This window comes from Mytilus galloprovincialis, chromosome 14, assembly GCF_965363235.1.
Source record: "Mytilus galloprovincialis chromosome 14, xbMytGall1.hap1.1, whole genome shotgun sequence".
In the NCBI taxonomy this organism is placed as follows: Eukaryota; Metazoa; Mollusca; class Bivalvia; order Mytilida; family Mytilidae; genus Mytilus; species Mytilus galloprovincialis.
In genome coordinates this window covers 72,643,143-72,699,558 of record NC_134851.1, presented here as the reverse complement: position 1 = coordinate 72,699,558, position 56,416 = coordinate 72,643,143, and the positions used below count along the sequence as shown (strand labels likewise).

Here is a 56,416-nt window from a genome sequence, read left to right as displayed (position 1 = left end):
TGGTAAACATTACTCATTGATATATAAATTTGTCAATAAAAGAAAAGCAAAAGATACCAAAATAATAATCAAACCGTTAGTGGAAAAAGAACTGACAATGCTATGACAATTCTACACCAAAATACTGGCAAATATAATACCTTCCAGGATAAACTGTAACGTGAGGGTATCCAATTGCACCGAGTACCCAAATTGCACCTATTTAGCAAAAATAGCAATGGAAATCTTCCCAGATTTCCTAGAGACTAAACAGTTTGTATTTTTATGATTTGATACTATGCACGTCTTCCAACATAGGTAAAAATATTTAGATATACACAAAACGTTCACAGTATTTATCAACAGGTGGACTGTTTACTGAAAAAGCAAAATGTACGGAAACGTCGCCATGCGACGTCATCAAAATGTCATCTTTTTAAAATCAGCAAATACAATATGTAACAAGTATCCATTTCGTAAAAAATGAAGAGTAATCATGGACTTATATTCAATTGTTCAGAATATTTTAAGAAATTAAACAAAAGCTCGGTTTTCAGACTATTGACGATGCGATTTTAAGCATGGATGCAATTTGGGTACTCCTCATTACAGAATCATTGATGGTTTGGAGGTTAGTTCAGACCAATTTTTCTATGATTCCAAATGAATTCAAAATTAAATTGGTGAAACCATATAATAAATAATGATACATCTACAAAATAAACACATACTGAAAACTTTTGTGTGAAGCATATATAAACGTAGGTTAAAAAACTGTCAAAATAGGTGCAATTTGGGTACCCTCACGTTATCCATCTTAAGCATGACAACAGATATTTTACAAGAAGAAATGTCTTACAGAAAAACAACTGATATAAGGGTATTTATCCATGTCATAATATCAGTACATCTACAGCAAAAATCACACAAAAAGCATTGGAACAGCGCATTAAAGTGGTACCCAACACTTTCACTAAAATTAATTTGGCTCGTTAAATTTTTATAAAATTTTGTCAAAGTATTTACTTTGATCCTTTAACAAAAATATAAAAAAAATCAAAAATTTTGAACCAACCGTTTTGTCAGAAAAATTACACTGGTTATATAGCAGTTTGACAAACACCAATTTTGATCATTGAGAAGCTTAATATTCCTTTTACAACACAATGTAATTAAAACGTTTAGCTGACTTTATAGAGTTATCTCCCTGTAGTGTTAGGTACCACCTTAATTGCTATTCTTCATCTCAAAGTCATAGTGCAAGTTTAAGACGGCCCCTCTAGCACTGGCCTGAGCAGAATTCTTTGCAAAAATTATTTTGATAGACTTAGTAAGATGATACACTACTACTTTCTCAAAAATGCTGGCTATTTAGAGAATCGGTTTGTTTATATTTAATCAGACTCTTCAGATAAAAATAAACCTTATGCAAAAATGTATATCAATGCAACTGTTTATCTATTTCGGGTTGAAAAAAGTAAATGCAAAGTCTTTTACCATTGAAAATTGAGTTGATATACATGATATTTGAACCCTACAATAAAGAACAAAAATAGTGATTTTTTTCATATTTGATTGTTCCAAAATCAATGAAAGTCTTATACATGTACATGTATACATGCACTTGCATAAGGTCAATTTCTATCCGACACAGCTCAAATGTTAATTAATTTCCCTTTTAGTCCCTCTTAACGAAATCTAATTTCTCTTTTAGTCCCTCCTAATGAAATCTAATTTCCCTTTTAGTCCCTCCTAATGAAGTCTGAAGTAGGAGGAGTTAAATCTGGAACAGACAACAGCAGTTCAATAGCAGACTTGGTTGCCATGGAGATAGGAAATATTGGAGAAAACATGCAACTAAGACGAGCCCTATTTTATAAAGCTACCAATGATTTACAATTAGGATCTTATGTGTATGGTCCTGCAGGTAAATATACAATTACCATGATTATTGTGGATTCATTATTATTCGTTGGATACCAATTTTCGTGGATTTCATGTTAACCAATAACCGTGAATGTTCAACTAATCACAAATTTTATATAGGAATTTATGCAGACTTTTGAAAACCACAAACTCAAATATCCACGATAATGCAAGTTTTCCTCAATCCACCAAAAATTGGTTCCCACGAAAATAAATGAATCCACTGTTTAAGTTTAAGTATCATATTTCCTGGTTTTAAATTTTTGGGGTACTGATGAAGAAAAGTCCAGAAAATGATTAGACCCTCAAACTTTATTAATTGATATTTTCAACTAATTGCAATACTGTACATGTGTTTACAGATAAAAGATTAAGAAATATGAACCTCAGATGTCTGCAACACAAAAACATTTATTAGTTAGTTACAGTTCATGTAACAGGTATAAAAAAAAAAGGAAATTAGGACTGTTCCAAAATTGATTAAGAGTGATGAATGCGAGGCAATCAAATACAGTTGCTTAGAACTTTTAGAATAATTATAAGTAGAATTAAAATTTATTTTATGGACTTTATAAAATTGAGAATGATAATGGGGAATGTGTCAAAGATACAAGAACCCGACCAAAGATCAGAAAACAATGGATCTAAAAAATGCTTCTTTTATGATTAATTCTGTAACATCTCTTGTGTAGGTAAGAGAAATGGTAATGTTTTCATATTTTTATACCAATTAATAATTACATTAGATGTATGTTTCATTATAATACGTTATTCTGATTGGCCAACTGCACATCTCGTGCTATTCCGGAAACCATTGTATTAGACAATAACATTTATCATTCATGATGACACGAGGTCCCACAATAAAGTGCACAGGTAAATTAAATGAAAACTTGATAAAAATCGTGTTTTCATGATTCTAGCTAAAAAAATGTAATTATAAGTATTGAATGCTTCTTTTTGTAACTTTATAGGGTTGTAAAAGCGTTGACCGTGCGCACATTTTTAGTATGAAGCGCTTCCGCGCTTCATACAAAATGTACTTCGGTCAACGCTTTTACACCCCAATAAATTTACAAAAAGCAGCATTCAATTCTTAATTAAAAAAATTGAGAATGTTTGCTAGCTTAAGGTCAGTATAATTTAAACCAAACTTTTCATTTACCTTTCAAACATTTGGCATTTTAAAAAAATGATTATACTGTAAAATTAGAAATTATTTAAAAACTTATAAATGTGAATAATGCAACTAGTTGAGTATTGTAGTAACAAGAACTCACATTTTATAACTAAAACATATATCTGTATGTGGATTTTTCTGAAATCACATTAATTAAACCTGCATTTTGGTCCATTTTTGAAAAATCGCAATGATAAATGAAATAATTTCTGAATTTACAGTAATATCCAAGGGAAGCAACTCATAAAAATTATTTCCACAATTTTCTATATATTCTCTATGACACTGATATAATCAGACATTAAATGATTTTTTATTTATTTAAGGTAAACCACTGTGGATAAAAAATGTTCAGTTAGGAAAATATGCTGCTGTTGTTCAATTTAGTCAAATAATAAATGGTACAAAGGTCATCCCAGGTCATAGTCTAAGTCAGCAACTAGGTCAACATATTGTTGGCATGCATCCAAAAACAATTGGTAACTATGACGATATAGCTTTAGAGAGTAGTAAAGATGAAGAGATTGAAACTGATGAAAATGTGTCAAACAACAGCTCCGCAGAGAATGCAGAGAAATATGAAAATGAGGCTCAAGATTCAAGGGAAGGAGAAAGTGATGATGAAATTGAAAATTTACCGAAAGAAAAAGAAAAAGATGAATCACGATTCTTATTTCAAGAATATTTAATGGACCCTGATACAAAAGTGTATGAAATTTTAACAGAGAACAATATGAAAGTAATGGACTTTGTTAGATTTGAAGTTGGTGAAGAACTTCCTGAAGAATCAGAAGCAGATGACAAAGTGTCTACATCTTCATAATGTTTATTATCATTTTTAACTGTTGTTTAGATCGAAGCTTCTGATTTAGAAGATGAATAAGGGTCTTCATCATCATTATGTTTATTTTCTTTGTTAAATAATGTTTAGAGCCAAGATTTTCATTGATATAGACAACTAAAAAATACACTACAGTCAGTAGGTTTTGTAATTTTTAACTGTCATGGTGAGAGAGGGTGCAATGTGGGTAAATTTCTACCTGGGAAATGGTATTAAAATTTCTTTTGAATGCAATGTTTTTAATTCTAAGGTTCAATTTTAGTTTGAAGAAGTGGTCTGCCCATGGTTGTCAAAATCTACTTGAGATTTTTAGAACGTCAAAGTTTCTAGCAAAAAAGGAAGATTAAGCAGCAAAGAAAATATTGGACAACTACCCAGTTTCAACAAAGATCCAGCAATTTTGATATTAACAGGAATAGCATGTATCATTATGCATTGTCATTTTAGACATCTGATCATTTGTATAATTAAAAAAAAGAAATATCTGTATCATTGTTAAAGTGTTTATAGAAGTAGATTATGTGGAATGATTACCGATGAGATAACTCTCTACTAGAAACCAAAGGACATGGAATTTAACAAGTATAGGTCACTGTATGTACACCCTTCAATATTGATCATAACTATTTATACCGTAGAAAGGGGTGTATGGTCCGCGGTTTTTTACCCTGGGAATGAAATTGATGGAAGGGGTGCGGACTATGCAGTACTATAGGATTTCGTGACATTTTTTTCCATGTAGTGATACGATGTTGAACGAGGTTTGGCCAAGTAAACAGAAACATCATGTGTTGTCAATATTATAATGTATTCTTGCATTTGACAACTCTTTGTATTATTTAGAAATAAAATAAACAATCTAACTGTATTCTTGACTACTCTTTGTTATTTTTTTTAATAAAATAAACAATCTAACAGTGTTGACTTAGTAATTTGCATAAAAATCAGCCTTTGATCGAATGTCCGCTTTGTTTCGGATTTGGTCAAATTTGTGTCATTGCAGAAAGCTCGACATAGGAATAGTGATCCGGCGGCGGTGTTAGCTAACTTCTTAAAAGCTTTATATTTTAGAAGGTGGAAGACCTGGATGCTTCATACTTTGTATATAGATGCCTCATGTTACGAAGTTTCCGTCAGCCACATGTCCAATGTCCTTGACCTCATTTTCATGGTTCAGTGACCACTTGAAAAAAAAGTTCAGATTTTTTGTAATGTTGAATTCTCTCTTATTATAAGTAATAGGATAACTATATTTGATATGTGTGTACCTTGCAAGGTCCTCATGTCTGTCAGACAGTTTTCACTTGACCTCGACCTCATTTTATGGATCAGTGAACAAGGTTAAGTTTTGGTGGTCAAGTCCGTATCTCAGATACTATAAGCAATAGGGCTTGTGTATTCGGTGTATGGAAGGACTGTAAGGTGAACATGTCCAACTGGCAGGTGTCATCTGACGTTGACCTCATTTTCATGGTTCAGTGGTTATAGTTAAATTTTTGTGTTTTGGTCTGTTTTTTTCATACTATATGCAATAGGTCTACTGTATTTGTTGTATGGAATGATTGTAAGGTGTACATGTCTAGCGAGCAGATGTCATGTGACCTTGACCTCATTTTCATGGTTCAGTGGTTATAGTTAAATTTTTGTCGAGCCTGCAACTTTTGTTGCAGAAAGCTCGACATAGGGATAGTGATCCGGCGGCGGCGTTAGCTCACTTCTTAAAAGCTTTATATTTTAGAAGGTGGAAGACCTGGATGCTTCATACTTTGTATATAGATGCTTCATGTTACGAAGTTTCCGTCAGTCACATGTCCTATGTCCTTGACCTCATTTTCATGGTTCAGTGACCACTTGAAAAAAAAGGTCAAATTTTTTGTAATGTTGAATTCTCTCTTATTATAAGTAATAGGATAACTATATTTGATATGTGCGTACCTTGCAATGTCCTCGTGTCTGTCAGACAGTTTTCACTTGACCTCGACCTCATTTCATGGATCAGTGAACAAGGTTAAGTTTTGGTGGTCAAGTCCATATCTCAGATAATATAAGCAATAGGGCTAGTATATTCAGTGTATGGAAGGATTGTAAGGTGTACATGTCCAACTGGCAGGTGTCATCTGACGTTGACCTCATTTTCATGGTTCAGTGGTTATAGTTAAATTTTTGTGTTTTGGTCTGTTTTTCTCATACCATATGCAATAGGTCTACTATATTTGTTGTATGAAATGATTGTTAAGTGTACATGTCTAGCGGGCAGATGTCATGTGACCTTGACCTCATTTTCATGGTTCAGTGGTCAAAGTTAAGTTTTTGAGTTTTGGTCTATTTATCTAATTCTATATGTCATAGGTCAACTATATTTGGTGTATGGAAATATTTTATGATCTTTATGTCAGTCGAGCAGGTTTTATTTAACCGTGATCTCATTTCACGGTTCATTGCACAGTGTTAAGTTTTTGTGTTTTGGTCTATTTTTCTTAAACTATAAGTAATGTGTCAACTATATATGTTGTATAGAAGCATTGTTAGCTGTACCTGTCTGCCTGGCATGGTTCATCTGACCTGGACCTCTTTTTCAAGGTTCATTGGTCTTTGTTTAGTTATCTTGGTTAATGTTAAGTTTATGTGACAGTTGTAATAAAGCTTAGCTTTATACTTAGGACTATCAACATAATATCAATGATTAGTATAGAAGGCGAGACATTTCAGCGTGTGCACTCTTGTTGTGTTTTGGTCTGTTTTTTTTCATACTATATGCAATAGGTCTACTATATTTGTTGTATGGAATGATTGTAAGGTGTACATGTCTAGCGGGCAGATGTCATGTGACCTTGACCTCATTTTCATGGTTCAGTGGTCAAAGTTAAGTTTTTGAATTTTGGTCTATTTATCTAATACTATATGCCATAGGTCAACTATATTTGGTGTATGGAAATATTTTATGTCTTTATGTCAGTAGTGCAGGTTTCTTTTGACCATGACCTCATTTTCACGGTTCATTGCAGTGTTTTTTTTTGTGTTTTGGTCAATTTTAAACTATAAGTAATAGGTCAACTATATATGTTGTATAGAAGCATTGTTAGCTGTACATGTCTGCCTGGCATGGTTCATCTGACCATGACCTCATTTTCATGGTTCATTGGTCTTTGTTTAGTTATTTTGGTTAATGTTAAGTTTATGAGACAGTTGTAATAAAGCTTTATACTTAGGACTATCAACATAATATCAATGATTAGTATAGAAGGCGAGACATTTCAGCATGTGCACTCTTGTTTAAATAATAACAAAAACTTCCATTTTACCCCGGTGTTCAATTTTTACCTGTGTCAGCCATCATGGTTGCCAGGCATTGTTACCAGACACAGTTTTCAAACTGAATGATGATTGTTTGCTGAGTTCTTATCATTTGGTCCAGTAGGTTCAGAGGAGAAGATTTTTGTAAAGGTTAACTGACGACAATGACAAAAGTTGGTATCAGCTAATATTCTTAGTATTCATTCTTTTCCAAAAACAACAAATGGTAATGTTGATATATATTTTTGCCGGAATTAGAAATGTCTCATCTGTGAATTTTTTTTCAAATGAATATAACAGCCTGGTAAAAAATTGATATTGGAAACATGGAATGTTTCAAAGAGATAACACGACCAAAGAGCAGAAAACAGCCTTATGCCACCAATGAGTTCTCAACACAGCAAACAATTCCCCAACATAATCAGGGCCTCTATAAAACCAAGTTCAGTGAAAATTTAATTCACACTTGACTTAACTTTGAAACAGGACTAATAAATATCAGAGGTTCCTGAAGATCTGAAGAAAAATATAACCTTGCCTAAAACAAAATTAAAAGGAATACTTTGAAAATTCAGGAAATTATTGTGTACAAAAGGGAAATTTTTATGTGGTTAAGCTGTGCCAAAATAAATGAGACTTGCAAAAGCATAAAATTTACATACTTTCAGAAAGCAATCCTCCCTCCTCACACAATATAAAATAGTCCTCTTAAAACACTGAGACAAAGTTATATTAATACACAATAAATAGTTCAGATTGATACAGATTGGAAAGCCTTTTTCAAGAAAAGGTCCTCACTCATTGTTTTCTGTTTAAGTTCACAAACTAGTACATTTGTATAACATTGTGATTTCTTAATTGAGCAATCCCTTGAAAATCGGTGTTTACTGCTCTTCTGTTTGACAATTATAGTTTCAACAAAGACTGTATACTGTAAATTTAGAAATTATTGCGATATTTTTATTATGGCGAAAAATGCAACAGGGTTATAATTGCAATAATTTAAACTTGCATTATAAAATCTTTTTTATATGAATTCAATAGGATTTTTTGCAATATCGTATAATTAAAAATAGCATTTTAGTCTAAAATGACAAAATCACAATAAAAAATTCAAGCAATAATTTTTGAATTTACAGTAGTCCATTTAATCGAGTTGAAATTATGTACATTGAACCTGTATAGGGTGACATGTATTCATGTGGACTGATGTGTGTACATTGTGTACCAGCACTTAAAATTTTCCACGTCTAGTACAGTGTTAAATTTATATCGGATCAACATTTTCTTATCCTGATCTGCTTGTTATATCTGCTACAAAACAACAAATCCTTTTTATGATTCATCCCCAGTTTTACCAGGATTAGAAGGTATCTCATTCACTCTAAATTCAGAATCATGCACATTTATTTTGTACTAATGGTTTTGATGTAACTAAGGAAACTGACATTTCGAATTCTGGAATGTATTGACATGTAATTCGTCCAATAATAAGCTTTGGCCACTGACTTTAATGTTCATCAATTTGCCGCCAAAGAGTACCTCCAGCCATATTTGTTTTCAAAGTTCCAGTAAAGCAGATATAAAGATTGTTTTTTTCATTTCTTCTAGTGCTGAATTCAAGCAGGTTTCATATTATGGTTTCAACTGGTTTTAACCTGAAGAATTGTGGTATTTGGAGGATTAAATGCTCAATAACATGTTTAGCCCTACCACATTTATTGTGTACCAATCCTAATTGTCTACCACATTTATTGTGTACCAATCCTAATTGTCTACCACATTTATTGTGTACCAATCTTAATTGTCTACCACATTTATTGTGTACCTTTATTGTGTACCAATCCTAATTGTCTACCACATTTATTGTGTACCAATCCTAATTGTCTACCACATTTATTGTGTACCAATCCTAATTGTCTACCACATTTATTGTGTACCAATCCCAATTGTCTACCACATTTATTGTGTACCAATCCTAATTGCCTACCACATTTATTGTGTACCAATCTTAATTGTCTACCACATTTATTGTGTACCAATCCTAATTGTCTACCACATTTATTGTGTACCAATCCTAATTGCCTACCACATTTATTGTGTACCAATCTTAATTGTCTACCACATTTATTGTGTACCAATCCCAATTGTCTACCACATTTATTGTGTACCAATCCTAATTGTCTACCACATTTATTGTGTACCAATCCCAATGGTCTACCACATTTATTGTGTACCAATCCTAATGGTCTACCACATTTATTGTGTACCAATCCTAATTGCCTACCACATTTATTGTGTACCAATCTTAATTGTCTACCACATGTATTGTGTACCAATCTTAATTGTCTACCACATTTATTGTGTACCAATCCTAATGGTCTACCACATTTATTGTGTACCAATCTTAATTGTCTACCACATTTATTGTGTACCAATCCTAATTGCCTACCACATTTATTGTGTACCAATCTTAATTGTCTACCACATTTATTGTGTACCAATCCTAATTGTTTACCACATTTATTGTGTACCAATCCCAATTGTCTACCACATTTAGTGTGTACCAATCCTAATGGTCTACCACATTTATTGTGTACCAATCCTAATTGTCTACCACATTTATTGTGTACCAATCCTAATTGTCTACCACATTTATTGTGTACCTTTATTGTGTACCAATCCTAATTGTCTACCACATTTATTGTGTACCAATCTTAATTGTCTACCACATTTATTGTGTACCAATCCTAATTGTCTACCACATTTATTGTGTACCAATCCTAATTGTCTACCACATTTATTGTGTACCAATCCTAATTGCCTACCACATTTATTGTGTACCAATCTTAATTGTCTACCACATTTATTGTGTACCAATCCCAATTGTCTACCACATTTATTGTGTACCAATCCTAATTGTCTACCACATTTATTGTGTACCAATCCCAATGGTCTACCACATTTATTGTGTACCAATCCTAATGGTCTACCACATTTATTGTGTACCAATCCTAATTGTCTACCACATTTATTGTGTACCAATCCTAATTGTCTACCACATTTATTGTGTACCAATCCTAATGGTCTACCACATTTATTGTGTACCAATCCTAATGGCCTACCACATTTATTGTGTACCAATCTTAATTGTCTACCACATTTATTGTGTACCAATCCTAATTGCCTACCACATTTATTGTGTACCAATCTTAATTGTCTACCACATTTATTGTGTACCAATCCTAATTGTCTACCACATTTATTGTGTACCAATCCCAATTGTCTACCACATTTAGTGTGTACCAATCCTAATGGTCTACCACATTTATTGTGTACCAATCCTAATTGTCTACCACATTTATTGTGTACCAATCCTAATTGTCTACCACATTTATTGTGTACCTTTATTGTGTACCAATCCTAATTGTCTACCACATTTATTGTGTACCAATCTTAATTGTCTACCACATTTATTGTGTACCAATCCTAATTGTCTACCACATTTATTGTGTACCAATCCTAATTGTCTACCACATTTATTGTGTACCAATCCTAATTGTCTACCACATTTATTGTGTACCAATCTTAATGGTCTACCACATTTATTGTGTACCAATCCTAATTGTCTACCACATTTATTGTGTACCAATCCTAATTGTCTACCACATTTATTGTGTACCAATCCCAATTGTCTACCACATTTATTGTGTACCAATCCTAATTGCCTACCACATTTATTGTGTACCAATCTTAATTGTCTACCACATTTATTGTGTACCAATCCTAATTGTCTACCACATTTATTGTGTACCAATCCTAATTGCCTACCACATTTATTGTGTACCAATCTTAATTGTCTACCACATTTATTGTGTACCAATCCCAATTGTCTACCACATTTATTGTGTACCAATCCTAATTGTCTACCACATTTATTGTGTACCAATCCCAATGGTCTACCACATTTATTGTGTACCAATCCTAATGGTCTACCACATTTATTGTGTACCAATCCTAATTGCCTACCACATTTATTGTGTACCAATCTTAATTGTCTACCACATGTATTGTGTACCAATCTTAATTGTCTACCACATTTATTGTGTACCAATCCTAATGGTCTACCACATTTATTGTGTACCAATCTTAATTGTCTACCACATTTATTGTGTACCAATCCTAATTGCCTACCACATTTATTGTGTACCAATCTTAATTGTCTACCACATTTATTGTGTACCAATCCTAATTGTTTACCACATTTATTGTGTACCAATCCCAATTGTCTACCACATTTAGTGTGTACCAATCCTAATGGTCTACCACATTTATTGTGTACCAATCCTAATTGTCTACCACATTTATTGTGTACCAATCCTAATTGTCTACCACATTTATTGTGTACCTTTATTGTGTACCAATCCTAATTGTCTACCACATTTATTGTGTACCAATCTTAATTGTCTACCACATTTATTGTGTACCAATCCTAATTGTCTACCACATTTATTGTGTACCAATCCTAATTGTCTACCACATTTATTGTGTACCAATCCTAATTGCCTACCACATTTATTGTGTACCAATCTTAATTGTCTACCACATTTATTGTGTACCAATCCCAATTGTCTACCACATTTATTGTGTACCAATCCTAATTGTCTACCACATTTATTGTGTACCAATCCCAATGGTCTACCACATTTATTGTGTACCAATCCTAATGGTCTACCACATTTATTGTGTACCAATCCTAATTGTCTACCACATTTATTGTGTACCAATCCTAATTGTCTACCACATTTATTGTGTACCAATCCTAATGGTCTACCACATTTATTGTGTACCAATCCTAATGGCCTACCACATTTATTGTGTACCAATCTTAATTGTCTACCACATTTATTGTGTACCAATCCTAATTGCCTACCACATTTATTGTGTACCAATCTTAATTGTCTACCACATTTATTGTGTACCAATCCTAATTGTCTACCACATTTATTGTGTACCAATCCCAATTGTCTACCACATTTAGTGTGTACCAATCCTAATGGTCTACCACATTTATTGTGTACCAATCCTAATTGTCTACCACATTTATTGTGTACCAATCCTAATTGTCTACCACATTTATTGTGTACCTTTATTGTGTACCAATCCTAATTGTCTACCACATTTATTGTGTACCAATCTTAATTGTCTACCACATTTATTGTGTACCAATCCTAATTGTCTACCACATTTATTGTGTACCAATCCTAATTGTCTACCACATTTATTGTGTACCAATCCTAATTGTCTACCACATTTATTGTGTACCAATCTTAATTGTCTACCACATTTATTGTGTACCAATCCTAATGGTCTACCACATTTATTGTGTACCAATCCTAATGGTCTACCACATTTATTGTGTACCAATCTTAATTGTCTACCACATTTATTGTGTACCAATCCTAATTGCCTACCACATTTATTGTGTACCAATCCTAATTGTCTACCACATTTATTGTGTACCAATCCTAATTGTCTACCACATTTATTGTGTACCAATCCTAATTGTCTACCACATTTATTGTGTACCAATCCTAATTGTCTACCACATTTATTGTGTACCAATCTTAATTGTCTACCACATTTATTGTGTACCAATCCTAATTGCCTACCACATTTATTGTGTACCAATCCTAATTGTCTACCACATTTATTGTGTACCAATCCTAATTGCCTACCACATTTATTGTGTACCGATCCTAATTGTCTACCACATTTATTGTGTACCGATCCTAATGGTCTACCACATTTATTGTGTACCGATCCTAATGGTCTACCACATTTATTGTGTACCGATCCTAATGGTCTACCACATTTATTGTGTACCGATCCTAATGGTCTACCACATTTATTGTGTACCAATCCTAATGGTCTACCACATTTATTGTGTACCAATCTTAATGGTCTACCACATGTATTGTGTACCAATCCTAATTGTCTACCACATTTATTGTGTACCAATCCTAATGGTCTACCACATTTATTGTGTACCAATCCTAATGGTCTACCACATTCATTGTGTACCAATCCTAATTGTCTACCACATTTATTGTGTACCAATCCTAATTGTCTACCACATTTATTGTGTACCAATCCTAATGGTCTACCACATTTATTGTGTACCAATCCTAATGGTCTACCACATTTATTGTGTACCAATCCTAATGGTCTACCACATTTATTGTGTACCAATCTTAATGGTCTACCACATTTATTGTGTACCAATCCTAATGGTCTACCACATTTATTGTGTACCAATCCTAATGGTCTACCACATTTATTGTGTACCAATCCTAATGGTCTACCACATTTATTGTGTACCAATCCTAATTGTCTACCACATTCATTGTGTACCAATCCTAATTGTCTACCACATTTATTGTGTACCAATCCTAATTGTCTACCACATTTATTGTGTACCAATCCTAATGGTCTACCACATTTATTGTGTACCAATCCTAATGGTCTACCACATTTATTGTGTACCAATCCTAATGGTCTACCACATTTATTGTGTACCAATCTTAATGGTCTACCACATTTATTGTGTACCAATCCTAATGGTCTACCACATTTATTGTGTACCAATCCTAATTGTCTACCACATTTATTGTGTACCAATCCTAATGGTCTACCACATTTATTGTGTACCAATCCTAATTGTCTACCACATGTATTGTGTACCAATCCTAATTGTCTACCACATGTATTGTGTACCAATCCTAATGGTCTACCACAATTATTGTGTACCAATCCTAATGGTCTACCACAATTATTGTGTACCAATCCTAATTGTCTACCACATTTATTGTGTACCAATCCTAATTGTCTACCACATTTATTGTGTACCAATCCTAATGGTCTACCACATTTATTGTGTACCAATCCTAATGGTCTACCACATTTATTGTGTACCAATCCTAATGGTCTACCACATTTATTGTGTACCAATCCTAATGGTCTACCACATTTATTGTGTACCAATCCTAATGGTCTACCACAATTATTGTGTACCAATCCTAATGGTCTACCACATTTATTGTGTACCAATCCTAATGGTCTACCACAATTATTGTGTACCAATCCTAATGGTCTACCACATTTATTGTGTACCAATCCTAATGGTCTACCACATTTATTGTGTACCAATCCTAATGGTCTACCACATGTATTGTGTACCAATCCTAATGGTCTACCACAATTATTGTGTACCAATCCTAATGGTCTACCACATGTATTGTGTACCAATCCTAATGGTCTACCACAATTAAATTTCTCTTTAGAACTGTTTCACATTAGTTTTCTATGAGCTTTTTATTGCTAACTATATGTGTGGGTTTGCTCATTGTTGAAGGCTGTACAGTTACCTTTTATTTACATCCTCTGGTGGATAGGCGTCTCATTGTCAACCGATATGTATGTTAGTTGGTTTTGTCTTTAAATAGTCAATTTATAGAAAATAACAATACAATTTGAAATCATTAACCATAAATTTATTTCAATCATAATAGTCATGTATACACAATAATTTTATCATACAGAATAATGTTTGGTAAAATAATGCTTGCCCTTTACAAGGTTTAGAATCTGATACTGTTAACATACAAATTTTCAGGCCATCCAAAACCAAACAAAAAGTAAAATAACAAAAAATACTAACCTCCAAGGGAAATTCAAAACAGAAAGTCCTTTTATATAAATTGGCAAAATCAAAAGCTCAATGGACATGATGTACAATGGCACATTCCCCATTTTCATTCTCAATTTTATCATGAATTAAAATCTAAATTGACTCTTTCAATCTGAACACCTTAATCTTAAATACATCGAAGTTTATATTAATATGATGCAAGATATTTTTTCAGAAATGTCTATTGCCATACATTTTTGTTAAGACACTTGCATGCAGTCAAGTCAGATCAGATCAGTTTATTACAAAGTCTTTTGTGATCAAAAATATTGTGGAACAATTATATCTTAATTACCTAACAAACCAGTAAACAATAATTATCATGATTATATATATGTATGTTTAAACAAAATCATCAAACAATTTTTAGGTCTATCTATTGACTCTATTCCATTTAAATTGATTTGACAGGATCGAAAGGGACTTAGGTCTAACCATACCCAACATAATTTCTTTGATTTATTTTTGGGTACATCAGAAGGAATTTCAACCATTAACCATCAAAGTCAAAAACCGAAATTTCCCTTCCCACCCTTCACCATTCAGGACATTGGACATGAGGAAAGCAAGCTAGCTATCAGTCATTTAAATTAACTCTGTCAATTTAAACAACCAGGTAAATCTACAGATAGTTAAATGACCACCTGTTGGTAATAGCTCTCACAATACCTATTGTACAATTTAAATGGACAAATTGTATTGACATTTTTTTAAACTGGCAGGTAATAGGTAATTCACTACCACAAAGGTTATTGGCTAAGCACAGTAAATTCATGTTTCACCTGGTATCCAACGAATAATAATGAATTCACAGTAACTGTTGCATACCTTAATAAATAAATGATGAGCAAGCTTCATTTCAACAGATCTCACTGTTCATGGCATACCTTAATAAATAAATGATGAGCAAGCTTCATTTCAACAGATCTCACTGTTTATGTATGATAATAGACATGGTAGGGTAACATGATTTTTAGGGTTAGGGTTTTGGATAACATACATGTATTCTATCCCAAAAATTAAAATTCAGTATTTGACTTTTACAGACTTGAGTTGGACTCCAATACAACTTGAAGCAGATCATTTCCTGGCAAATGTTACTGTTTCTCAGCAACAATTCATTGAATAGATTGGTTTTTAATTCAAGATTCTTTGCATATAACATAAGTGTATCTTAATTTAAGTACTATAGGAATGTTTGCAATTATTTTTGACGATAAATACATTTGATAAAATGATTTTATTTGCAAAAAGATCAAAGTTGCTGATTTTTCATACAAATTCATTGGAAGGAATGAAGCGAATCTATATTTATCATTTGTGTCATATTTCAAATGACCTCTAATGGTTGTCTTATTGGTAATCATACCATATCTCCAATTAAAGACAGAGGGTACAAATTAATTAAGAAAAGTTAAATACCTAAAGGGATAAATGACTGGGGGTTGGGTTGGGGTATGATCCTTCATTTCTGTAAAGAATATAATTTGAGTCAATTGACTGATCATTGTTGACTGATCATTGTTGACTCATCATTGTTGACTGATCATCATTGTTGACTGATCATTGTTGACTGATCATTGTTGACTGATCATTGTTGACTGATCATAGTTGACTGATCATTGTTGACTGATCATTGTTGACTGATCATTGTTGACTGATCATTGTTGACTGATCATCATTGTTGACTGATCATTGTTGACTTGATCATTGTTGACTGATCATTGTTGACTGATCATTGTTGGCTTGATCATTGTTGACTGATCATTGTTGACTGATCATTGTTGACTGATCATTGTTGGCTTGATCATTGTTGACTGATCATTGTTGACTGATCATTGTTGGCTGATCATTGTGGACTGATCATTGTTGACTGATCATTGTTGACTGATCATTGTTGACTGATCATTGTTGACTGATCATTGTTGACTTGATCATTGTTGGCTGATCATTGTTGACTTGATCATTGTTGACTGATCATTGTTGACTGATCATTGTTGACTGATCATTGTTGGCTTGATCATTGTTGACTGATCATTGTTGACTGATCATTGTTGGCTGATCATTGTGGACTGATCATTGTTGACTGATCATTGTTGACTGATCATTGTTGACTGATCATTGTTGACTGATCATTGTTGACTTGATCATTGTTGGCTGATCATTGTTGACTTGATCATTGTTGACTGATCATTGTTGACTGATCATTGTTGACTGATCATTGTTGACTTGATCATAGTTGACTGATCATAGTTGACTGATCACTGTTGACTGATCATTGTTGACTGATCATTGTTGACTGATCATTGTTGACTGATCATAGTTGACTGATCACTGTTGACTGATCACTGTTGACTGATCATTGTTGACTGATCATAGTTGACTGATCATTGTTGACCGATCATAGTTGACTGATCATTGTTGACTGATCATAGTTGACTGATCACTGTTGACTGATCATTGTTGACTGATCATTGTTGACTGATCATTGTTGACTGATCATTGTTGACTGATCATTGTTGACTGATCATTGTTAACTGATCATTGTTGAAATGTCTTTCTATACTGATTTCTGTGCTGTTTTTATGTTTGTTATATAAGTCCACTGATAGAGAATGACGAGAGGGAGTGTCAATCTAAAAACCCATGTTTCATCTTGCCAAACAACATATGCCTGTCCTGCCCAATCATTTTCTTTTTAATTTTTTTTTATAAATTGGGAAACTTAGTGTTGAAGGCATAATTTATTTACAACTTTCCAGGATTTAAAGCTTCACATATTTATATACTGAGGCTGGTGTAATGCGGAAGACTGAATGTTGCCCTCTCAATGTCTTTAGGTTATTCTTGTTGTTTGGTTGCTGTCTCATTGACATAAACCCAACATCTCAGGTTTCCAATTTGTATTCATACCAATTAACAAATGATAGCATTATCCAAAAGTAACTTAAACAACTGAGGTCAAAAGTCAAATTTTAAAGGTCAAAGCACTATCACAAGGTCATTCATCCAAAACGTAATATGTTTTTTTTTTCTTTTCTTGTCTGTTTAGAATGGTGGGGTCATTCATCCAAATCTAAAGTTTCTAAATCTTCTTCTATTTGATCAAGATCTTCCCCGTCAAATAGGTCCTCGTCAATTTCAATATCACCATTCATGTTCGCTGCATCTGTATCGGACATATTGTCTGTTGTAGGTAACGCACCAGCTTCATTTAACTTGGACTCTTCGTCTAAAATAATGAAAGTAAAAAATAACATATATCATATTTATAGAGAGTCTCATAACAACAACACTTTAGGGGCTGCTGCAGAAATTTATTGATCTACATGTTTCGGTGCCTAGGGCACCGTCATCAGGATAAAAACAATACATAAAATCATGCTGAAGTACAAAAGTGTAAAAGTGTAAAACTTTAAATGTCACAATGTTACAATGGTCAGTAACGTTATTAATAGCAACTGAAAGTGAAAGTGAAAGTTCATTGTAAGTATGTAAGTAAACTATAAAAAGAAATTAATAAAAATGTTTTTGTTGTGAAAATGTTTGTTAAAATTATTCTGCCAACATGTGTTTATCCTCTTACATCGTGGAAAGAATAATACAATAAGTTGTCAGGCTGTGTATAGACAGTATAGGTTGTGTGGTCTGAATGTTTATTTAACTTTCTTCCCCAAAATAGACGACATTTTATCAGCAATTCCGTACCATTTCGACTGGCTTCTCTTGGCCAGAGGTACTACTTCCAATCACGTCAGGAATGATGTAAAATGTTTCGGTCGCCGAGAGTAAAGGACAAAGTATAAATATCACTAGTCTATGCTGAATTTTAACTATGTGTTCGTTCATCAAACTATCGGGAATGGCCAGTAATCTGTAAAAGTGGTAGTATCATGAGGGTTGTATGTTTGATTAATATAATTTTCGGGAGCATCAGATTGAATTTGAAGAATACGAAGTTGGGTGCATTTAATTTCAAATGAATTCTGTAAGAGAGAAATAATTTCCTATCACTGTTCTTTTCCTCCTTAGCACTCGTTTTTGGTTAAGATGGTCCATTATTATTTATTTCTTTTCTTGTGTTGGATGGCAGCATTATCGGAAGGTTCCTGTAGGTGCCTCAATAAAATATAACTTTGTTTACTCTGTGCGAAAGGCTAGTATGATTAGCGCTGGTTGTAATTGATAAAATATATTTATTCTATTTATTTTGTACATATAAATCAGGTTGCTGTCTGTTATGCTTTTTCATTTTAATTGAGGTCTTGTCATAAATCAAGTCCTTTGCTTTATCATTGAATTGTTTCATATTTTGTCATGTGGAGGCCACCTATAGCTGACTATATAGTATGTTTTGCTTATTGTTGAAGGATAAAGTGTGACCTATAGTTGTTACCTTTTAAGTCATTTGGTCTATGGTGGATAGCTGACTCATTGGCAACCATATCACTTCTTATTTGTATATCTTTTGGATAGCTGACTCATTGGCAACCATATCACTTATATAATTCTCAATTACAATTGTCTGGGTGGCGGGTGCTGACATAAACTGCCTTCCAACCAAATACATTTTTTTCTGGAATAGCACTTAGTCAAAATTGACCCACTAGGTGTTTTATATACTTTAACCTCCCTATGGAATATCCTATAGCATAGTTAACATTAGATGATGTTTTATATTCTTTAAATCTTCCTATGAAACACATTTAGTCAAAGTTAATTTTAGATGTGTTGAACATTCTTTAACCCTCCCAATGAAAAACACCATAAGTCAACATTAAAAGGGATTCGACATTCTTTTAACCATCCATTGAAATGCCTTTATACAAAGTAAGCATTATTTGGTGTCGGATATTCTTTTAACCTCCTTATGAATGTCTCTTAGTTAGGCATTTATAGGGAGTTTTAACAACACTTTTTGGCTATTTCATAGTGGCCAGTTGTTTCGGCAAAGGAAGCAGGAGTGCCCAGAGATAAACACCAACCTTAGATAGATAAACTGACAACCCTAGTCAATTAAGATTGGAGTGAAGTGCACCTACACTAGCTGGATTCAAACTCACAACATCAGTTTTGACTGGCTAGTGATTACAGTAGTAGCTTTTTAGACAATTTAGCCACCGATTAAGAAATTCTTTTAACCACCCTATGAACACCCTTAAGCAGAACTCATTATACAATGTTGTTGGATATTAATGTACCCTAGGTTAACACTGCTTAGGTTACAGTGACCTATATTTATCTTACCATTATTTCGTACAACACCATTTGTCATCGGTACCCTGGACTCTGGGGCTACTGTCCCTTCACCTTTACCCACGTAATTGTTAAATGAATCTAAATTGATTTCTTGGACGACAATTTCATCCTCATCCTGAAAAAAAAGATACACAAAAATGCATAAAAATAATAGCACTAAAATGATATATATATGTAAATTACACAAGAGCACATATAAAAATTCAATTTTTAACATGCTAGTTTCTATGTAAAAGACTCTAAGATCACAAGTCTTTATTCTTAATGTGTGCCTAGAAAGGCAGAAGCAAATACACCTCATCTTCAGTTTGACCTACACAGTTCTGAACTTGACCATATTTCCATCTTCAACCAGGTGCTCCGTATGTCTCAGCTATATACAACCCCAGTGGTCGAACCCTGAACAGTTGGGGCAAATTTGGTCACAATACTCAAGCTTGATACTGTCTGAATTTGGATTGTGATCAAATTTTTTACATAATACAGGTTTTTGTCACAAAATTAATGTGGTCAAAGATCTTACAAATCTATTGCACAATACTGTGCAACTGAATATTTCTTCTTGAAACTTTTCAAAATTTGAAACATTCTACAATCCCAAATTTTTTTTGGGGTCGTATAAAAAGGGGGCCTACAATACCCCTCAAATCTTAAAAAAAAACCAATGGTTTGCATAATCTTTGACATAAGTTCTCTCCCTTGTCATCTTGAAACATTTGCTGTCATATCAACATTTTAAAAACAATTTATTCATTTTACTTACATCTTCATCTCTTTCCCGTTCTATCTCTCCCTCGTCAGCCTCATCGTCATCCATTCCTATCAAGTCAGGGTTAAACTCAAACATATCTCTGCCAGTAATCTGAAATTATAAATCAAAGCACTGTAGTCCTAAAAGTCAGGGTTAAACTCAAACATATCTTGGCCAGTAAACTGAAATTATAAATCAAAGTGCTGTAGTCCTAAAAGTCAGGGTTAAACTCAAACATATCTCAGCCAGTAATCTGAAATTATAAATCAAAGTGCTGTAGTCCTAAAAGTCAGGGTTAAACTCAAACATATCTCGGCCAGTAATCTGAAATTATAAATCAAAGTGCTGTAGTCCTAAAAGTCAGGGTTAAACTCAAACATATCTCGGCCAGTAATCTGAAATTATAAATCAAAGTGTTGTAGTCCTAAAAGTCAGGGTTAAACTCAAACATATCTCGGCCAGTAATCTGAAATTATAAATCAAAGTGCTGTAGTCCTAAAAGTCAGTGTTAAACTCAAACATATCTCGGCCAGTAATCTGAAATTATAAATCAAAGTGCTGTAGTCCTAAAGGTCAGGATTTAACTCAAAACATATCTCTGTCAGTAATCTGAAATTATAAATCAAAGTGCTGTAGTCCTAAAAGTCAGTGTTAAACTCAAACATATTTCGGCCAGCAATCTGAAATTATAAATCAAAGAGCTGTAGTCCTAAAGGTCAGGATTTAACTCAAATATTTCTCTGTCAGTAATCTGAAATTATAAATCAAAGTGCTGTAGTTCTAAAAGTTATGGTTAAACTCAAACATATCTCTGCCAGTAATCTGAAATTATAAATCAAAGAGCTTTATTCCACAAACTAACATTCAATACTGACATAAGCTTGAAACACATCCTCTTCTGTTCTCCTTAAGGTGGTACACAACACTACAGGGAAATAACTCTGTAAAATTAGCTGTTTTAATCACATTCTTCTGATGCAGATTAATTAAGCTTCTCAATAAGTATAATTTGTGTTTGTCAATTTGCTATATATATATCAAATGAAATTTTCTGATAAAGTTTTATTGTTTTTAAATATTTATATTTTTGTCTACAAAGTAAATGTTTTGTCAAAATTAATTTTAATCAAGGTGTTTTCTACAACATTGAATAAATATTAATAGAGAGAACAATAGCTACTCATATCCATAATTCTATTATACTTACTCCCAACATTTTTCCAGCTTTAAAGTCACATTTCTTTTTGTCTTTAGCCTCTCTTGCAATTTCAATCTTTTCACTTCTCTATAAAAAAAAATAAAAAAGTCAGGTGATTCACTCGGCAAACAGAAAGTAGGTAAAACTTAAAATGTGTCATATGACATTAATGAAGATTGTTGTCATATAAAAAGTTATCAAAGGTACCAGGATTATAATTTAGTACGCCAGACGTGCGTTTCGTCTACATAAGACTCATCAGTGATGCTCATATCAAAATATTTATAAAGCCAAACATGTACAAAGTTGAAGAGCATTGCGAATTCAAAATTCCAAAATGTTGTGCCAAATACGGCTAAGGTGATCTATGCCTGGGATAAGAAAATCTTTAATTTTTTCGAAAAATTCAAAGTTTTGTAATTGGCATATATATCTCATAAGAATTTCATGAGTATAGTCAGAAATTAGAACTTGTAGGTACTAAGAAAAATGACAAAAAAATCATACATGTGTGCATGACATTTATTTTTTTTCAACATTTTTCAGCAAAGAAAAAGTAAAACATTAAATGAACTGATAGCCTGCTATTTTGGTGTAAAATTTCATAGGAACCAATCACTTAAACTAAAGTTATTGTTCGGAAACCGAATGTGTCTTCGGACGAGAATGACACAGATGACGACATCATAGCATTATACAAACCAAAAAAATGTTTGTAGTCGTATAAATATGTAAAACAAATCACATTTATTCAATGAAACAAAATAAACTTCTTATCGAAATCATTTGTGGTTTTTAATGACATAGTTACATTAATAGTTGACCTGAGGTCAATTAACGTTGATGTGGTCATTGAACAATCTGTTACCATGACAAATTAACATAAGCATTGTGACATACAAAATGTATGGAATATCCCCATGATGAAATGAATTTGAAAGTCATTTATTTATCCTACCTTTCTTTCCTTCCATTTTATGAATGTTTCATATGTAACCCTGGTAACATTAGCCCCCAAGGCTGCTCTCTGTAAAACAAACAAAACAAAAAGATATATTTGAACATGTTGAAATAAAACCATTAATTATCATATAAAAAAGGCACAATCGTCAAAATATTTTCTTTATACAAATATCCTACCCTAATTCATACAGTTCAAATTAATTACAACACACTCGACCTTGGATGAGTCGAACCTCAGATAAGTCAAATACTTTGGTCCAGTCCTTCATCTTCCACTTAACAAGGTTCAACTGTATCCACAAAGATGAAGGTTTTCCTCAATCCACATAATGTGTACACAGGAAATCAATTATTCCACAGTAAATATTAACCAACTTAAGACCGTCCATAACACTTTAAGAATTTATGTCAACAGTTGATACTGTGGATTCATTTATTTTTGTGGGTACCAATTTTCGTGGATAAAGGAAAACTTGTTGTTTGTGGATACTTAATTTTGTGCTTTTGCCGAGGTTTGCATAAAAGCAGATAGAAAATTTGTCTTTCGTTTAATTTCGTTGTTTACCTGTACTCGTGAAATCCACAAAAAATGTGTATCCAACGAATGATAACGAACTATAGTATATATAGCTATAGACCATGTAAAGTTTTAAGTCTATATTGCCTAAAAGGGCAATTAAATAAAATAGATTTGGGTGGCCAAGAAGGTCTTCACAAATCTCTATACCAAATAAAATATTGATCACATACCAATATTAGTATACAAGAAATGGACAAGTATCAATAATTTACCAATGACCCGCATCCAAAATAATAAACTTCCAGTCCTACCCTCTACAATTGTTTTAATTTAATTTCTCTATTAATTACAACAATCAGACAAACCTCTTTCTCTATTAATTCCTCAATGGTAATCTGATCCTCTTCTGTATCCTTCTTCTTGTCTTTCTTCAGAACAAATCCTGCAAATATTAAGGGAAAAAAGTTAAAACAAATAAATAATATTTACATCAAACCAACTTATTTACAGATACTTTTTTTTCATGTTCAGCTAGTTCTAACTGTATTGCAGCAATTTTCCCAGAAAAAGTACTTAATTACCCACTAATTAATATTGTTCATACTGTTTACTTATATTTTGACATTTCACAAGGTAATGTCTTTCTTAGACAATGTTAGAGTTAAGTCTTTACAATAAATCTAATGTATGTATACCGATTGATAATTCAGTCTAGGAATGCATGAAATATATAAGTTGTAATTAGATTTGAACTAGCTTTTAGTAACTATAGGTATTCTTCTTTTAGTGTCTGTGTCATTCTTTTTTTATCATGTTTATTGCTATTCATTTTTGTGACTCATGAAATTCTTATGAGATATGCCAATTGCAACTGATTTTTACAGTTTGTTATTATGTTGTGCTGTTACGCCACTGTCCAAGGTGAGGTTGACTGTTCATATTTAACCCACCACATTATTTGTGTGCCTGTTCAAAGTCAGGGTCCCATAGTGCAGTGGTTGTCTTTGGTAGCCAACTATTTAGTATGTGTGATAAGTAATTAATACACTATATGTAGATAAGTAATTTTAAAAGTACCTGGAGGTAAACAATGTCGATAATGACATTTGTCTGCACCGTTTGGACACGCCCAGAACCATCCATATTTACCATTTTCTACAGCTTCCAGGAAAAATTTGCATATCTATAAATAAACAAAAATTTACATATCTATAAATAAACAAATATCTATTTATATTGTGTATATTTACATGTAAACATACAAGTGTTGAAGGGTAATCTGTAATTTTAATCAATTGTAACTTATTACATTTTTTCAAGTAATCAACACTTTAATATCTGTAATGGACAACATTTTTTGATTACATGTAATCTTAGTATCATCAAATACATTTGACAGACACACACGTCCTCTGATTTGACAGACACACACGTAAATAAGTGCTTTCTCTTTCAGTATAGAATGTATAGTATATATGGTAAGTGTCTCAACAGAAATTATATTGTGATTGATAACATTTGCAATGATTTGATTTTGTGAATTTTTTACACTTCTCCTTTTGTGAATTTTTTACACTTCTCCTTTTGTGAATTTACCATGAGCTCTGTATTATTGTTATACTTTATTGTCTTGTTGGGTTTCTGTCTTATTAATGTGTATCTCTCATTTTTACATAAAATACACCATATATACATGATCTAGACCTAACTTACAATAGCCGTTTCCATTTTCTGTTTATTTGTAACTTACAATAGCTGTTTCCATTTTCTGTTTATTTGTAACTTACAATATCAGTTTCCATTTTCTGTTTATTTCTAACTTACAATAGCCATTTCCATTTTGTTTATTTGTAACTTGCAATAGCCGTTTCCATTTTCTGTTTATTTGTAACTTACAATAGCAGTTTCCATTTTCTGTTTATTTGCAACTTACAATAGCATTTTCCATTTTCTGTTTATTTCTAACTTCCAATAGCCATTTCCATTTTGTTTATTTGTAACTTGCAATAGCCGTTTCCATTTTCTGTTTATTTGTAACTTACAATAGCAGTCTCCATTTTGTGTTTATTTGCAACTTACAATAGCATTTTCCATTTTCTCTTTATTTGTAACTTAAGATAGCGGTTTCCATTTTGTGTTTATTTGTAACTTACAATAGCCGTTTCCATTTTCTGTTTATTTGTAACTTACAATAGCCGTTTCCATTTTGTGTTTATTTGTAACTTACAATAGCAGTTTCCATTTTCTGTTTATTTGTAACTTACAATAGCAGTCTCCATTTTTTGTTTATTTGTAACTTACAATAGCAGTCTCCATTTTTTGTTTATTTGTAACTTACAATAGCAGTCTCCATTTTTTGTTTATTTGTAACTTACAATAGCGGTTTCCATTTTCTGTTTATTTGCAGCTCCATGCTTCTTCTCAACAACTTCTTGTAATTTGGTTTCGTCCCAATCTTCAACGGTTTCTTAAAAAATATAACAAAGAATAAATCACTACCTCTACTATTACATTCACATGTTGTAGTGAAATAACTAATTGCTCATGGTAGCAGGTGGCTGGGGTGATAAAGTTGCTTTCCTGTCTTACTTTGCTTTGCTGGTCAAAAGCCATACCTACTCATGGTAGCAGGTGGCTGGGGTGATAAAGTTGCTTTCCTGTCTTACTTTGCTTTGCTGGTCAAAAGCCATACCTACTCATGGTAGCAGGTGGCTGGGGTGATAAAGTTGCTTTCCTGTCTTACTTTGCTTTGCTGGTCAAAAGCCATACCTACTCATGGTAGCAGGTGGCTGGGGTGATAAAGTTGCTTTCCTGTCTTACTTTGCTTTGCTGGTCAAAAGCCATACCTACTCATGGTAGCAGGTGACTGGGGTGATAAAGTTGCTTTCCTGTCTTACTTTGCTTTGCTGGTCAAAAGCCATACCTACTCATGGTAGCAGGTGGCTGGGGTGATAACGTTGCTTTCCTGTCCTGTCTTTGCTGAACTGCAAAAGCAATACCTACTCGCCCTGTTGTTCACAATACTTGACAATTCTTGAATTGCTTTCAGAAATTTTGAATTTTAACCAAGTTGATAAAAAAGCAATTTTTCGTTTAATAATAAAGAAATTCAAAGAAATTAACAATTTATTTTCTTTAGAACATGTAGAAAAGAGGTTAAACATGCTAAAGCATTGATTTTAAAGTTGGTTACATGTTATTTCATAAATAACAATTGGTTATCTATTCCAGTACTTGTTTCTCCATAGAGCATACATCAATCATTGTAAATTTCAGAGAAAAATACTTGATTTGCATTAAGGAAGTTCGCTTGTCGTGTTTTGAAATTTTTGTCAGATTTTCTAAATCCTCTGGTTTTTATCTATTTGATTGCTTTAAAAAAATTTGCCCACTGACCCCATTTTCTTTCTATAAATCTTTTACATGTATAATAATCATCCATCTGTAAAAGTCGTATAAAATCCTTGTTATTTTTTAATAGTTTTTGAGAACTTAAACTTGTCAATGATAAAGCTATGAAAAATCAAGACAGAACATTTTCCTGCCAAAATTTCAATGGCTAATATCTCGAAAACAGGTAAATTTACCCATATTTTATTTTTGGCTCTTTTGGTTCTGTTTATCATTCATCTATCAATATATACTAGTGGTGTGAAAATCTTGTTATTTTGAAACCTAGTATCGAACTTCCTTAATGTAGTGATACACAATTTTATGAAAAGCTGAGAACAGACCAGAGTGATATTTATAGAATATTAACTAATTGAAGAATTCAAATAAAAAAAAAATATTCAACGAGTGACCAAACAACACATTAATTCACAAATGGAGTTTGGCAAACGACTTTTTTTAAAGAAATTAATGTAAAACATGTAAGGAACTGTATCTTTTTTTCTACGCATTCACAATTTGTTATGATCTGCCTTTATCGACATCTTGACAACACCTATTGTTGTATGACGTCAGAGAGTGAAATAACCACGTTTATTTCACATGCGAAATTAAAGATTTTTATTTAACTGGGAAATCAATGTAATTCATTGCAACCAATGTAATAATTCGCTGTTTCAGAATCTAATGCATTCTGGGTAATATTTTCAAAAGCGTACACCAAAGCGTTGTGATTGGTTTAAAACGTTCTAAACAATGTAAATTCAACCAATGACGGAACGTTATTTTCATTTTGGGGAACGAACAATTAAATTACCCATGATTCTTTAGATTCTGAAACGGCCAATTATATTTACCTTTATCTTCACTTTTATCTTCATAAATATTTCTCTTTTCTGCTTTTCTTTCTACACCAAGGTCATGGGAGAATTTACACTTGGAACCTTTAGAACACTGGCCCTGTTTAAAAAAGGCACACAAAACAGATTTGGGGTCAGCACCTGAAAAAGCATAATGATAAATCTCAGGCTGGGCATAAAAATAAATGGGGAATGATGGTCCCACTTGCAAATAACGTTATAATGGGACATAACTCAAGAACCGTAAAAGTGACGCTTTCCCAATAAGCATTGTGTATCATAAGAATTGGTTGAAGCAAATCTAGATAGAGAACAGAAACTTTCCAAATAATAGATTTCTAAGCTGTATTTTGCAAACTTTTCTGAAGTTTTGTCTTCAATGATCCTCATCTGTGTTCTTTATTTGACCATTTTATCTTTTTTTATGTATATTTTGATGTATAGGTGAAGGGACACAACTCTTACATATCCTGTGCAAAGTGTCCATTAGTTTTGATTGGATGTAACTGTTTACCTCAAAGTTCAGTGTAAACCTCATTTTGATTGGATGACAATGTTCACCTCAATGTACAGTATAAATCTCATTTTGATTGGATTATTACATCAATGTACAGAATAAGCTTAACTTTGATTGGGTGTTTACCTTTGCCTACTGTCTGTACTGGTCTAAACAACATATTTAACTCATCTTGCTCTTTTTTCTTGTCTTCCTTTTTCTTGCCTGCTTGAGTCAATTCAGTAAGCTACAATAAAAAGCATCAATATTCATGAAATCACATTGAATTTCAATGGTTGAAAAATCTGATCAAATATCTATAATAACATGATTCAATTGGTCATGTTGGTTGAAACATTCAATCAGATATCAACAACAGCATGATTCTATTGGCCGAAACATTTGATCCAATATCTAAAATTACATGATTAGCACCATTAAATTGAGTTACTGTAAACTTCAGAATTAGATAGTAAAACCAGGACTTTCATCATGTTCATGTGAACGTATTGGTTTCAGCTTTACCTTGTGCAGACAGAAAGTCATGGGTCTGTTAGTCTTTATTTACTTGAAGAAGTAATATTATTATACTTATTTAAGTAAATTTATAAGATAAGATGGCCCTCTGCTGTTGTTTTTTATTTGGTCGGGTTGTTGTCTCTTTGACACATTCCCCATTTCCATTCTCAATTTTATTATTCAAGTGAATTTTATTTACATGTACAGGTATTTTTTTAAAGGTTAGTTATGTCCCTTACACATTCAGAATTTTTTACTTATGTAAGTGAAAAAGACATCCTATCTTCTTTTCTTAATTTCTTAGGATTTATTTGCTCCAATAGAATCTTAAATTGTCTGCCCTTTGCAAACGATTGTTATCTTCAGAACACTGCTCATTTACAAGCCCCCAGGGGAAATATTTAAAGGCCTTGCGCAAATACTTAAAATCTTTGAGCAATCAGTTTATTTGTTTTTAATTAACATGATTAATGAGATGAGACATTGAACATATAATTTATAAAAAATTATGAGCTAACCTGGTAAAATCATTAAAAGCATGTTTTTACATCTCAAAACATCAGAACTTTTGTGGAATTGAAAAAACAATTTACATATATACAAGTGAATTTTTGAGAAAATTAAGGGGGGATTATTCAAACATTATAATTAACTTATATTAGTATATTATTTTTATATTAGTATATTATTTTTACTTCTTCAAGTAAATAAAGTATACTTGTAAAAGACTGAAGTAGTACCCCTGACTGTCTATAATACTCTATATGCACCCGATTAAGAAACCTCCACACAGAAAACTTTATGCTTGTCTGTAAACACTTTAGCTCCCACATGCACAGGTAGAAATGAAAATAATCTATATAAGCTGAAACATATACCTTGCTTGTTTTTACGTTCCCACATTTGACTTGTTTCTCCACATGCTGAATGAACTTCTGTTGCTTTGATCCTTTCTTGTTTTTCAATCCAAAGGTTTTATCCTGGAAAACAATATTACAAAATTATTTTTATTTAAAAAAAAAACTGAATTAGAATATGTTTTTTATGTATAAGTCCTATTATTTATATTCTCAAGAATAAAATTTGTGTTTTTTTATTATTACTATAACTTGGTATTTAGAAACAAATTTTGAATTATTAATACGTGAAATTTTATTCATTTAAAAAAAAAATCCTGACCATAGACCCAATTTCTTGAAACGAAGTTGGCAACCTTTGGCTTCCCTCTATAGTTGAGTTTCACATTGTTAGTAAACATGCATTTATTTAGAGTCAAAATATGGTATATTGGTTTATATATGGTACTTATCAGTGATATGGGGATGAAGTCCCCAATTACGGAAGAAAAATCAATAAAAAAAAATTCAAAAATTTCAGGAAAATTTCCTGAATTTTTCATTCTACTAATGAACTCAAAATTGGTAACTTTTTTTTCAGATCTACTTCCTTTCCGGTCTGCATCTGAGCACAAATGTTTTCCCGGTATCGTTTACGCTCGGGATTTGAGGAAAATATTATGGGAAATTACCTTATAACAAGCAGGACAAGTAAGAAGGCCAATTAATTTTTAATAATTATTTGATATGAAAAAAACATTTCCTGATGAAAGCGTTTCTTTGTTTTAATACATTGAATATGACGTCATAACTTAAATAACGTCACAACTAAATCCCTAACAACAGAACCAAAATCGGAAATGTTACGGTATTTCCGTTTCTTTTATTAATGTCTTTGAATTAAAAAAAAAAAAAATCATACAGACATCATCCCCATTCACAGGTAATGCCTGCCTAATATTACACATTGAAAAATCTAGGATTTATGATAATAAGGTGAATGAGGGGGGATAGGAGGGGTCCTGATCCCGAAATCCCGGACTTAAAAAAACGAAATCCCGAGGTCCCGAATTTAAATAAAGTAAATCCTGACGTCCCGAAATCCGAAAAAAAAGGATTCCCGGATCCCGAAAGCGTCAATCCTGAAATCCCGAGCTAAAAAACACCCGATCCCGGAGTCCCGATAAAGGTCCTATCCCCCCTCGTGAATGGGCTACGAGGGGCTCATAACAGGATCCTGTCCTTGAGCACCTATGACAGGTTCCCATAAAATTTTGAGGTCATAAAACACCACAAAGGAAAAGTGATTGATGTATGAGGTAAAAAGGTCAAGCGGCCGGGTCAGCTGGGAAATTATAGCGATAAGGTGTATTGTACATAAATCATTGGTACATTTAGCATGTTTAGGAGAATTTTTTTTTTAAATCCCCAAATTGGTCTCTGTTCTCAGATTCTAGCCATACAGTTAATCATCAACTAATTCACTAAAAATACATTTGTCCAAAAAGTGTGTCGATTGTCCAGTTTCTAACATCAGTTAGTTGTTACTACTCAGACCGTTACACGAAAACATAGTATTAACCTCTATTGTTCTTTCTTTTTTCTTCGCCTCATTTTTCTTACTGGGTCCTTCTTTTTTAGGAGGCATGTTTAGCGGAAAAGATTCTCTTATTTACTGGGGAATCTTTGAAAATATTGCACAATACAGAAAATGTGTTCGGGAAAATTATGGCGGAGATGATCAATTCTCAGTTTCGAATTTACAAAGGATCATAAATTTTTAACTTGTTTTAGCAATAGAATATTTAACAAAACGATTAATTCATATCCTTCAGATGAAAAAAACAAGGGTTTATTAACATTTCTATTGTTTGCTAATGTAGTTCGAAAATAATGTAAAGCTAGTCCGTTGTTCACGGTGAGGTCAAAATAATGAAACCATTCCGACAAAGGTCCATAAATCACGTGTTTTGTGAATAATTGGTAACTATCGCTTAGTGATTTCCTTTAGTTAACAGCTAGTAATAATAACTTTAAACAGCCAAAAATATCCAATTCAGATACCGATACACTGTAAAATAGTATTTGGATATTTGATTAAATTCATACAAAACTTCTTTTTTTTAATTTTAATTCCATGGTTGAAATAAATTTCCGCACAAGTTTAAAGTTTCTGAACAGGTAATCTGAAAAGATTTGCAGTATCATACATTTACATATGGTTTGTTTGTGTGCATGTGAAATTGTGTAAGTCTTAGGGAGCTATCATGTCATTCGAGTTTTAAGGGGGCTTGGATGCAATCTGCAAAAAATGGCAGAACAGGGAGGTTTGAGTGAAAAAAGGTAAGACGAGACAGTATGCCAAAAGAAAGGACAGCATGACAATTTATGTTAAAAAAAGGCCAGGATGAAGCAGGAACGAAAAGAGTGAAAATAAAATGTCGGACAGAGTTTGCGATTTGAAAAAAAATCAGGACAATATTTCAATCCTAGAACCCCCCCCCCCCCCCCCATAAAAAATGAAATGGTAGCACCTTTAGGACATAAGATTTGTTTTCTTCAGATCAGTGACATGTTAATGTCTCCAGTTGTTGTGAGTCTAGGAGGGTAAGAATTTGCCCTTTTGTTATATATCAGTATGTATCATGGTCGGATTATGTTTCTGTTTGTAAGAGATAGTTGTTCCCCGTTTGCCAGTATTTTGTATTTATGTTTGTGACGTCATCTTTGTCTGATTAAAATGTAGAAATGGAAGCTGATGTGTTTTTATGTGTCCGTATGTTATCGCCTCCATCCATGCTATCAGAGCTATTCCCCTAGTCTGTAATACTTTACGTTAAGCGTCAAACTGCCATTTTCGGCCACCGTTAGCGTCAAATAGATTTAGATTATAACATGAGTCGTCAAAATTTTGGGATTCGTCAAGGATTTCAAATAATTATCGTAAATCGTTATTTCTGAGAGAAAACTAGCGTGATCAATCGTCAAAATCAGTCGATTTTCACAGTTTTTATCGTCTAAAAGAAATATGATGTACGTTTTATCGTCATGCATGCACCAAAAGTACCGATAACGTAATTTGGCAAGCCTTTTTACAGCTATTGTTATGAAGGTACCCCTATTACGACCGTTATGTTATGCATATGTTTTTTATATTCGGTAAAAATTTCCTTAGAGCTTGTGTTGTGTATTTAACTTATGCCGAATCAAAATATTTTTTTCTTATATATTTTCTTATCCACGACAATTCAGTGTTTTCGTTTTTTTTCAAAAATTATAAGAAAAAGATTTGAAATACAGTTTTCATTCCATTTTTGATACTTACCTCTGTACTTTCCGTAGAGGGTACAGATATCTGACGATTCTGCTCAGACAGGCGATATGGCTTACACAAAAACTTTATTCCGCCGCAGTATTATACGGAAGCGTATTCAGCCAGTATTATACGGAAGCGTATTCAGCCAGTATTATACGGAAGCGTATTCAGCCAGTATTATACGGAGGCGTATTCAGCCAGTATTATACGGAGGCGTATTCAGCCAGTATTATACGGTTCCAAGCGTATTCAGCCAGTATTATACGGAAGCGTATTCAGCCAGTATTATACGGAGGCGTATTCAGCCAGTATTATACGGAGGCGTATTCAGCCAGTATTATACGGAAGCGTATTCAGCCAGTATTATACGGAAGCGTATTCAGCCAGTATTATACGGAGGCGTATTTTTCTCCAATAGAAAATAACAAAGTCAAATATAGGCACTGTCTACCAACGCTGAGATTAACCAGATCGATTTATGACTGGAAATTTCTTCTTCTTCTTCTTCTTCTTCTTCTTCTTCTTCTTCTTCTTCTTCTTCTTTCTTCTTCTTCTTCTTCTTCTTCTTCTTCTTCTTCTTCTTCTTCTTCTTCTTCTTCTTCTTCTTCTTCTTCTTCTTCTTCTTCTTCTTCTTCTTCTTCTTCTTCCTGGTACCGGAAAGACTCCGGTGCCAGAGTGTGGAATATCCCGGAACTGCAAATGTGGGTCGAAACATTGTGTTATAACAAAATAAAATATTTATCACAGTTCAATTATAATTTAAAATAACACTAGTTGTAGCTTAATGTTAAACACATTATGTACATTTATTTCTATTCCGTTATATTTGGGGTTTTCCCTTATCTATTTCTATCTTTAGTAACTGTGGTTTGTAGAACAAGTTGTAAAACAAGTTTGAAGAACTGGTTGGATAGTATCTATATATAAGTCTTTAGTGAGTACTGCACGAGCATTTCATAGGCGGGAATACGGGTGGGGTATATAAGTCCGATACTTGGATAATTTGTATCGAGGTTCTCACAGTAACTTCAAAGTAACAACACGTTCTGCATAGTATGTCCGACACAGGTTCTGAACAAGACCATAACGCTACTGGTGAAGATCATCATGATACAGAGTTGACTACCGATGGGGCCATTTCGCTTTTCACTTCAGCTTTAAACAACGCATTAGAGAAACAGAAAGAGTCGATGATTAACCATTTTGAAGCTCGGTTTGGCAAAAGTACAAAGGCAACCGGTGTCGAACAAACAGAATTCACATTCAAGAGCTAAGGAATAAAGATTCAACATTCGTTTAATTCCGAACGCTTGGATAAACTTTCCGCCATTGAAAGCTGTATAAAGTTGGGCAACGTTACAGAAGTTAGTAGTATCATTTCCGAGGAGAAAGAAGTACTTCGAAAGCGGAATAAGATCCTTAAGATAGCTGATAAACACGGTTGGGACACAGTAAAGGAATATTTGGATAGTCCGTTGGCAGAAAATAAAGAAGATGCTAGTGATTTACGCGCTGCTATTTCTAGGGCTGCTAGAAAAAGAAACTATAAGCCGTACAATAAACCCGATGCTGCAAACAGTGGTTCCAGTCGAGGAAAATTTAATTCCAGAAGCTTTTTTCGTGGCCTTAGCCAAGTCGGTGGTACAGACGGAGTCAAAGAAACATACAAGTGCTTCTACTGCAATCAACCCGGGCATTTCGCACGGAACTGTCCCCAAAGAAGTACTCCTACAGCCACTTTTAGTGCACCAAAGTTCCAGCAGGATCAACACACAGGAAAGACACAGTAACAACACAGAAACTGACGAAGTTGAGTATTTATTTGAATTTGGTAACAATTATGAGAAAAAATCTGGCAAAAATCTTGTAAATGTTAAAGGCAATTTGAAAAAACATTCATCATATTGGAAAAATGTACTTCATGCTAATGATTTTATTATGAACGTTATTGATTTTGGTTATAGAATTCCATTTTTTAGTGATCCACCTTCTGTTTTTCTCAAAAATAATAGATCAGCCTTACAGCATTCAGAGTTTGTTGAAAATTCTATTCGGGAACTTTTATAAAAAAATTGTATAACAGAAGTTAAATGCACATTTGTGGTTAATCCACTTACTGTTTCAGTTAATAGTTCAGGAAAAGAAAGGCTAGTTTTAGATTTAAGACATATTAATAAATTTGTTGAAAAACAGAAAATAAAATTCGAAGGATTAAAAGAAGCTTTAACTTTTGTCAATTCTAACAGTTTCGGGTTTAAATTTGATATGAAGTCGGGTTACCATCATTTGGACATTCACCCCGATCATCAAAAATATTTGGGATTCTCTTGGAAATATGGCGATACGGCTAGATATTTTAATTTTACAGTTTTACCTTTTGGACTTTCATCGGCTGGTCATGTATTTACAAAGACTGTACGTGTTTTAGTTAAATATTGGAGATCATTAGGATTCCCTATGGTAGTTTATTTAGACGACGGTATGGGAATTGCAGAAAATTTTGAAACTTGTTCAAAAATATCTAAAATAGTCGAAAAAGATTTACTGCTTTCCGGTTTTATTGCTAATACAGAAAAGAGTGTATGAATATACAGACCCAAATTCTATTGACAAACTCTACTGTTTTACTTAAAACTAATTTTTACAAGTTTCTTGTTTTATTCGTATCCCTTACCATTTTATCTTTTAATTACATATATTTAAACTTATTAAGAAACCATACTAGTCCATAAATTTAACCAATTACTAGTACAGATTAGTAGTTCCTTTCACTTTCCGTTGCTAAGAGAATATAAACAACTGATAAGATTACTTTTATCCATTTTATAATTTTAAATGTATAGTGTACATACAAGTTCCTGTTTTAACTAATTTTTAGTTTTATCCTATTCTAACTGTTAATATTATTTTAAATTTTAACCAGTAGATAGAATTTTAAATAACGCAATTTTAAAAATAAACAAAATTTTTAAATGCGGTGACCCTGCAGATAGGGTGGACTTCCAGAAGAAGAAGTATGGGAACCAGTCCAAGTGATTGAATGGTTGGGTTTTGTTTGGAATTTTAAAGATTGTACTTTAGAAATATCGACCAAAAAATTAAGAACCTTAAAAGAAGCTATTTCTAATTCAGTTGAAGGTAATACGCATTTTACTTGTCGAAACATAGCAAAAATATGCGGAAAAATTATATCCATGATTCCTGCACTTGGTAATGTTTGCCAGATAATGACAAAGCACATGCATATGTTAGTATGTTGTAGAAATTCATGGGATGAGAAAATTCTAGTAAATGATTATATTGTAGAAGAGTTAAAGTTTTGGTATTTTGAGTGCGAGTCATTGTCTTTCAAACGAATTGTACCTATGAATAGAATGCCTCAGCGTGTAATATTTACTGATGCTAGTCAGTACGCTGGTGCAGGGTTTATTTCAAATGATAACAAAATTGTACATTTTATGTTTGATGGTCTTGAACGAGACAAAAGTTCTACATGGAGAGAGCTAAAAACTGTAGAAAACAATATTTCATGTTTAAGTCTGAATTAGCAGGAAAATTTGTCAAGTTGTATACTGATAACCAAAACGTTGTACATATTGTTAAAAAGGGTAGCACGAAAATGGAGTTGCAGGAAATCGCTTTAAGTATATTCCACATGTGTTTATCTTGTGATATTTTCTTAGAACTTGAATGGATTCCCAGAGATGAGAATTATTACGCAGACTATCTAAGTAAAATCTTTGATTATGATGATTGGGGCGTTTCAACACATATTTTTACGTATTTTAGTTCATTGTGGGGGCCATTCACATGTGATCGTTTTGCGGATTCTAAAAATAGTAAAGTAGAATATTTTAATTCTAAATACTTTACACCGGATACCTCGGGGGTGGATGCTTTCGCATATGATTGGTCTTGCCATAATAACTGGTTAGTTTCTCCAGTCCATTTAGTTGGCAAGTGTTTAAATCATATGCAGTTATGTGGAGCTAGAGGTACATTGGTTGTACCAAAATAGAAATCAGCATTGTTTTGGCCTGTTTTAGTCAATAGATTTACAGACAAATTTAAAGATTTTGTTATAGATTTTAGAGAGTATGTAAAACCTATGAACTTTTTCACAAAAGGTTCGCAGGAAAATAGTATATTCGCACAGAAACCTTTTAACAGCAATGTATATGTATTGCTACTAGATTTCTCTCGATATTAACATTGTGATGTATATTGGACAGTTTTAGCTGTAGAAAACGTTTCAATTTATAGTATAGTTCTTTCTGCGAAGAGTGAATGCCGCAGATAAGATATAATATGTGTGTATAACTTTTGTATGAAATTGATTTTGAGATACTGCGATGGTTGAATGCCGCAGTTATGATGTTTAACATCTGTATGAACTTTTTTACTGTGAGGGTTGAATGCCACAGTTTATAAATATGAATTGCGAGGTAAAATGCCGCAATGTTTGTTTTGTTACATGTATATATATACGTAAATTCATATTGAACAATTTTTGCTTAGTATTCATTATACTATTTGTTTTCCAGATCAATGGAAACAATTTGAGACCTATACTAATGATTCGAGATTCGCCAGTGTTATTCGAGATTTGCCATCTTTCGTTGAATCAGCGAGATCCAGTGCTACCATTAAGAAATACAAGTGCTATTTTAAGAAGTTTGAAAAGTGGTGTAATACATGTTCGCTTGAGTGTTTACCTGCGACGATCACAACAGTTTCGCTGTATTTAGGTGGACTTATTCAACAGGGATCCAGTGTCGCAATTTTAGATTTTAGTTTTTATGCAATTAAATGGTTCCATGATTTTCATTTCAAACATAATCCTTGTTCAGATAAATTTCTAGGTCTTATTTACGAAGGTGGTAGGAGACTGTTAAGCAAACCTATAATTAAAAAAGAGCCAATTACGCCTGATATATTAAATAGAATTGTTTTGAAATTTGGAGATTCTTCTGATCTTAAGAAACTGAGAGTGGTAGTTTTATTTCTATTAGGTTTTTCTGGGTTTTTGAGGTATAGCGAATTGGCCAATATCAAGATGAGCAATATTGAATTCTATGACAGTTGTATAAAAATTTGTATTGAGAAAAGTAAAACTGATTTATATAGAAGGGGCAATTCTGTTATTATAGCTGCTACAGGCACAGATTTATGTCCAGTTCTTTGGTTGAAAAGGTACATCGATTTAGCTAAGTTGAATTTGCATTCAGATAACTATATTTTTAGAGCGCTTTCTTACTTAAAATCAAAAGCTGTTTATAAATTATGCAGTATAAATAATCCATTGTCATATACTAGAGCTAGGGAGATTTTGTTAGAGAGTTTGACAGACATTGGTATAGATAAGTCCAAGTTTGGGCTCCATAGTTTAAGAAGTGGTGGTGCTTCCACTGGCGCAAATCGAGGAGTATCTGATAGGTTACTTAAAGCTCATGGTAGATGGGGCTTCTGATAAAGCTAAAGATGGGTATATAAAAGACACTTTAAAATCTCAGATGGCTGTCTCTCTGAATCTTGGTATATAATCCTCATACAACATTTTTGTTTTTATTTTTTCCTTTGTTACATCGAAGTTACTGCGAGCAAACCAAACCTACATTTTGACTTGCCTCTTATTTCGCCATGTAGATAGATTAGAAATGTTTTAAATTCGGACGAATTTATGAGGGAGAATTTAAATTTATTTCTATTCCGTTATATTTGGGGTTTTCCCTTATCTATTTCTATCTTTAGTAACTGTGGTTTGTAGAACAAGTTGTAAAACAAGTTTGAAGAACTGGTTGGATAGTATCTATATATAAGTCTTTAGTGAGTACTGCACGAGCATTTCATAGGCGGGAATACGGGTGGGGTATATAAGTCCGATACTTGGATAATTTGTATCGAGGTTCTCACAGTAACTTCAAAGTAACAACACGTTCTGCATAGTATATTATTTTTATTTATTTAATAATGATTTAGTTTAGAATAGCTAGATGTGTATTTGCTGGGATATATTTGTAATGTCTTATTATCATAATTAAATGTTGTATCGCACAGAAAATAAGAAAGTTACTGCGAGCAAACCAAACCCACATTTTGACTTGCCTCTTATTTCGCCATGTAGATAGATTAGAAATGTTTTAAATTCGGACGAATTTATGAGGGAGAATTTAAAGTGGCTTAAATACAATAACTAATTAGTCAGACAGGATTCTTCAAATGTTAAGGCAGATATACCACCTTTGAAGGATTCTATGGAGGGTGACATGCAAATTGCTTCTGGGAGATTGTTCCAGACAGCAATAGTGCTTGGAAAAAAGATGACTTAAAGAAGTCTTTATTTGTATAAATATGCCTAAATATATGTTGTCCTCTATAGCTAGTACGCCTGTCAGATTGAGTCGGGACATCATTAGTGACTTTGACTAACCTCCATTAATCTTATAAATAAAAAGGTTTTGGATGTCAATCAACACTTGTAGGAGGGATACAAACCAAAATGACCTTCTCTTATACCAGAGAGGATGATAAAGAGCTATCGCCCTGGAGTCAATAAAATAAAACATGATAACGCAAAATATTTCTATAATGCCTCGAAATGAGCAATTTGTAACTTTCCTTGTGGATTTTAAAGTTAAATCGAAGTGTTGTTTTTCAATTTCATCGTATATTTATTTTTTGAAATTTAGCGTAAATATTGTGCGGAGAACGCCTTGCAATATTTAAGAAAGTTTAAATTTAGAGTCAATCGTTTGCTCATCGTTTGATACTGTGTTTTTTTGTTCAAAATAAGCTTTTTGAACGCTATTGCTTTTTGACCGATAACTTTGCTTTTTGTCCGACACTTTTGCTTTTTGTCCGTTGCTTTTTGTCTGACGCTTTTGCTTTTTGTCCGTTTTGCTTTTTTAGCTCACCTGGCCCAGAGGGCTAAGTGATATTTTCTCATCCCTTGGTAGCCGTCTTCGTCGTTAACTTCTAAAAATCTTCTCCTCAGAAACTACTGACAAAAATCAAATATACACCGTAGTGTATCACGAAAGTCCGGAATTATTATCAAATTGTTCTTAATCTATAAACGGTGGTTATGAAGTAAAATTTCATCACATTTATTGTTAAATACTACATGGTGACCTCAACAATAACACTAAATTGTACTTAAGAATTTGTTATTTTGGTTGACCTCTTACTAAATTTTACCTCATAAATCTTTACAACATCATAGTTTATTTCAATTGTCAACTAACATTAGAAGAACATTTTCTAAAACAAGGATTTTAGATTCGGAAACATGTCACGACCCAAACAATCGTCTGCAAAGATAAGGTGGAAATATTTGATATATAAGATCTGACTTCGTATCTCGACCACTCGTTCGGATTGTACTTTAACCAACAATGGCGGCGATATTGTTATGCTTGCTTTCTCTGATGGTTTCAGCAAATGCTAAATATACCTCTTTACAGTGGAGCAAATGTGGTAAGTCACTATTTCAATAGGAAGGCAGGAATAGCTTACCTTTAGGAGAGTCTGGGCGGGAACGGGTCCTTCATTTCTGTATTTGAAAAAAAGAGGAATTGTTTGCCTTTTTTTTTTCTCTGTTCATTATTTTTTGCCATTTATTTTGCACATTTTTTCTACTTTTCCCCTATTCTATAAGCCTAGTTGGAAATTAGTATGGCGTTCATTATCACTGAATTAGTATATATTTGTTTAGGGGCCAGTTGAAGGACGCCTCCGGGTGCGGGAATTTCTCGCTACATTGAAGACCTGTTGGTGAACTTCTGCTGTTGTTTTTTTTCTATGGTCGGGTTGTTGTCTCTTTGGCATATTCCACATTTCCATTCTCAATTTTATTGCAACTCATGCACAAAATATGTTTTCCGGTGAACCCTTGAGACCTAAGTCAGACTAGTTTAAAAGTACGGCAAATGCTGATAAGATGATAAGAAAAATAAGAGCAGACCCTGTTCTATCTTATGTCCTATATTTTCACATCTTGCTGCATAAATTTAGATAATGCTAAAATTATGGCGCTCACAGATTATAACGTACAGTTTGGATGACGTGGAACGGAGTATTGACTTTTACACTTGACCAATTAGTTTTTTTTTTATTAAAATTTATAATGGCATGTATTTCAAAAATCGCCATTTGTGTTAAATATCATTTTTGTTTTTCGTTCATTATTTTGAAAATAAATCTGTCTGTTAGTTTCTCTCGTTTGAATATTTTTTTATATTTGTCATTTCGGGACATTTTTTTGTCTCTCATTGTCGAAGGGCACGTCTTGAGCGGAATTTCATAACATTTTCTGTGAATTACAAGATAAATTAACCCTAAAATTCTTGTTTTAAATTTTTGTTATTCTAATCTTAATTTTGATATTTTGAATTTCTATAGTTTTCTATGTTACTTTTTAAATTTTTGCATTTTGTGACGAGTATTACCACATCCAACACATACAGAATGGAAGTTAAACACCCAAAAAATGTCAAGATAAGTATATTATCTATTTATCGGCTTTACGGTGACCGATATTTGTTAATTTCTGTGTTATTTTGGTCTCTTGTGGAGAATTTTCTCATTCATTGGCAATCGTACCACATCTTCTTTTTATATATATGTGAGCGTTTCTGGTGAAGTTAACTCTTATAAAGCTCATTGGAAGCATTATATTAAAGTGTAATTTTCATTCTTTATAAAGAGTATTTTTCATTTTCAGGAGCGACTCTGAAATCGAACCCACCTCTATCCCTCGGAAGTGTAAGCGTAACCCCAGTACCGGTAGTAATTCCAGGTGACATCAACCTATCAATCAATGGGAGCCTCACACGGAGTGTTTCTAGTTCTTCTCTAACAATCTCCATAAAGAGGAAAACCTTCCTGTTGGATATCCCTATTCCGTGTATCTCCCACGTTGGTTCATGGTTTGTATTTCTTATTTCATAATTAAGATTATTATTTTTTTTTGGGGGGTGGGGTTTAAGGGGACAATGGCATATAACAAAGACGACTGAAAGGCAACTTAGATTACATAATTTTTATTGAATAAATGCATATTTATACCCCAATGCAGACTTGCCTGAAGTGTGGGTCATGCTTCAGTGGTTCCCTATATCATCAACAAAATTTTTACCACAAAAAGGGGGGTCCAAACAAAACAAAATAAAAGGAAAACATTAACACCAACCTTTTTCTTCCAGGAGACAGCAAACAGGTTTACGGTTGCATATACATAATGATGTATAGCTTATATCCACTTGATTTGAACTACGGAGATTGTTGTCTCATTGGTGAGGGCCCTCATGGGGTTTTTGATTATGTGATTACTTGGCCGTTTTTTTAATGATTATTTGATTATTAAGCCAAATATTTCATGATTATTTGATTACCTAGGACTGTATTTTTAGTTTATGATTATTTGATTACTAAAGATAAGCAAATATTTAATGATTATGTGATTATATTGGCAAACAAATGGTGATTATGTGATTACTAGGACCCCCCCCCCCCCCCATGAGGTGTCTCATTGGTAATCATACCACATCTACTTATTTCAATATATCATGTTATGCCTGACTGAATTGTGTTTGTTTTACAGTACATACAACGATATCTATATCATGTTATGCCTGACTGAATTGTGTTTGTTTTACAGTACATACAACGATATCTATATCATGTTATGCCTGACTGAATTGTGTTTGTTTTACAGTACATACAACGATATCTATATCATGTTATGCCTGACTGAATTGTGTTTGTTTTACAGTACATACAACGACATCTATATCATGTTATGCCTGACTGAATTGTGTTTGTTTTACAGTACATACAACGATATCTATATCATGTTATGCCTGACTGAATTGTGTTTGTTTTACAGTACATACAACGATATCTATATCATGTTATGCCTGACTGAATTGTGTTTGTTTTACAGTACATACAACGACATCTATATCATGTTATGCCTGACTGAATTGTGTTTGTTTTACAGTACATACAACGATATCTATATCATGTTATGCCTGACTGAATAGTGTTTGTTTTACAGTACATACAACGATATCTATATCATGTTATGCCTGACTGAATTGTGTTTGTTTTACAGTACATACAACGATATCTGTACAATGGTAGATGATATGGTCACACAAAACTGGGCAGGGATTATGGGAGGAATAGGGACACAGATTCAGGCCATGCTAGCCAAAAGTGGTGTCACATATAACGCATGCCCACAACCAGCTCAAGCAGTAAATATTAAGAGCTACAGTCTCCACATTCCTGAAATACCAAAGATACTTTCTTGGTTCGCAGCGGTAAGCCTGAAATTATTCTATGTATAGTTATCAACAGCTATTGCATGTTCATCCCTAAATGCCAATGACATTTTCTTGGTTTGCAGCGGTAAGCAATCATTCTATTTATAGCTATCAACAGCTATTTCATCTACATCCCTCAATGCCAATGACATTTTCTTGGTTTGCAGCGGTAAGCAATCATTCTATTCATAGCTATCAACAGCTATTGCATGTTCATCCCTGAAATGCCAAAGATACTTTCTTGGTTTGCAGCGGTAAACAATCATTCTATTCATAGCTATCAACAGCTATTGCATGTTCATCCCTGAAATGTCAAAGATACTTTCTTGGTTTGCAGCGGTAAGCAATCATTCTATTCATAGCTATCAACAGCTATTGCATGTTCATCCCTGAAATACCAAAGATTCAATCTTGGTTTGCAGCGGTAAGCAATCATTCTATTCATAGCTATCAACAGCTATTGCATGGTCATCCCTGAAATGTCATAGATACTTTCTTGGTTTGCAGCGGTAAGCAATCATTCTATTCATAGCTATCAACAGCTATTGCATGTTCATCCCTGAAATGTCAAAGATACTTTCTTGGTTTGCAGCGGTAAGCAATCATTCTATTCATAGCTATCAACAGCTATTGCATGTTCATCCCTGAAATACCAAAGATTCAATCTTGGTTTGCAGCGGTAAGCAATCATTCTATTCATAGCTATCAACAGCTATTGCATGGTCATCCCTGAAATGTCAAAGATACTTTCTTGGTTTGCAGCGGTAAGCAATCATTCTATTCATAGCTATCAACAGCTATTGCATGTTCATCCCTGAAATGCCAAAGATACTTTCTTGGTTTGCAGCGGTAAGCAATCATTCTATTCATAGCTATCAACAGCTATTGCATGTTCATCCCTGAAATGTCAAAGATACTTTCTTGGTTTGCAGCGGTAAGCAATCATTCTATTCATAGCTATCAACAGCTATTGCATGTTCATCCCTGAAATGTCAAAGATACTTTCTTGGTTTGCAGCGGTAAGCAATCATTCTATTCATAGCTATCAACAGCTATTGCATGTTCATCCCTGAAATGCCAAAGATACTTTCTTGGTTTGCAGTGGTAAGCAATCATTCTATTTATAGTTAATAACAGCTCCAACATACACATTCTTGAAATACCAAAGATTCAATCTTGGTTTGCAGCGCTAAGCTATCATTCTATTCATAACTATCAACAGCTATTTCATCTACTTTTCTCAAATGCCAAAGATACTTTCTTGGTTTGCAGCGGTAAGCTACCATACTATTCATAGTTACCAACAGCTATATCATACACATTCCTCAAATGCCAAATATACTTTATTGGTTTGCAGCGGTAAGCAATAATTCTGTTAATAGTTATTAATAGCTACAGCACCACATTCCTGAAATACCAAACATACTTTCTTGGTTTGCAGCGTGGTGATCATTCATTCTATTTATAGATCATTCTATCGTAATTCAGTCTAGGTTTTTATGCAGCGGTCTTTAGCAATGAATATATTATCTGGGTCATTTTCAAAAAGTGTCGTATTTTGAAATTGAAAAATTTATTAAAAGTTACTTATTCAAACAACCCTAGCTCTACATAAGCAAATCAAAACAAACAGTACTTTAAGAACAACATATTAAAAGATGCAATCTTAATGATGTCATACAAGAATATCTTGAAACATTTTTTGATCGGTGGTACAATATTTTGTCCATCCTGTTACCATTTTCAAAAGAAATTTTGGGTTATTAAGAAAAGGTTTAGATACAATATTAATTAAGCTTGTTTTACGTAGTCAATTATATGGTTTTCAAGAGAATAAACTTTTATATATAATCATTCTGTAAAATAATCATTGAGATTATTTGCCAATTTTCCAGGTTGTACTGAAAAATGCCTCTAAAAATTGGTTTTCAAAAGTTGTAAAAATTACCAACAGTAATGCAAGTCTATGATAGCAATTTATATTGTTCGGCATTTTTTCACCCTTTCAAATAAACCCAACATCAAGTAAATCCCTCATAAGTTAGTTTACTTTTCTCTTTATTTCATTGGTAACAGGAACGTACGTTTCTGATATATCACTATATAAAAGTCTATCCTGTTACCTTTTTGTCTATCCTGTTACCGATACCAGTATTGCACCTGCAAATACTTAATTGGGAAGATTAATTAAGACGTTATAACCTTAAGATGAGTTCAAACAACGAAATATTTCATTCGTTTTGCACCTAGATATGTTGAGATAAAAACATTAACGACGTTTTTGTCTACAATTGTCTATTATGTTACTGTAACCATAGCAACCATAGTAAAAGGATAGACAAATTTCTTCGGTTTTGATTGTTGTTGTGAAATAACTACTCCCTTTGGTGAGGTGATTATGGTTTTCTATTGTGAATTTGGTTTCCAACACGTTATTGCACTTTTTACAAGCATACTGTTGGTGTAATTAATCAAAATTGTTGGTAACAGCATAGAAATGAAAAAAAGTACACTCTATTTTTTTTTCACTAAATGTCTTGCAATTTCTTTTCTCTACACTGTCGTTGAAGAAACGAGGCGTTTTAAATGTAAAGATTACTTTGCACTTTTGAAATCAACACTGACTGATTCAATATTCATAGGGAGAATATTTTAACGGCTGATTTAATAGCGGTAACAGGATGGACATGAACCTCCCGTACGCTGATTGAATTTAGTTTGTAGATAATATTTTACATACAATTATAAAGAAGCTACGATTTTTCGTTAGAGTAATAATTAACGTTCTTAAAAAGTCCCTTTTGCAGATATCAAGGCGATCAGAAAATCGGAAAAAAAAATCATTTGAAATGTGTTTTTCTGACACTGTACGCACACAAATACCCCCAAATCGGACTTAAATGCAGTTTAATCTTATCAAAATAGATATAAGGTGTGTTTATTATTAATGTTCTGAATCACGAATCCGACAAGCTTTCATTTAAACCATTACAACTGAAATTTCCATTAGAAATACAAATTTTAGCATGGGTGTACTGAACATTCGACATTTTTTTTTAAAATGACCCATGATCTATTAACATCTCTTATTTGGTAAATAATTTGATCGGTGTATAATCCAAATATTGGATTGCATTACTAAAACAAGCATGGCAATACTAACAAACATTAAAAATTTACAGCTATTCTATAAAAACCTTTGATCAACTTGCTTACCATGTTTTTAGATGTTTGTAAACAACAGGTAGGTAGTCTGTTTCAGTCTGTTTACTTTATGCTGGAATTTGAATGGATAATAAACATTAACTCCATTTAAGTCAATTTTTATTTTTTATTGTCCAATCAAATCCCAGTATGTATAAAACAGACTGAAACTCCGCCTACCTATTGTTTGTAAACATCCAAGTACAAACATAATAAGCAAGTTGGTCTAAGGTTTGCTTTGCGTGCTTTTATAGAAGAGCTGTAACGAAGTCAATCAACATAGAATCATATATTTAAATATTCTAAAGGATCTGATACTTTTGTAAATTTTAATATAAAAATACAATATTCTGAATGAGATTGTTCAGTGGCGGATCCAGGGGGGGGGGGGTTCCGGGGGTGCGCACCCCCCCCCTTTATTTTTGCCGATCAATGCATTTGTATCGGGACATATGTTTTGCACCCCCCTTTGCCCTGGGTTTCCTGGGTTAGCACCCCCCTTTCGAAAATTCCTGCATCCGCCCCTGTTGTTATACATGTATATGTTGTGTACAAGATGTAAGTTTGTACAAATTATAATTTGTACAGGGTTTTTGTACAAGTTATAAGTTTTATGACACCTTCCTTCTTGCAACAGGTGATACAGGTGTATCTTATAAAATGTACCAGTGGAATGTTTTAAATTCAAAATATTATACTTCAACCTAACATCTATATATATATAGTGCTATTCTCCTTGTCTTCAAACTGGAAATGAGGATACCTGAATGGTTTAAATTCTAAGTTTATTGTTTTCCTTATACCATATTCATCATCATACACAATCTTTGTGTGGTCTTATAATGTTTTTGTATCAATGCTCAGTATTAGACTGTATCATGAAGTTGTAAAAAATATGACAGAAATATGCGAAACAAAAGACTGTGTGCTTGCATCATCCATTTGTGTTCAGTAGGTCATAAAACACTGATAACTTGTACAAAATATCTGTACAAATTATAATTTGTACAACATTACAACTTGTACACAACATATATATATCATGTATATGAAATATAACAAAACAAATATATATGCAATATCCACTTTATTTGAACATTGATGGATAATTGTGTCATCGCCAATATTATCACATCTCCTTATTTTCCTAATAAAGAAAAAAATAATCTTTAATCCCGTTAATCATGTAAACAATACATTACAAGAATATTTCCCTTTCAATTTACTCAAAAGAAAAGGAATGAATTCTCTAATTTGTTTTTTTATTCCAGGGTGACTATCATGCACACATCGAAGTGAACGAGAATTCTTCAGGTGAACAGATTCTGTGTCTTGATTCTCCTTGTATTTCTATTCCAGGGTGACTATCATGCACACATCGAAGTGAACGAGAATTCTTCAGGTGAACAGATTCTGTGTCTTGATTCTCCTTGTATTTCTATTCCAGGGTGACTATCATGCTCACATCGAAGTGAACGAGAATTCTTCAGGTGAACAGATTCTGTGTCTTGATTCTCCTTGTATTTTTATTCCAGGGTGACTATCATGCTCACATCGAAGTGAACGAGAATTCTTCAGGTGAACAGATTCTGTGTCTTGATGCTGATTTGACTGTCGAGCATGCGTGCTCTGGATTCGGATGTATATTTGGATAGTAAGATCAAATAAAGATTATTGATAACTTATTGTTTGTTGTCTATTTCTTTTTACCTTTTAGTATCAGTGCTTGTTGATCTCACTTATGAGTTTTATATAAGGACAGGTGCGATAAACGTCAATGATACACGGGGAACCCAAAATTAAGAAGAAGGGAGAAATCCGTTTGCGCCAAAAATGCGTCCTTTTGCGCCACAACTATTTTCTACAATGCTACGTCTTGTGGCAGATGGGGTTTCAACTCATGGATGGTTGGAACAAAGCACTGTCATCAACATATATATGGCTTATAAATAATCAGCAAAAGTTTTATTTTTTTTCTCTGTTGGCTTATCTTCTACTAAATCTTCACCAAAGTTTTTTTCTCTCTCTGTATAATCATGGCTTTCTTAATATGCATTTTAACACCAATAAGTGAAGGTCTGGAGTTGGGGGCTTCATTTTTGTACTCTAATATTTTTATGCAATTTTTCTTTATTCTTCTTACTTTTTGTTCATTATTCTCTATTCTTTTTTTAGCACCTCATTATTCTCTATTTTTCTACTACTTTTTTACCATTATTCTCTATTCTCTTTTAGCACCTCATTATTCTCTATTTTTCTACTTTTTTTTGTCCATGTTTCGCTATTCTGTAAACCCCAATCCACACCTTCATAAGAGAGGCGAAAGAAACAAAAGAGATGGTCAAACTTGTGTCGAAAACGAACTGACAATGTCAATCCAACTTGACCACCAAAAACTACCAAACGAACTGACAATGTCAATCCAACTTGACCACCAAAAACTACCAAACGGACAGACAACAACCTATAAAATACAACGACGTAGACAACTAAACACTAAGCAACATGAACCCTACAATAACCTAAAGAATTCCACATACAGTTTATAACAAGAGACGGGTATCACTTTGAATTAACGATAAGGCTCCAGCCTTGTCGATTAAGTTAGTGGGTTTAGGATGTAGTTATAAATTACGACATATAATTTCGTTATTTAGGATGCAGTTATCATGGTTATTACCACATGCATTTGTCTCTGATTCCCCGCCCCCCCGCGTTTCCTATATACCTAAATGTTTTATTGTTTACACCTGTCCTAAGTCAGGAACCCGATGTTCAGTAGTTGTCGTTTGTTTATGTGGTTCATAATTGTTTCTCGTTTCTCGTTTTTATATAGATTAGACCGTTCGTTTTCCCGTTTGAATGGTTTTACACTAGTATTTTCAGGGCCCTTTATAGCTTGTTGTTCGGTGTGAGCTAAGGCTCCGTGTTGAAGGCCTTTAATGGTTTACTTTTACAAATTGTGACTTGGATGGAGAGTTGTCGCATTGGCACTCATATCACATCTTCCTATATCTATAATATAGGATTTGTTTATATTACTAGTTCAGTGATAATGGACGTCATATACTAAACTCCGAATTATATACAAGAAACTAAAGTTAAGAATCATACAAGACTAACAAAGGCCAGAAGCTCCTGACTTGGAACAGGCGCAGAAATGCGGCAGGGTTAAAAATGTTTTTTTTAGATCTCAACACTCCCCCTTTACCTCTACTGAGCCAATGCAGAAAAAAACCGCACATCAATACGCACAGTAAAACCCATTATTATGTATTTATTTCTGTACTTTTCACCTGGAATCAAGTTAAAAAGGTTTTTTTTCAACAATCAAATGACTTAGCTTCGTACCTCTAAGATGGAAGACAACGAAAATCATTTGGTAGTCCAAAACATTCAATTGAAATTTCAATAAATTCCAAAAAGCGTTTCACTATATACATGCTATATAAATTATATCATTTTTATTTTGAAATTATTTTTTTTCTATTTTTCATGTGTTTCACATTTATTTATCTAACGATCAAGATTATCAAGACTATTGGACTAATGGAGAAATGCCTTTACATAGGCATGTCTAATTTGATAATTTTGCATACAACTTTGGCTCCTTGAATTTATAACTGAAAAATTAAAAAAAAAATGCATTTATTTTTCAAAATATGTGAACACTTGTATAGCACAACTATTATGTATTACTGTTATTACTTATGTTTTACTATTTGTCATACCATTATTAAAGAGTCAGATGCTGTTCTGCATTGTATATATTCTTCGTGTACCTTTATCATAAAGCTATGAAGATGTGGTATGATTGTCAGTGAGACAACTCTCCGCAATAACCCAAATGACACAGAAGTTAACAATAATAGGTCACCATGCGGTCTTCAATACCGCATATAGTCAGTTAAAAAAGGCCCCAAAAAAAAAACCTGACAAATATAAACGTGAAAATTCAAACGAGAAAACTAACGGCATATTATAAGTACAAAATAATGAACCAAAACGAAATATGTAACACATATATAAACAGCAACAAACGACAACAAATGGATTACAGGTTCAAGATTGAACAGCAACATTTCGTGATCATGAAACAAACAAGTTATGAATTAACCGCAAGCTAGTAAGTTAGTGATAAAAACTGTGTAATTGCAGTAATATGCGAACACACAATTAGGTTTCAATCTTGATTCTCCTTGTATTTTTATTCCAGGGTGACTATCATGCTCACATCGAAGTGAACGAGAATTCTTCAGGTGAACAGATTCTGTGTCTTGATGCTGATTTGACTGTCGAGCATGCGTGCTCTGGATTCGGATGTATATTTGGATAGTAAGATCAAATAAAGATTATTGATAACTTATTGTTTGTTGTCTATTTCTTTTTACCTTTTAGTATCAGTGCTTGTTGATCTCACTTATGAGTTTTATATAAGGACAGGTGCGATAAACGTCAATGATACACGGGGAACCGAAGAAGAAGGGAGAAATCCGTTTGCGCCAAAAATGCGTCCTTTTGCGCCACAACTATTTTCTACAATGCTACGTCTTGTGGCAGATGGGGTTTCAACTCATGGATGGTTGGAACAAAGCACTGTCATCAACATATATATGGCTTATAAATAATCAGCAAAAGTTTTATTTTTTTCTCTGTTGGCTTATCTTCTACTAAATCTACTAAGTTTCTTCTCTCTCTGTACAATCATGGATTTCTTAATATGCATTTTAACACCAATAAGTGAAGGTCTGGAGTTGGGGGCTTCATTTTTGTACTCTTATATTTTTTATGCAATTTTTCTTTATTCTTCTTAATTTTTGCCCATTATTCTCTATTCTCTTTTAGCACCTCATTATTCTCTATTTTTCTACTTTTTTGTCTATTTTTCGCTATTCTGTAAACCCCAATTCACACCTTCATAAGAGAGGCGAAAGAAACAAAAGAGATGGTCAAACTTATGTCGAAAACGAACTGACAATGTCAATCCAACTTGAACACCAAAACCTACCAAACGAACTGACAATGTCAATCCAACTTGAACACCAAAAACTACCAAACGAACTGACAATGTCAATCCAACTTGAACACCAAAAACTACCAAACGAACTGACAATGTCAATCCAACTTGAACACCAAAAACTACCAAACGGACTGACAATGTCAATCCAACTTGAACACCAAAAACTACCAAACGGACTGACAATGTCAATCCAACTTGAACACCAAAAACTTCCAAACGGACAGACAACAACCTATAAAATACAACGACGTAGAAAACTAAACACTAAGCAACATGAACCCTAAAACAACCTAAAGAATTCCACATACAGTTTATAACAAGAGACGGGTATCACTTTGAATTAACCATAATGCTCCAGCCTTGTCGATTAAGTTAGTGGATTTAGGATGTAGTTATAAATTACGACATATAATTTCGTTATTTAGGATGCAGTTATCATGGTTATTACCACAGGCATTTGTCTCTGATTCCCCGCCCCCTATATACCTGAATGTTTTATTGTTTGCACCTGTCCTAAGTCAGGAATCGGATGTTCAGTAGTTGTCGTTTGTTTATGTGGTTCATAATTGTTTCTCGTTTCTCGTTTTTATATAGATTAGACCGTTGGTTTTTCCGTTTGAATGGTTATACACTAGTATTTTTAGTGCCCTTTATAGCTTGCTGTGTGAGATAAGGCTCCGTGTTGAAAGCCTTTATTGGTAACCTTTTATTGTGACTTGGATGGAGAGTTGTCTCATTGGCACTCATACCACATCTTCCTATATCTATAATATAGGATTTGTTTATGTTACTAGTTCATTGGTAAGGGACGTCATACTTAACTCCGAAGTATACACAAGAAACTAAAATAAGAATCATACAAGACTAACAAAGGCCAGAGGCTCCTGACTTGGAACAGGCGCAGAAATGCGGCAGGGTTAACCATGCTTTTTAGATCTCAACACTCCCCTATACCTCTAGCCAATGCAGAGAGAAAAAAACCGCATATCAATACGCACAGTAAAACCCATTATTAGGTCTTTCCACTTTTCGTGGAAAGACCTTATGTTTTTCTTTTGATTATTTTTTAATTTTTTTTCTTCTGCCGTCTGAGATGCTTTTTTTGTTTTACAACATATCAAATGGATGTTTGTCCAAAACATTCAATTGAAATTTCAATAAATTCCAAAAAGCGTTTCCCTATATACATGCTATATAAATTATATCATTTTATTTTGAAATTATTTCTTTTCTATTTTTCATGTGTTTCACATTTATTTATCTAACGATCAAGATTATCAAGACTATTGGACTAATGGAGAAATGCCTTTACATAGGCATGTCTAATTTGATAATTTTGCATACAACTTTGGCTCCTTGAAATTATAACTGAAAAATTAAAAAAAAAATGCATTTATTTTTCAAAATATGTGAACACTTGTATAGCACAACTATTATGTATTACTGTTATTACTTATGTTTTCCTATTTGTCATACAATTGTTATAGAGTAAGATGCTATTCTGCACTGTATTACATGTTCTTCGTGTACCTTTATCATAAAACTATGAAAATGTGGTATGATTGTCAGTGAGACAACTCTCCGCAATAGACCAAATGACACAGAAATTAACAATAATAGGTCACCATGCGGTCTTCAATACCGCATATAGCAAAAGGAACTGAATAAACTTATAAGGAAAAAATACAGATAATTTAGACATAAAATGATAAAACAGATTATAGATTCAAATAATAGCTGTCCAAATGATTTTTGGAAAACTATTAAGAAACTAAAAAAGGAGAACTTCAAGGATCCTAGTTCTAACATACAACCTAAAGAATGGTTTAAATATTTTAATAAATTAATGAATATTGATTATGATAAAAAAAAATATAATGATAAGAAAGAGTATACTACTTTTAAAGATTGTAACACATGTGCTAAGATGTTAAACAGGGGTGGTGTTCTCGAAAGTATCCTAAGATTCGTCCTAAGACACATCTTAGACCAATTTTAGGATGGACTTAAGATCAACTTAGGACACTCTTAAGTTGTGTCTCGAAGCTATCTCAGACGAATCTTATGTTTGGACGTCCTAAACATATCCTAAGTCGAAACTTTAAATCGTTAAAGATATTTTTTGATAAAACATTTATTAATGACGAAATTATTTAATAAAATTGTTTACGAATTTTATAATAACATGTACAGAATTAAATGCATAATTACCAATGTAATTATATAATAAAAAGATTGTTATTTAAACTGGAAAACAATTTGTTTTGAAATGAGAATTAAATTTGTAGTGTAATCGTATCGTGAAACACGAGGTTTAAAGTTTAAAATCATGCACAATTTCTTTATATACTAGTTAATAACCGATGGTGCGTTTCATTTCATGTTCATTTTCACGTAAAATAATGAGCAAAAAGTGAAATCCAAACTTTATTACACTAGGATGAAGATAGGATGCTCTTAAGACACCTTATTGGGTGTCCTAAAGTTAGGACGAAAAATGAGATATATCATAAGTTAAGAGAGCTTCGGGAACACGACTTACGACAAAGACTTGTCATAAGATAGACTTAGGACACGTCCTAATCCTAAGATAGCTTCGAGAACACTACCCCAGGTCTATTACAACTGAGGAGGTGGTTATTGCAGCAAAATCTTTAAAGAATAATAAAGCAAGTGGTTCAGATTGTATTACAAATGAAATGTTACAAATATCTTGTTATATGAAAATAGATGTTTATGTAAAATTGTTTAATCTTATTCTTAAGTCTGGTATCTACCCAACTTTATGGAGAAAAAAAATTTATTAAGCCCATTTTCAAGGGTGGGTGTTTTAATGATCCATCTAATTACCGAGGTATAGCCCTTTCAAGTTGTTTTGGAAAAAATTTTCTAAAAGTTTTATATAACAGATTAGAAAAGTATCTTGAAGGAAATGAACTTATTTGTCGTGAGCAAATTGGATTCAGAAAGGGAAGTCGAACAAGTGATCATATTTTAACTCTAAAAACTATAATTGATAAAGCATTTAAATCATCAAAAAAGATATATGCCTGTTTCATTGATTTGAGGAAGGCATTTGATACTATTAACAGAGATGCCTTCTTTTACAAATTGTCTTATTACAACATAGATGGTCCCTTTTTTAGTATAATGAAAGATATGTATAAAGAGGTTTTGTACTCGGTAAAGATCTCGGAAGATATCACTGATTTTTTTGATTCCTCAGTTGGGGTAAAACAAGGGTGTATTTTAAGCCCTACATTATTTTCTTTATATATTAATGATTTACCATCTATTTTTGACTCAACATGTGAACCACCCAAGTTAAATGATAATGATATATCATGTCTGTTATACGCTGATGATTTAGTCCTTATTTCTGAATCGGCTAATGGCTTACAAAAATGCCTTGACAAGCTAAGTTTATATTGCACTAGTCGGGATTTAACAGTAAATCTTGACAAAACCAAAGTTATGATTTTTAACAAATCAGGTAAAAAACTTACAAAAGACAAGTTTGTTTTTAGTGATAATATTTTGGAACACTGTACAGAATATAAATATTTGGGTATACTGTTTAAACCATCTGATAGTTTTACAGAAGCAGTGAGACTTCTTTGTAAAAAAGCCTCAAAAGCTATATTTTGTATTAGAAAACTGTTATTTTCTGAAGATATCAATGTATTACCTCACTTAAAGCTTTTTGATGCTTGTGTTATACCTATACTTCTTTACTGTAGTGAAGTTTGGTCTCTGTATATGATAAAAGATATTACAAATCTAGAGTCAAAATATTGGTCATTGGCTACCATCAAAGTCCAAATTAAATTTGCAAAAACTTTAATTTGAATAAATAAATCAGCTGTCAATTTAGCAGTACTAGCTGAACTTAGTATGTATCCAGTTTTTATAGAAGCTTTAAAACTGTCAATTGGCTTCTGGTTGCATGTGATCAAATCTGATAACAATTGTTTACTAAAAGATGTATATTGTTCCAACCTGCAATTAACCATTGGATTTGCTAAAAAGATTGAACAGTTACTTGCTACATTAAATTGTTCACATGTTTGGAAAAATCATGATACTATTTCAAAAAGGCGTTTATTATATGCAATTCATACCAAACTTAATGATAGATATCTTAATTATTGGAAAGAAAATATATTTTGTGATAATAAATCAGTACATGGTAATAAGAACATACAGACAGCTTAAAGAAAATTATAAATTGGAAACCTATTTATTGTTAAATATAGACAGAAAAGTAATAGGGCATTTTGCTAAAATTCGTATTAGTAATAGTGTTCTTAGAATTGAACAAGGGCGTCACACTAAAACCCCTGTAGAAGAAAGAATTTGTCCTTTGTGCCGCTTAGAAGTAGAAGATGAATTTCATTTCACTTTAAAATGTACAAAACTAAGTATAATTAGAGACCAACTGTTTTCCAAAATTAATGAAATAGTTCCCTCCTTTTTTAAATATGACTAATGAAGCAAGATTTAAATTTTTGTATACGTGTGTTGAGACTGATATAATTAGAATTATTGTTAAATTTATAAGCGACATGTACATTTCTAGAAATGCTTTATTAAGCACTAAATAACTTTGTGGTACCACCTCCTCATATAATGTTTATGAATTTGGTATGATATAGATATGTTTGTATGTTTGTGTATAACAAATTTGTATTGTCTTGGTATCAATCCTGTAATTTTGGATTTTAAACCAATAAAATTACTTACTTACTTACTTACTTACTTACATACTTATAGTCAGTTATAAAAG

The 56,416-nt window shown here is 32.9% G+C and overlaps 3 protein-coding genes across 4 annotated transcripts in view; 2 read left to right on the top strand and 1 right to left on the bottom strand.

Moving 5' to 3' along the window:
* Nucleotides 1-4,415, top strand: part of LOC143059327 (elongation factor Ts, mitochondrial-like) — a 14,094-nt gene extending 9,679 nt beyond the window's left edge. The window contains exons 5-6 of the mRNA XM_076232809.1: nucleotides 1,726-1,906; nucleotides 3,412-4,415. Of these exons, the coding sequence (XP_076088924.1) occupies nucleotides 1,726-1,906; nucleotides 3,412-3,908 (678 nt within the window). The 3' untranslated portion in view covers nucleotides 3,909-4,415. The remainder of the gene's footprint in view (nucleotides 1-1,725; nucleotides 1,907-3,411) is intronic.
* Nucleotides 4,416-14,751: 10,336 nt separating this feature from the next.
* LOC143059057 (zinc finger CCCH domain-containing protein 15-like) lies at nucleotides 14,752-31,531 on the bottom strand. Its single transcript, XM_076232524.1, has 13 exons — nucleotides 31,345-31,531; nucleotides 29,805-29,906; nucleotides 28,555-28,654; nucleotides 27,909-28,052; nucleotides 26,037-26,128; nucleotides 24,739-24,844; nucleotides 24,027-24,103; nucleotides 23,137-23,205; nucleotides 22,188-22,265; nucleotides 20,993-21,091; nucleotides 20,218-20,344; nucleotides 17,143-18,202; nucleotides 14,752-16,470 (listed from the first exon to the last, which is right to left on the bottom strand). Exons 1-12 carry the CDS (start codon nucleotides 31,408-31,410, stop codon nucleotides 18,033-18,035), a joined length of 1,230 nt encoding a protein of 409 aa, XP_076088639.1. The 5' UTR covers nucleotides 31,411-31,531; the 3' UTR covers nucleotides 14,752-16,470; nucleotides 17,143-18,032.
* An 8,863-nt stretch (nucleotides 31,532-40,394) lies between these two features.
* LOC143059498 (ganglioside GM2 activator-like) lies at nucleotides 40,395-48,295 on the top strand. 2 transcript variants are annotated; one of them, XM_076233009.1, is made up of 5 exons: nucleotides 40,395-40,554; nucleotides 41,801-42,005; nucleotides 43,193-43,403; nucleotides 47,882-47,924; nucleotides 48,189-48,295. In XM_076233009.1, exons 1-5 carry the CDS (start codon nucleotides 40,473-40,475, stop codon nucleotides 48,263-48,265), a joined length of 618 nt encoding a protein of 205 aa, XP_076089124.1. In that variant the 5' UTR covers nucleotides 40,395-40,472; the 3' UTR covers nucleotides 48,266-48,295. The 2 variants fall into 2 exon arrangements, with proteins under 2 accessions (XP_076089124.1, XP_076089123.1); XM_076233008.1 differs by lacking the exon at nucleotides 47,882-47,924 and having other exon boundaries at nucleotides 48,146-48,295.
* Nucleotides 48,296-56,416: the final 8,121 nt, after the last annotated feature.

Bases quoted from the DNA above. Each gene is read 5' to 3' on its own strand.
- LOC143059498 (XM_076233008.1), top strand. From the start codon at position 40,473: ATGGCGGCGATATTGTTATGCTTGCTTTCTCTGATGGTTTCAGCAAAT. The intron at 42,006-43,192 runs GTTTGTATTTCT...TTTGTTTTACAG, and splicing joins ATCTCCCACGTTGGTTCATG to TACATACAACGATATCTGTA. The intron at 43,404-48,145 runs GTAAGCCTGAAA...TTTTTATTCCAG, and splicing joins TACTTTCTTGGTTCGCAGCG to GGTGACTATCATGCTCACAT.
- LOC143059057 (XM_076232524.1), bottom strand. From the start codon at position 31,410: ATGCCTCCTAAAAAAGAAGGACCCAGTAAGAAAAATGAGGCGAAGAAA. The intron at 22,266-23,136 runs GTAGGATAAATA...TTTTTTTTATAG, and splicing joins TAAAATGGAAGGAAAGAAAG to AGAAGTGAAAAGATTGAAAT. The intron at 18,203-20,217 runs GTAAGATAAATA...TCATTATTTTAG, and splicing joins TGGTGTTGTACGAAATAATG to ACGAAGAGTCCAAGTTAAAT.